Raw genomic sequence first — 53,891 nt, forward strand, 5'->3', positions numbered from 1 at the left:
ATGAGAAACTGCAAATAAAGTAAATAGAAAATTAAAAGAGGATAAAAATGAATCTGTGAAGCCAAAGAGAAGATACTTCATCTTCATTTGTGTTAATCAGATTTCTGATTGAAGCTTTGGGGAGGTGCAGAAATTCTTTATATTCAATTGGGCCATTGTTAGAGTGAATTGTTAAATGTTTGTCATTTTTATGTTTACCATTTGTACATTGTTTTAACTCTGAAAGGAATTCTTTCTGTCCTCCCCTCCCCAGATTCTCGAGGTTCTGAGTGGGGGGGGGGCAGTAGTGTTTTTATCACAGGCACATCCTTGTGAAGGTCTGTTTGATGTTGGTAAACTTCCTACCCTTTATATGGAACACACACACACACACACACACACACACCTTAGAACCATGTGGGCGTGGCTTTGTTCTGATGTTTTTTTTGTGTGAACTGTCTCTCAATAAAAGGCAGCAAGGGAGGTCAGATGTGAGGTCATTTTCGTGGTGGACACAGGCCTCCCTTGCGCAAGTGATTGATCGATCGACTGTCTTGTTTTCTTCATGATGAATAAGTCTCTAGAATTAGCGGGGCTTGTGGAAACACAGACCCAACAGCCATGACATTTGTAGGTTTAACAAGGATGATTTTGGGGATTCCTGCTGTTGTTCAGATAAAATAAAACATTTGGATCAGGCTCCGAAATACTGACATTCAAACTTAGAAAAGAGAAAAAATTTAATTGCAGTTTTTTTTTTTTTTTTTAAGTTCATTGTGCTAAAAAAGAAAAAAAAGAAAAAGAAATTCATTGGATATACATCACTACAATGGTAAAACGGCAACTAACAATGCCATGTACAGAATTCAAATCTTCAGTCATACAACACAGCACCAAGCATATACACCGACAAAATGTGAACACAGACTCCATAACCAGAGAACAACGTGATATCAATCTAACCTAACAGGACCAAGAAAACGTGGGCCTGCACTAACAGAGGTTTAGTCACAGCACAGTGTCAAAGTCCAAAAAACAGAAGTAGAATAACATTATGGCAGAAAAAACATAAACTTATATTTAAAAAAAAAAAAAGAAGAAAAAAAGATTTGACTGTTCAAACAAGCATCAGAGGTTTAACTCCAGCGGTGGACATCCAGTGTTCTCGCGCATTAAGCTAATCTCCGTTCGGAGCTTTTCGTTTTCCTTGAAAACACAAAGAAATGCACAGATTTGATTGATGTCATGAGTTATCAGTATTCACCTGGTCATAGAAAAGCCTTCTTTAATCTTAGAGGAGAACATAGTTACCTCCTGAAGTTTTGTGTTGTCCTTCTTAAGCTTAACAAGATACTCAATCCTCTGTTTGTGATTCTTGTGTCCCACAAGTTTTCCATTCTCCTCAGACAGCTTAATGTTCTGTTTACGGAGAACCTCAATCTCCTGTAAGAAAGCACAAAAAGTTGCAGAAGTCACAAAAGCCACCTGTAGGTTCACAAATGTGCAATATGCTAGACCCCGACCCATAGCAATATATATAATACTGGCTCTTTACCGATATCCGTATCAACATTTATATAAGAGCCAATAAATGAAAATGTATAAGGGTAAAGAAGAGAGGGGAGAAACACCCTGAACTTCCCTGTTAATAACACAGGGAAGATCCAGAATCAACCAGCTGATCAGAGCTGAGTCAGGCAGAACATAAAGGAGTAATCCCCAATTCATAGTGACAATAAAATAAGATTATTTTAAAACTGCACTTTAAGGACTCATAAATAACTACACATAACAAATGTTAGAAAAACAAAACAACAACTCTGTTGGCAACAGTATTAGTCTTAAAAATACTATATTGTCTTTGTAAATCTGGACCCAGTGTTCCAGATGTAAAATGAGACGGCTATGCATAGCACAATCTTTGTATGGCACATGATTTTTACCTGGATTAATTTCTCTTCCTCCACTATCCTCTGGTTCGTCTCTCTCAGCTCTAGACAGCGGTTTCTCAGCTCAGTGGTGAGCTCTTGAATGCAGGTCTGAGACTGAACCAACATAGACTCCTGCGCCTGCAATCTAATCGCAGAGAGGAGAAGAAAACAGAGCAGGCTGTAAAATCTGAAGCTTAAAAAAAGGTTTGAAGCATTATGCAAGAGCAAACAGATCAATCTGATGACACCAATCCATGCAGATGCTTACTTTTTTTGAGTTTCTGAAAGCTTCTGCATCATTTTGCTCTGTTAATAAATACAAGAGAAACAGGACATGAATAATTATCGGTAACTTCATTAATGATAGAATTTTAAAGCAGAAGAACAGATGCAGACCTTCTCTGTTCTCTCCTCATCTAGCTCTTTAAGAATGGAGTGCTTGAAGGCTTCATTCAACTCTTCACTGAAACACATGCAAGGTAGCATTATTTATTTTATTTATACTTTTTCATTATAGGTGGCCTGAGGATTGCATAATCTTCAAGATACTCAACCCGTTATTATTTCCATTTTGGGTCATCTGGTTCTGCTTAGTGTAAAACTTATCAAGCAAAGCCTGGATCTCCATTCGAACCATCTCTTTCTCACTGAGCTGCGTCTGGGAGAAAGGCAATACAGTATATGAATGTTGTGTATATATTCAAATAGGATGCATTCATGACAAGCATTTCATGAAAAATGCAAATAAAAAAATATTTAAATACAGCAACTTCAATAAGAACTTCATAAAGAACTTATTCGAATCTATAAAAACAAAGCTACTTGATATAAATCAGTCTAATTATGAAAGATTATAGATTCATTAATTTTTCCACAAATATACCTTAAGCCGTTCGATTTCCTCATTTTTGGCAGCTCTCTCAGCATTCAGCTCTGATAAAAGAATTTCCATGGTCATCATGGAAGAGCGTCTATTCTCCAGCTCCCGCTCCTGGATTTCCAGCACCTGGCTCAGGTCCCTGTTGAAACTTCCAGGGGTACAGGGTGTCTTAAATTTAAAAAGAGGGAAAAAAGAAATAAACAAGAAAGTTTGTATATGCTATGTTCTTAAGTGCAAATTTAAAAACATACATTTATGAAGGGATATTTAACTTCTTCACGTTCACCAGGTATGTTAAGGCTAGGGTTTGGTTAAACAAGCACACATGGTTGATAGGCAAAGATTTTACACTTTCTGACACAAGCCTCTACTTAACTTCAGCTTGTGACACCCTGACGTTTGGTTTTTGTGTCTTCTTCTGGTGTCGCATTAGAGATCTTTCATATGCAAGGTGAACATGTTAACCATGAGACCACTGAGCCATGACTTGCAGCTTCTCAATTTGGGTAAGCCACGGTTGGATGTTAAGCTAAATTTGGGCACCAGTGACCAGGTAGATGTTAAAAACATAAGCAGGTTTTACCCGAGGAAACGATTTAGGCGTTACTGTCGGTTCAACGGGTGGCTGGAAAGCTCCATTCCTGATAGTTTTCTCGACAGCTTCTTGCTGTCGTTGCAGCTGGTAAAAGGTAGAAATTAGGGAAATTGGTAACATTGATGCGTTATTTGATTGACTTAATTGAATAAATAAAACAAAATAAAATAAAAAAACTTTACCTTCTGCTGCAGATTCTGTATAATGACATCCTTCTTGGCGGTTTGCTCTTGAGATGCCTGCAGGAGGCTGTTTTGCTCATCTAAGACTTTAGTAAGCCTTTCAACCTCCTCAGTGGCATAAACAATCTCCTCCTGCAAAACCTCAACCTGAAGACACACAATATATACAATTTGTATCATTCAACTCTATTCTTTGCTCTTAATTACTTGTGATGAATCTACAAAACACCACAAATTCATTTACAGTCATTTCATTACCTCTATTTTGTTGGATGCCACCCTCCTGTCTAAAGTTTCTTTAAGGTCACAGATTTCTTCCTGCATCTTACACTTTTGCTCCTTGATGTTGTCCCTTTCACAGCATGCAGCGTTGCATTTGGCCTGGAAGAGCAATGAGATTAACTGTATAAAAATGCACTATAAAATGGTTGTGTAACGTAAAGGGTAACTACAGCAAACAGTATAAGGATAACATAGGAGTAAGATTACAGTGATGTCTCTGATATCTTCATTAAGATGAACAATGGTCTGGTCCTTGTGGCTCAGCTCACTGCGGAGGTCTCTGGTTTGGTTAATAAGGTCTAAAACAACATCCTGTAAAACATTACAAGCAGTTTTTAGAAGGGCAGTAGAAATACAGAAGCCATATTTGAGGAATTAAAGATACGAGGCTTACTTTGTCCTGTTCAGTCTTCTGTTCCAAGCTTTTTATGCTTTCCTTGGCAGAGGTAAGATTTTGTTCAAGATCAGCAAGAGTGGACACCTTTGAAACAAAAATGAAACAAGCAGGTTTAACGACTAGGCTGCAAATACTTATATGACAGTTTTTTTATTTGCAGAGATACACCTTGTTCTTAAGACTGACCTGTTGTTGATTTTGTGTTATCAAGTCTGAGACTTGTTTTTTGAGTTGTGCATTCTGCTCCACTGTTTCAAGAAGTTCCCTGAAGGATACGAAAGCGACCCATGTTAATGTAGTAATTTAACATTTTAGGAGACAAAAAAAAAAAAAAAAAAAAAAAAAAGATTAAAAGTTTTAACTGTGCAGAACTTACTTTGATGTACTTTCTTTGTTTTCCTTTAACTGGGAGACTAAGGTGTTTGTGTGCTCCTGCTCAGTTTGCAGAGAATTATTCAATTTCTACAGTAAAATAAATAAATAAATAAAAATCAAGGATAGAAAGTAAACATCATGGCAACATTTTCAGACAAAGCTGTCGTAAACCCTGCGAGTTCACTCACCATGATCTCGGCTTTCAGTTCGTCGATCTCCTTCTGCCTGTCATCCAGCTGCTGTCTTGACTGATCAGCCTCAAACTTGGCCTCAGCTTGAAGCTGGTCAAACGAATCCTGAAGTGTCCGATGCTGCTCCAGAAGCTGCTCCCACTCCAGCCTGGAATGAAGATGTTGTCACGTGAACACATCAACATACTAATGAGGCCACAGCACTGCAAAAAATAAGAACCACTTGAATCCAGCCCCCTCTACTTTATTGGCTGCTTTACTGCTATTTAACTGGATTCAAACAGAGGGAACTGGGCAAACTGTTTTCTGTAATGAACCGTTACAGCTCTCTGGTGATGGCCACACATATTTTCCTTCAACTCTATATTTAACGCGAGTTGATTTGATAGTCTTTATGTTCCCATAAAGCTAAATGTCACACAGTTGTGTAACACACAGCGCCATTATAATAAATTTATGGAGAAAGCACATTTATCAGTATTAACACAATCCTAAACTGAATTGAAAGCTTTTGAAACAACATCAACACAGATTTGTTTTCAACAGACTTTCCATAATTCAGCATCATTTTCATCAACTTCAATTCAGTTGTTCTACATGTGGTTCTACATAGCATGGCTCTCTAAGAAAAAGAAAAAATGTTGTCCACCCCAGTATTTGACTCATGCTTACTGGACTTTGTCAAGTTGGAGCTGTGTGCTGATCAGACTGTTGGAGAGCTGACTCATCTCTCTCTGCTGCTCGCTCTGACTGTCTATTAGCTTGTTCTTCACAGAGGCCAGCTCCTTATCGGACGACTGCAGCACCAAGCGCAGGTCACGGATCTCGCTCCTCAGAACTGAAAGAAGTGCAAAAGGACCGTGGCAAACTTTTCCCATCGCTGGCTAAAGTCAAAAGTTCTTACATTTCTTAAGATGAGCACAAGTTCATGCAATCAGCAGAAACATCACAGACTAACCTTCTGCAGCTTGCTGTTCAGACTGAAGGCTCTGTTGCAGGTTGTTAATAGTTTCTTGCAGACAGAGTTGATCTTTATTCCAGTTATTTCTTTCAGTAGAAAGTTGCTGTACAACAGTGTAAATAATCAGGAAATCAATTTAAAAAAGGACATTTTCCAATTTCTCATGCAAATTAAACATTTCTACCTCGTCCTTGCAGTCAGATTCCTGAGTTATCACAGCCACCTGTTCCTCAAGTTTGGAGATTTCTTGCAGCATCTTGCTGTTCTTCAGCTCCTCTTCATTCAACTGCGCCTGGATGCGGCTAGCTTGATCCTGATGACAAATCAGAAAAAGTTTAACACAATAAGTGGACTTTATGCGGTCATTTTATTTGCATAGTATATGCAGACAAAAATCCACACTGCTTTACCTGCACTTGACGCAGTTCCTCCGTCAGGGCCATCTCAGTCATGTCTGATGGAGGCTGCTCCGACCAAATGCCGTTTTCATTACCGTCCATCCCATTCAGGTGCTCCGGGCTGGAGAGCGGCACGAGGCGGGACCGCAAGTTGTATCCTCTGGTGGGCGTGCTGAGAATCTGGTACAATAGATATTTCATTATTGAAGCCCAATTCATTTTTTCATAATCCTAAATAGAGATTGGACCTAATGTTACCTTATAGTTAGTCATTTTTGCAACGACTAACCTTTAGAGTTTCAACATGAATTCGGTTCAGTTCAGAAACCTCCTGTTTGTTATAAGCATTTGTAGCTTCCAGAATCTTCTCCAAATGTTTGTTGGACTTCTCAAGGTATCGTTTCTCAGACTCGAGCTGAGCCATCTGCTTCCTGAAACACAAAGCACCACTTTAATCTTCGTGAAGTTTATTTGTGATTTAAATAATACATATTAAAAATTCTTTTAAATACATTTTTGACACAGAAATCAAAGCTGAGCTGTGTTTTCATATATGATACCTCTTCTACAAGAGGTAGAAGGGATGTTAACATCAGATTTATATTAAAGAACCTCTTTAACTCTTACTTGGTGACATCTTTGTACTCTTCAAAAGCCTGAAGGGCCCCTGTCAGGTCTGACTGTCTCTGAAGGAGCTTGGCATTGAGTTTCTCAATTGTCGCTGCCGAGGTGGTATCTGTAGCCACAGAGGCTGAAGAGACTTCTGAAGCTGTGGAGCAACAAGTGATAATTAAAAACAACAGTATATTATAATTCACAGTTTTATTTTTCCAAACATAATTCTCCAATTTTTGGATGGCAATCTTACTTTCTGTGGGTCTCTCTGACTCCACAGCTTTCTGAAAGGCCTCTTCAATCTCCACAGCAACTTGGGCTGCAACTTCTTGAGCTTTCACCACTGATTCAAGCGAACGTAGCTGACGGTTCTCCTCTCTGAGGCTGTAATTCTCTGCAGCGTAGCGAGTCATCTTTGGGTGATGTTCAACCTTGTTCAAGGCAGAAGTGTTTTAAAAAAAATAAAAATAAAGAGTGTGGTGGTGAAGAAAGTGAGAAATTAATTATGGCACATGTAACCTTGCTTTTGCCATGTTGTTATATGAAGAAAAATATATATGCCACTGGAGTGTATTTTGATTTTAGTTTCTCCTACAGCTTGCATCTATACAATATGCAGATATAGTTTCAAAGCCTTTAATTTAAGCAGTGGGCTGACATTTGTACCTGATCCTTCAAGATCTTAATCTCTTCTTTCAGCTGATCAATCAGAGCCTGAGAGTCCTTGTCTGACAGCAAGTTTTCCCCTGCCTTCAGTTTTTTCTCCAGGCGAGAGATGTGGTCTTCTCGAAACCTGACAATCATTCGGCTGGAATGGATAAACTTGTCTTTTTGCGCCCAGGCCTCCTCTAGTTGGGCCACCTTGGTGAGTAGCGCCTGAGAACAATCAAACGTAACTATAAGTTTCACTATAGGTTTTTAAAATACGTGGCAAAATAAACAAATAAAAGCTTCATCTTGCCTTTTTTTCCTCATCTTGTTTCTTCCACAGACGAATAGCAGACATAAACTTTGCTTTATATGAGACATCATGATGAGTCTCGATGGATGAGCCTGGATTGGTTAGAATAAAAAAAAAAAAAGTAACTTAGTCTATGCTGAACTCTAAAACGGTTTAAACAGGTTGTTAACGGGCTGAACATTAACATATGTTTGATTCATTGTTACCCATGTGAAGTTCAGGTCCTCCTGGTGCTATGTCTCTCCCATAGTCCACTCCCTGAGATGTGAGCGCCTGAGCAAGCTGCTCCTTCAGCTTCTTCACTTCAGCCTGCAGCTGCTTCACATTTCCCTGTGTATCTTCATTGATGACAGCCTGGCAAGGCACAATAATTATACAGAGATAGGAAAAAACTGTAGTGAGAAATCAAGACACACTTGTTAATTCTAAGTTTTAACTAAGTATTTGGCTCTTATGACTTATACCTTATTTTTGATCAACTTTGCTCTCTGGGCAAACTGCAGGGTGGACAATGTTTCTCCAAAACACTTTGAACCAGGGTGGACGTTGGCTATGATGTAAGTCTTGGCATTCCCTCCAAGAGAGTCCTGAAATTACAGTGACAATAGAATTGTTAATATATCTGAACATTATTTCACATATAATTCCCCAGAAGTTACACTGTGAAATTTTATGAATCTCATATATTCACTGCAATCCATACTCTACAACCTAGGAAATCACATTTGCAAGTTAAGACCTAAAATAAAGAGAGAAAACCTTAAAAATCAAGCACTGCAACGATAATGCCTGACTGTGGCGCATGTCTGCAATTATTATTTCCATGCTACATCCTCCTGAATTTGCATCTACACATACCCTGAGCAGAAAGGTGAGCTTTGAATCCCTGTAGCAGATGTGGCGATTCTTTCCATTAGACACGTCCACCAGCGCCATGATCACCTGGCCAAGGCACATGAGGGAGCGATTGATACTGCTGGCCTCCTGAGCAACAGAAGCAGAGCAGACAGCAACTTTTAGAGACCATAAAACAATGTAGGTCCAATAGTGTGAGGGCATTAAGACACAAAGCCTTCACCTTCAATCTCGAGCCCTCTGTGTGTGTGTCTTTCTGCCTCTCAGACCCTGCCAGATCAACCAGGTTCAGCTGAGACATTCGGATGTTCACCACTTCATTGATGGACTCCTTGGACTCCAAAGTCATAGTGAACACTGCGTGGGATCTCGAAGACTCGCGATTCATCGAGGTAGAGGCCACACGTCGATTGCGCCAGCCCATAGAGAGCACCTAAATGGTTTAAAACACACATTTTATACAGTCCCACAGCTTGTTTTGTTTTTATGAAACTGGATAAATTCACATACAAGAACATAAAGGTTTCATACATTCTAATTGGTTAGACAGTAAACATAAGAACCATCAGCCACAACAAACTGGGACTTTATACCTGGTACGCTTCAGCCGCTGAGTTCACAAACTTCTCCACGACTCCCTCAACAAAGACACCTTTCTTGATGTTCTCCCTGAGAAAAAGGCTGGCTGAGGCCGTGTCCAGAAGGTCATAAATTTGTTCATTGTATATCTCAATAAATGAACATTTGCAGAGGAAACTCTTGGACTGAGAAGACTGTTGGGGAGGGGAGAACAAGTGAAAAATTCATTTAAAGAACAAATTTGAACAATATGTCTTTCAAGATAATAAAATGTTAGTGCTCACCCTTTCCACTTCCCTGTTGATGAGAAAAAACAGGTACTCAAAACTTCGAGGAATGACCCCCCTTAGATCATCTGTGAAATTATCCAGCTCGGATGGCCCTGAAGCAAAAGAGAGAAAAATTATTTTAGGTTATATGATTGTTCGATCATATTTATTCTAAAATGTAAGTGATATTACAGAAGCCGCACCAAGCATGGTGAAGGTTTTTCCAGAGCCTGTTTGTCCACTGCAAAAGAGGAGACCAATAAGGAACCAAATGGGTAATTCACATTAAGCACACTGAAGACTGGCTGTGCCATAAATTGATTTTATGAAGTAAAGAATGGGAAGATCACTTACTAGGCAAATATTGTACCGTTATATCCATTCATGCACGACTCAACAATATTCTTGGCCACACTGGAAAATACAGCATCCTGTAGAAATGTTACAATTACTTTTTTAGCCATAAAAGCTACATCTCAGATCAGTAAAATAAAATTTAGACAATTAATATTAACAGTGACACAGTGGCATTTTTATAACCGAATAATCAATAATGTGCCTCAAACCTGTGTGGTGTCCATATCAGCAACATGATCATAGGTGAAGGTTCGTGGTTCTGGTTTTGAGAGCAAACGGATGGTGTTTGGTGACGTGACAGAGAGACACAGGTTCTGATCGCCATCTGTGGTCAGCCCAGTGTCCCGGGTCAGAGGTCGTACTCTGACAAAGACTTTAATAGAGTCGCTCTCACTGCTTTAAGCCCAGATAATAACACGACAAAGAGCAAGATATTTAAGGTGAAAATAGCAAGAGTTAAACACTGTTAAAAAGAGCAGCTGCTAATTTACTGCATGGTTGTTTTAACTATAACTATTGTCTTTCCAAAAGCATCAAAATAACAGTTAAAGTGGCCTCATTAGCCACACACCGTACCAGCAACAACACTATGCATTATTGCGTGCATTATTTCATTACATTGGCTCATTTTTATTTTACTTTTCCTGCTCCATAAATGTGCTGCATACAGCTGAGAAATTTATTTTCACAAACAGATTACACCAACATAGTTTGTGAGCCTGCATGTTTGCTAATCCATACAAATTACAGCCCTTTTAGAGATCAATCCTAACGATGTGACCAACTATCTCACTTTGGTCATTACATTTAGTCACTTAACTCCTAATCATAAGGAGGGAAACGGTTTTCTTTTGATCCTTCTTGGTAGCAACAGAGTTAGGGTCGTATTAGTATGAAGCAGCTCTGGTTTCATTTTACCGTTATCCTTTTAGGTTTGTAGCGTTAGCGTTTTAAACTAAAAAAAACAGACGGCGTGACAAAGTATGATTACCTGGCAGCAAGGTGAGCTGAATCAGCAGAGCCTGTTAACAAAATCATGACCATGTTAGATGTTGATTTAGCTTTGCAAGTCGTTTTTAGAGCTAAAGCTTCATTAATAATACAGCGTTCAAGTATCATGCTTAGAGCTTCCATACATACTCGATGCCTGGCATCGAGTTTCATAGCAGCGTTTAAGCTAATTTTACTCCTGTTAGCTGAACAACAAAAACAGGCATTTGTGCTGCTCTACCTTTCCCACTGGAATTCATTGTTGACAGCCGAATATTCTCAGTTTCCTGGTAAAATATATTTTTCACAACATTTCGATTAACAGAGGCAGAAAGACAGCACTGTTTACATCCTTCGAAATTGGCGGGCAAGTTTGCTCCTACTTCTTCTTCTTCTTCCTTAGTTTTATGAACAGACTATTGAACGGGACATACCGCCACCTGCTGTTCAAGTGAAAACTGTTAATTGTTTGTTTTGTTCTAGGGATTTTGTCTTGTTTTGTTTAGGTGAGTGAGTATTTCCAGCAGATCCCAGGAACGACATCCCGAAATCTCTTTCTTAACCCTATAATATGTAGGGACTTTGTTACTATCAGTCTTTCAAGAAAACAAAATGTCAATTGTAACAGTTTCATAGGCATAACCTTTTATTTTTTGCATCAGTAAGGAGATACCAAAAGAATTATTAGCCGAAAAGCATATCTTGGTATGGTGTGAAGTGTGCCCCTGATAATCTGAGACAACTGGATAAGTGGAGAACAGAAGAAGTGACAAGACTGAAAAACTGTCCACAGCAAATGAACAGTATCTGAAAGTTATGTCCTTAAGAAATAGGACAAATCTAATAAAGACCTGACATAGGACCTGCGAGACACATCTGGCCCTTCAGTTGATTCATCAACTGTTCACCGAAGCCTTGTCAGAAATAGATTTTTGACAACCATATTTCCACTGACACTGACTGAAAATCAGTAGCAGCAAGTCTTATGGACTGATGGATCCAAATGTGAAATGTCTGGTTAAAACTGTCAGTATAGAGAGGTATGAAAAAGGTCCAACAGTGTTTGTCTTCAGACATCTGTAAAACACAGTAGAGGATTTGTCATGGTTTGAGGCTGCATTTCAGTCGGGGGTGTTGGGGACTTTGTCAAAAGAAAGAGCCAAGATCCAAAGAAGATCTTTGAATGTCTTTTTTTAACCTCATATACTGCAGTTCTTTGTATGTTTTTACATGTTTCAATAAATCACTGCACCTATATATTAAAAGAGGGGGAGGAGGTCAAGACTTTTCAACAATACTGTAGGTAATGTCAATAAACTACCTCTTAAAAGTTCCGGGTGACAATAGGCTAATAATACAAGTTTAAATACACAAATCAAAATGCACAATGCTTATGTAGGTAAAGAGTTCAAAACTAAAGAAGACTAAAGACACCCGATTAAGAAATTTTCAAGCATAATACTAACAGCCTGAAGGCAGAAATTAGAATGATAATTTAAAAAATCAGAATAAAACAAAAACAACCAAAAAAGATAAATGATGAAAGAAATGATTGGACATAAACAATGTCATTTGGATCACGTTAGACTAATGATGCAGACGCTCAAGTAGCTGTGTCGTTTGATGAAGTAGATTATTGATAGATAAGTAACAGACAGAAAACCTACTTCACCTACGGGATGTACGTATCTAAGAGTCTAATGACAGAAAATAAAAACAAAAATAAACTAATCCCTTTCTAATGTAGTAAAGTAATTCAAAATCCAGAACTGTAACACAAAACCTTATCGTATTTTTTTTCTTTAAATATATGTTGTTGTTTTTATCACGCTGTGTAGTAGTTTTGGTTTAAGGAGTGTGTAACATTTTATTTTAGAGCACATTACCTTGCCACTCCTGTCATCTTTAAAGCTGACTCGAGTGCGCAGTCACCAAAATACATCACATCCGTTCTTTCACGGATTGGCTGCTTAACCGGGAAGTGCGTTCCCTTTGAACGCTTCCCCCGATCTAATTGGTGAGTTTCACGGCTTTTAAAATCCAAACGGTTGTCACCCAAACAAGGCGAGGGTTTTTCAAAAACGACTTTGTTTCTTATCGTCACTGTATAGACGAAGACCCGGTTTCTCTCAGCACCATATGTTTTATTGAGGTAAGTGGTAGATACACGGGATTACAGTTTAGTATGTTATTTCTGGCAATGTTTGGTATTTTAAGATGTGATGTTGAGATTTTATTTTCTTCGACTTTCCGTTAACTAAAGTGTACCGGTTAGCTAGCAAAGGTGCTATTGTCACTTTACTGTTGACGTTAACTATATCAGTGCTAGTGTGTACAGGGTGTCGAAAGTTGAATTAGCTTTAATGAAAAATTTGGTAAAATTGAGTAGGGAGTAGATGTCTGTTTGTTGTAACCTAACCACATCGTGGCTTGTACTCTGCGGTTTATGTGCATTGTTGTTCTCTTACTAATAACTAACGGTTGAATGAAACACTGCTCTCCTGGCATCCATCAGAGACAGTTGGGGGTTTATCTACCGCTTCAGTGCCAGCAAACGGCTGTCTTGTACAGCCATTAAGACACCAGGGAAGGTTAGTTCGCTATCCATTATTTGTAACCAGGTTTGTAAACTTAGGCATGCTAACCTTTGGCTACAAGAAATCACGTGTTGCTGCTTGGTCATATATGCGATTCATGTAGTTTAACCAGTTAAAATAACTGGAAGACTCATTCCTCCCAATAATGCTTCATTCATCTAGGGCTTAATACGTGACTTAGACAGCATTAAGTCTAAAGACTAAAAGCCAAGGCTTAGATAAATATTTATATACCAGGATTTATCAAAATTGGCGGATAAATATTTAGGATTTTATTTTAAACTGATAATGCTATATTATCTAAAAGCATTATTTTTGTTACCAAGTTGTTGACATTGACTGCCATTTGAGTGTGGAAAAAAAAAACTCTTCAAGACCATCTGGTGGCCAAACCATGCAACTGCTGCAGCGCTAATTCTACCTAAAATATTTTGTTGTGCACAAATGCACAAAACAAATGTAGTAAAGTGGTGGGATCAAAGGCAAACGGTAGCCTTACTGCAAACCACCCGGAGAGAGGAGTTCAAATGAGTTCTAAGAACTTCACCAGGAGAAGTACCGACTCAATATATCTGCCTTGGTTCTTGTGTAAATCTTACATTATTTTTCTCTCTTGCTCTCCACCCACACTGAGTAAACTGTAACCAGAAGAGTGCCTTATCAACTGGTTGCAGCTTTAAGACTGACGCCTCCTTCAGCGGTGAGGGTTAGAGGTCCCAGTACAGTCGCATAACAGTCTTTTCCTCTATTTTTTTTTTTTTTTTTTTTTTACAGGATGAGCTCTGTTGATGTTAATGATGAAAATCGTGGGGTCTGCCCAGGAGGAAAGCACAACTCTCCTAACGACATATTTGCCCTGGATCAGCCGACTGGAAGGCCCTCCATCCTACGTCAGACAGAAAACCTGCCCAGCAAGACTGTACCAAAGGGGGTAAAAGTAAAAAAACAAAAAACAACTTTCATCCCATTCCATTGCATAGTCACAAGGCAGTGTAGCCCTGGGCAGAAAGCTAATGCTAATGACTGTCTTTCACTCTTTGACTATGATGAAAAATTATTTACTTTTGGTACTATATGAACTCTGACCTCAGCCTGTTTGTCTCTAACCAGTGTTAACAGAATTTTAATAAGATGGACAAGAAAACCTATATGAAGAAAAAGAAAAGCAGTTATTTGTAGACAAAAGGTTTTTCAAGGCTCAAAACCAGGCCTTTTGGGGGCAGCTGGCTACTTCTGACTACTGACTAAATAATTTTTGTGTAGGTTTGTTTTCAGACTCCAAGAAGAGACCCTGTGACTAAAAGAATTCTGTCTCCCAACAAGTCTGTCAATTTGTTGAGTGTTGACGAGAATACGAAAGTTATGGATTTGGATAAATCAAAGTAAGTAAATGAGTGTCATTCACCAGTATGCCTTCATTGAACAAAGTGTTGCATTTAGGTAACTTATCATGTTTTGGTTTTGTAGTACTTTGCCACAGGAAGCCACTGAGCAACTCAAAGAAGGTAATTTATTTATTTATTTTTAAACTTGTAAGTTATGAGCTCTTTATGTATTTTCCCCTACCACTGCTGAGAGATTAGCAGATACCTTCATTACTTTTTTCTTTCCCCCTGCAGAAGTGTCATCTTATCCCGATGACAACATGCCAATACAAAGCAGAGGTGGCTATATGCTGGATTTTGGAAACCTTGATGACTTCAATCCATTTCAGGGGTCTAACAATATGGCTCTCTCACCTATGAGGCCTGCTGTTGAAAACCCCCCTGCAGATCATAGCAAGTCTGAAAACACACCGCCAGTGAACATCGTGGAGGAGCCTATCAAAATGGAGTCTGCACTAGATGAGACCCTTCCATTCAGCGCGTCTGTAGAAAACTCACTCGCTGATCTTTCTGCCGATATCTGCTCCACGGAGAGCAGTGTGGTTATAGTGAAGGTTCCAGTGGTTGAGGAAGACAATTCATGGCCTGCGACACCTGATGAAAAACGGCTTGGTGTTGCGTCTTCAAGCACAGATCAAGAGAAGTCGTCCAGCAGTTTTGCAGAAGATGCTCCACTCTCAGCAAAAGGTTCTTATAACTTCGATTTTGACAACCTTGACGCAGTCAATCCTTTCCAGACTGGTGGCTCTAAAATTCCAAATTCACCTGTCCTTGGGCGAAAGGTGTCAAATGAAGATGCACTTGCAGAGGAAAGCAAACAATCTGTTGTTGAGGTGGCCCAAGAATTGCCTGTTCAGCACGAGGTGAAGCATGACGCTACAGTGGATCTGATATCTGCCGACACAGCAAAACCCCCTCCTGCTGAATCCCAGCCGGCTGATGACCCAGTCAAGGAAGGCCCAACCAAGAACGGGCCTGTCAAACTTGAATTCAATTTTGATGATGGTGCTGAAGTCAAACGGAAACCGCCACCTAAGAAATTTGGCAAAAGGCCAACTGGTGTAAGACCTAAAGAGCCAAAGCAGGTGTCTGATGTCAAACCACCAAAAGAAGCTGAAGTGAAGCCTGAAGTCAGTTATGGTGATGCTGATGCTTTACAGCCTAAAAGTTCTTACTCGTTTGACTTTGAAAAGTTTGACGACCCAAACTTCAATCCTTTTGGCACAAAAACGGCCATAAACAACTCCCCCGTGTGCAGCAGGAAATCCAGCCCAGAACCAGTAGAAACCGCAGTTCAGGAGCAAACTGATGTCCCTGTGACAAAGGAGGCTGAACCGCCAGCACGGTAAGAGAAAGTAAAGGCTTAGTATCGTTATTATTAGCAGCAGATGCTTCACTTACCAGTAGTGCCATGTTTCACTGTAGATTCACTCTAAAAGTTTTCATCTTCTCAGTGCTGAAGACAGTTTGCCAGCTCCTGAACCAAACCATGTACAGGTAAGTTGGAGGAATGTACTTTGATGCAACTCTCAATATATTGTGTATGTGTGGGTTGTTTTTAACAAACATCTGTTTATTATGGAATGACAGGTTGCAGATAACAAGGTTGTCTCTGACCTTGACACCAAACAACCAGTGCAGAATCTCCCTGAGTCCTCTGAACCCTCTCAGCCTGAGCAGAAGGCACAAGCTGGCATGCTAGACTTCAATGACGAGTTTGTTCCTGGAGCAATGTGTGAGTAATTGTTGGCTTCAGCTCTGTTTGAACCAAACCGTGCTTTTGTTCAATCCTTAGCAGTAATGGAAAGCTCTTACTGCTTTTAACCCACGATCTTTATCTCCAGTCATGACCAGTGACTTTGATGGACAGATTGACTACCTCGAACAGTTTGGGTCCAGCAGTGTAAGTGCTTTCTTTATCTTTGCTAAATGACTAAATCCTCAACCACAAGGTTCAAAGTGTTTACATTTTCTCATCAATAGTTCAAGGAGTCCGCACTGAGGAAACAGTCCTTGTACCTAAAATTTGATCCCCTCCTGAGGGAGAGCCCAAAGAAGTCTGCAGGCCCAGGTGCTCAGATTCAAGCCCCCCCCCCTGCTGCCCCTGTTTTACGGTACGGTGTAGTTCTGTTGTGCTGCTGCTCTCACTGGACATTAGAGCCGAATTTGATCGGCTTTTGATTTTCTGTAAAATAAATTTATCGGAAGGGAAACCTCTTCACTTCTGTTTAATTCAGGCTTGAAACACCACAGACTGCAGATAAAGTGGCAAATGGTCCACAAAAAGATGATTTCAGACTGCTTGACGATGCAGCAGCATCGGTGAGTCTCTTGTACTCTGTCCGCTGGACCGGTAATTTCTCGTCGCCTTTGTTATTTCTGCTAACTTTGTTGAAATCTTCTCCACTTATGTCATCTAGACTCCAGTCCTTGAGAGCTTTGTCCCTCCTTTCCCGCAGCCAGCAAACAGCGAAGATGCTATCATCGAAGTGCTGAAGTACAGTCAGAAAGACTTGGATGCAGCAATCGCCAAAGTGCAGGCAGAAGTAGGTTGTCTGGCTTTTCACATCCATACAGCATTTGAACACAAAAACATCCACATTAAATTATGATATTTATTTATTTTATAATAATCAGGTTTAGCCACACTTTAAACACAAAGATCAAAATTTGTATCTACATGTAGCAGCCAATCAGAAGGTTAAAAGTAAAATGGCACTAAAGTAAAAAGGCCAGAAAAGATCAATGGGATTATTTTGAATTGTGGTTTATGCAAAGCTCCTCTGGATCCAAAGAATAAATGCTTGGCATTGAAGTTGAGCGTAATTTTTATTTAAAAAAAAAAAAAAAAAAAAAAATTAAAAAAAAAAAAAAATTGAGTAATGGGTTTTCTAGATGATGGGCACCATTCTTAGTCTCAAGGAAAAAATAAAGTGTACATTTCTCTCTCATATAGGGTAAAGAAAAAGAGGACCAGTGGAGTATGAAGAACAGTAAGCTGCTTGATAATGAGCAAGAAATGAGGTGAGCTGTGCATCATATTAAAATTTCTTGTTGTTTTTATATAAAATCAATTTTGAAGATCTTTGACCACATTTTGTCTCCGTCATAGGAAAATAGTAGCTGAATTTGAGCTCATGATCACAAAGATGATGGGTAAGTTATATGTACATGTTGCGCTCATCAGAAGGGTTAATGTGTGGGGTATTTTGTCAAACATTTAATTTAAAATTTCCTGCCACTGGTCAGCTGATCAAGAGAAGGAGAGGGAGGTGGCCCAGGCAAAGCTCAATGCGGCTCTGTTGGAGAAGGAGCAACTATGCAGCGACCTGAACGCTATGGAGAGATCTTTAGGCGAGCTCTTCAAGAGGCTGGAGAAGTACAAGGACGTTATAGAGGGTTACAAAAAGGTCAGCTCATGGAAGCCAGACAAATGTTTGCTATAATTTCAAATTATTATTATTATTTTTTTTAATGTTAAGGTTTAAATGTTGAAATATTTTCTGCATCCTCTACCCAGAATGAAGAGACTCTGAAGTCTTGTGCACAGGACTACTTGGCAAGGATCAAAAAGGAGGAGCAGCGCTATCAAACACTTAAAGCTCACGCCGAGGAGAAAATTAGCCAGTAAGAAACTCTGGCCTTTTATGTTGAAGCATCAGGAGACTTGCGTTGACTAACTTGAATTTAATTCTCACCATCAGTGCAAATGAAGGAATAGCTGAGGTGCGATCCAAATACAAGGCTGAGGTATCTGCACTTCAAGCACAGCTGCGCAGAGAGCAGCTGAAAGTGCAGTCACTGGAGAAGAGCTTGGACCAGAAGGCAAGTCGGCATGTTGTTTTTCATGAATTTGCAGCAGTATTATCACTTTTCTTCTCATTTCTAAATTCTTTTCTTGTTACAGGAGAAAGAGGCAGAGGAGCTCACCAAACTTTGTGATGAACTCATATCCAATGTGCAAAAGGGCTGAACTTGGTTTTAAATGCTGTTTGCTTCTGTTCTTTATCTTCATGTCCAGAGTGTCTTCTTGTGTGGTGAACTGTTTGTCTCTTTCAATGTTATACTGTAAAAAGGTTAATAAAAAGGATTTATTGATCTGGTGATCATTCTTGCATCAATCTTTAGTTTTGCTTGTATGCTATACTCAGGGATTCCCAAACTGTGGGCAGGTGAGGTACTGCATGTAGCCTGCAGTTATAACAGAATTTATTTTATTTATTTTTTTCATAAAACAATTTTTCAAGGTAAATCACTTTGGAGTGAGCAGTTAAGACTGGGTAGACCCCATGGGATTTTCTTGATGTTCTAAGTGGATTGTGGCACTTCTGACTTTAGCAATGGCTGATATACAGGACCCTGACCACTAGAGGGCAGTGCATGCTCTCATAATTTAATCTTCTCAGCTGGATTTTGTATTCTAAGCGTTATTTATGGACACGACAATACCACAGCTTTTTGACTCAGAGAAACACACCTGCTTTAAAAACAGGCAGCTCAGTGTACTCGGCCGTCATCTGTCTGGAGCCAAAGCTCATCTCCATCCTGCCATACTTGCAACAAAACAAGAGCTCACTTGATACAATGCTCCCCTTCTTTCCTGAGTAATCACAGGGTCCCGTCACATCACTCCCACAGCAGGACAATGCACTTCCTAAATGGTGAAAGGAAATCCTACCTAGATTGGAGTTGAATGAGTAGATGGTGGTGGTGCAGACTAGAGAGGGGGGAGGATAGGGTCAATTCACTTAAATGAGAAAAGATGCTGGTTGTTTGGTGTAGTCTTGCAGGGGCCATCACTCATCTATAAAGCAACTGTGAGACTGCTCTTGTGTCTGTACAGTATCTATTCATTCATCCCAGCACGTTCTGCCCCTCTGTGGGCATGCCCTCTGTGTCACCCTCGACGGACACTTCAACCCACTCAAAGGAAGAAAGCTGACCTGCGTGCCCTGACGGTTTCATGAAAGGTACGCCTTCATCACAGTGCACACTGCAGCTTTTAACTAATACCCAAAATCCACTAATCTTCAGGAAGAATGCATCTGTTTTTGTTTCTGGTCATTTAATCAAACTATCAAACCTTCAAACTTTTTTTTTTAAACCTTAGAGTACATCAAATAAGATTGTCAAATACAACCAATTACATACAAAAAATACCTAAATATTGGCATGAAGTAAATGTGAATAAACTGAGTGACAATATTCAAATATGTACTATACACAACAACGTAATAACATTACATAGATATGCAAAACGCTTTACTCTGAAAAATAAACCTTTGATACATTTTTTAGCAAAATAAATTAAATAGTCATCAGTTTGATTATAAATGACTACAGCTTCATGAACTGTGGGTGGAAAAGGTTGATGTCAAAAAGACTCATCTTCTCTTGTTTGTCAACATACTACTGACTACAGATGGGAAGCTACCACAAAAAAGGTTAAAAAATGATAATGTAGACCAACACAGTTGACATGGCAATGTAATTATTCCACTCTGTGAAAGACAATAAACATTTATCAGTCTATTCTATATCACTTTTGACAGAAGTCAGGGATGGAAAAAGGTAACATAAAGGATAGTGGTCAGCATTCCCAGCATAATGCATCTTTAACAAACAAAAGGACAACCTGAGTAGGAGCGTAAAACCAGCCCTTTTGTAAGTCTTGAGTACCATTTTCATCTGTGCGCTCCAACAGCTGAGCATGTGAAAGATAAAGACCAACTTTCACTTGAGAAAATGGAAAATTCATCTGATGAGGAAGACCTTTCAGCTGGTCCTAATAGCTGCTATTAATCTCACACTCTTAAAAAATAAAATAAAAACATCCCCGTCCTTTTTAGTAAGTGCCCGCCAAGGATTGATCCATTTGTAGTGGTGTGAGAATCTGACAGGTATAAAAAAAAAGAGCAACAAATATGGAAGTTTTTATGTAATAACAAAAGGTGTGTATCACTGGCCACTGTTTTTCCACACATTGTACACTTTTCCAACAATCTCCATTTTAAAAAATTAATGCCAGGTGAGTGTCACTCCAGAGTTCCTGTTCAGTCCGCAGCTTAATGTCCGCAGCTTAGAGGAGAGTATTTGGGAATATTTGGCACTAACACTGAAAATGAATGTGTTGATGCTGATGTACTTTCCCATCCACGTGGGAGTGAGTGTGTGTGTGAATGTCTGTGTAGATTTTGGGGTAGATTTTAGCGGGAATTGTTGGTCCTCCCTGGCCGAGGAGGAGCTGCTGCTGCTGCGCGAGGTACTCCTCATAGTTCATGGATGTCACACAGTCTTTCTCGGGGCTGGAGGAGCTGGACGAGGGAGCCGCGCAGCCCCTGTCCCGCTCCCGGTGCGGCAGCCGGTGAGAGCTCTGCAGTACCTGCGCGGCCGGGGAGCTGGGAGGAGGACAGTGTTTTCTGCTTTGGCAGAACCACAGCAGCACTGTGCCAAAGATGAACACTATTACTGCAGGGATGCCAATGATGACAGGCCAGGGGAGGGAGCTGGAGGCTTGCGGAAACATCGGTGTTATGTGAGGCTTAGTGTCTGTAAAAGAAAATGAGATTCCAGCTTTTAAATGTTTCCATACTCTGTTGTCTGCCAGCAAACTAACAGTTGTAGTTTTATTATCACATTACTTGTTGTTATTCATCGCTGAATATGGGTTGCTGAGAAAACATATGTTTGATTTAAAATCATAAAACAGAACAAGAGAGGAAAAGGCATGAATTAAAGTTTAAAAATGCTACATTTTTACTGAATGATTAATAATTAATTGATGGGAAAAATAGCCTAATTAGTTCAAAACATACTGATGCCTCCAAAGGTACCTTTTCCTGATTTATGCATGCATATACTATTTGCACTAATGCAGATACATAAAGAAAAAAACACAACATTTTTGTATATGTAATTCGATTGATAGGTTGATAGCACTGGGCTTTATCCAAGCTTTTCTACAGTTTACTGTAACACTGCAGACACATTCCTCGAGCCTCACCTGGCAGCACACTGAGGAAGGCACTGCGGAAGCTGTAGCCCATGGTGTTGGCGCCTAAGCAGATGTACATGCCGGCGTCGTCCTCCTTGGCGCGGCTAATGAGCAGCTTGTTGAGGTAGGAGCCGTCGGGCCTCGACCACACCTCACCCGTGGGGAGCACCACAAACCTATGGTCCCCCACCTCGATCGTGGAGTTGTAGCGGCTCTCCTCGTTGGTCTCCACGCGTTTGAGCCACTGAATGACCGGCTTAACGTCGCTCCTCACTTTGCACTGGAAGGACGTGGTGCCGCCGTAGTCTACCGTTGTGTTGACCGGGTGGGTGCCTGTCAGGACAGGTTTGGAGTTTGTCCTCTCTGAGTGAACATACAGAGAAAAACAAAACAAAACCCAACTTGTCAAGATGCACACAGACATCTTTTGACATGACAGCCCCTCTGCGGACAGAGGAGGTCTTAGTCCTCCACGCTGTTATTACCCTCAGGCTTAGAACTTATAATTGACATTGAGGGAAGAATACCACATGTAACACAAGAAGTATGTGTGATTAGTTTCCTCTCTTTCTTTGCTCCTGGTTGTACAGCACACATTTCTCATGGGAAAAGGGGGGGGGGGCAGTGGGTCTGGCAGACAGCTGGGCTTTAATCAGCTCCAGATTGGGTGGATGGTCTCTAAGCTGAGCTCTCTCCCCTCTGTACAAACACCAAGGCACAAGCCCCCACTCTCAAACTTGCGTTCTTAGTATTCTTCTCATATACATGATTACACATTCATCCATGCAGGAAGAATATGGATACGGCATGTTTTTCCTTGGTCATAATCAGACCTGAAACAGTGATTAGGCTGTCTGAATTTCCTGCGGCGATGTACATAAAATCACAAACATGAGACGCACAAACAGCAGTAACCATTTAAAATAATTTGCTCGGCCTCATCTGTTAGCCCTAATAATTCCAGGTGAGCGTGCTCGGTATGTGTACAGCTCAGCTCTCTGCGGGATACTCACGTATGACCTCAACTTTGTACGTGGCGTTGATCTCCCCGGCACAATTGGAGACCCTGCAGGTGTATTTGCCGCTGTGCTCTGGCATCAGATTCTTCAGACTCAGAGTCCACTTCTTCTGACGGCCCTCGCCGACCTCCTGCTCCGTCAGCGGCCGGTCGTCCTTCAGCCACACGATGTCCGGTCGAGGGTTTCCACTGGCTGCGCACTTGAGCCGCACTGAGCTGCCCACTGGGCGAGCTATCACTCTCTTCCTCATCTTTGTAGGTTGAGTGAAGCGGGGACGCACTTTGGAGGAAAGTACAAGCTGGTTACTTTGAGTAGATAGTATAATTTACCTTTTTTCTACATTTCTCAAGTGAGGTTTTATGTTTCTATTGATATCTATAGAGTTTCTAAAAAATTTCCTTATTTCCTGACCTACACATACTTTTATGATGGTGGAAGTTTGTATTAACCCTCAGAGGTCTGGAGGAATGACTCTGACTCCTAACCCTGTGCTATATGAATATGTAGTATTTGCTCTTTTTAAAAAATTATTCTCCTGAGTCTTAGCAGTCAAAAGTAAAATAATAATAATAATAATTCTAACCAACATGCATCAAAAACTATAAAGATATTTAACAAAAAAGGACTTTTTTTCTTGTCTCCAAGAAGGACAGTGTTCAGGGCTGGGGTTCTTGGTCATTACTGATGACTTAGACTTAGACAAACATGTAAGTAATCCCTGTGAGCCAAAGGTTGAGGCTTCAGACTGCTTACTTTTAGTCAGTTTTTTAGTCAGTGAGAGTAGATTTCCTGCGTGCTCGGGCACACAGTTCTGGCTGTGATCACAGGAGAGTCTCTTAATGAGCGACAGCTAATCAAAAGATATTTAGTAAAGGGGGATAAAGCAAAAATAACCAATTTAGGAAAGTGAATAAATTGAGGAGCTTCTTTACATTTTGCTGGGAAAATATGTATTGACACATGCAAAACTTACATGGAAAAACAGCATATAAGACAAAAACAGCAAAAAACGGCTTTCTTGTAATTTCTTTAAGTCAGGAATAGTTCTCCAGGCTTTCCGAAGGAAATTCAAAGCTCTTCTTTGGAAGATGGATGCCTTTTGTTCTGTTCTCTGTCAAGATGATCGCACACTGCTTCATCAGTCTTTGGCTCAGTGAAGGCCAGCTCATGACTGATAGTGTTCCACAGTGTATTATTTTCTATCTAAGTATAGTTTTACTGCGCTGCAAGTGTGCTTGGGATCAATGTCATGCTGAAAAATGAAGCCTTTCGGATGCTTTCCAGATAGTATTGCATGGGGGATCAAAATCTGCCAACACTTTTCTGTGTTCGTAATTCCAACAATTTTGACACGATCCCCAACACCACTGACTGAAGTGCAGCCCCACACCATGACAGAGCCTCCACCATGTTATACAGGCTGAACTCACGGTTGCACCAATGATGTTTTGAACCAAAAAAATTCAAATAATCAACAAGACCTGCCCACCATTCAAGGCTTTCAGCTAATGAGTTTTTAGGAATTACCTTGTTGGTTCAAAACTACAATTTTACGGCCATCAAAATGTGTTTGTCATTTTTTGCTAATTCAAATAAAGAAATGGAAACAAATGATATGTTTTTGCAACAGTCTACTAGTAACAAAGGACGATTTAAAATTTTAACTTTTTTTTTTGCTGTGCTGTCTGTTATGTGTGGACACAGCACTGGTTCATCCCTTGAGTTAGGTACATTTTTATGATCAGATGATTCATAGGCCAGTGGTGAGTGGTCCAGCAAAAACTGGTCACATAGAAGGAGAAAAACTCTGCATCAGCTCCTGAAAGCCTGGAAAACTGTTGCCCAAGACCACGTTAAACACTTACAAGAAAGTCTGACTCCTTGGAAGAGAAATCTAAAGAAATGAGGGGTGGCTCAAGATTTTTGCACAGTGACTATTACACATAGGTTTGCCCACAGCTGTAAAAGTAAATATGACTTGCAGTACATGCAATAAAGCATTCAAAACAACTCAATTAGTCCTTGAATTTCCAGCTGCAAAGTCGAGAGCATGCACAGAAGTCTTACCAAATTTTTCACCACCAAGCTCGGCTCCATCCGGTGCCCTCAATCCAGTTTTATCAGAACCCGAATCATCTGTTAACACAGCAGAAAAACACAAATAAGTCAACAAAAGGCTGAGTGAGACATTAAGGTCCTCACTACAGTATAGAAGAATCTGAATAAGTAACAATTATTGCACATTTACTGTTTTGGGTGCATGAATACAACATCCGGTACACACTGACATTTCAGATGACAGGCTCATTTTAAATCCTTCCATTACAATCCCCCTCTTCTATTCTGTTATAGTCATTTTGCAGTAGCGGTGACCGGATACAAAAACAAGGCAAGAAAACTGTTCCTGGTTCTCACCAATTCAATTCAGCATTTATCGACAGGCTCTTCTGAGAGTGTTGCATGCTCAGGTCATACTGTGCAGCGTTTGGAAGTAATATGACCAGTTTATATAAGCTCGCTTCCAGGAGACAGCTGTGGAGTTTATGTCATTGGCTGACATCATACAGCTGAGCTGAGACAGGGGCTTAGAGGAAATATAATGAGTGAAACCTAATGGATGAATTTGTAATGCGTATTCACTTTTCGAGTTAAGCAGTGATGAATTAATGAAGCAGATCAAGTTTCTTGCCAATATTTACCAATGAGTGCAGATGGACATTAAGCAGGTTATTATTGAAGAAGTGTTTCAATTGAATGATTTATTTTTGCGATATTAATGAGGTGCAATTGCACAAAACATCCTCACGTTAAAAAACGAAAAAAGAAACCAGCGTATGTGTAGCATTTTGGGAAAAAAGGATTATTTTTTTGTCATTTAGCAGCACCTCCATTTAACAGTATGTTTTAACAGCGATCCCATAGGAAAATCTCCCAGCCAGTTTATTACCTTCTAAGACTCGTTTTGATTCCCGTTTCAGGGCAGCCTCACGTTGGGATTTTTTTTCAGATGCAGTTTGGCACACTCGATTCCCTCTCAGGGTTTGATTGGGTCAGGTAAAGAGACCAGATGTGACTTCTAACCTCCTCATTCTGCCTCCCTCTGAGTCCCCCCGAAACCCTCAAAGCTCTCTGGGGTTCTCTGGGTACAAACCCTCCTTTGTTTGTCCCCTGCAGCACCAAGCCCAGCCATGATGTCATGGCTATTTGAAGGGGTTTAACTGGCCAACTATAATAACCCATTCCTTTAAAAAACAGCCTCCAGTGGAAGAAATATTTCTCTGTTGCTCACTCGGACTCTCCACATTCCTCCTGGTTCCTGAACCTCCCAATCCAAACAGAACATGGTCCCACACTGCCGGGGTTTTCTTTCTGACTTTTTTCTCTTTAATCTATTTCCTCTCTACTTTTTGGCAATTTCAGGGAACAATGGTGCCCTTTATAAGTCTGTCCTGTTAAAGCTATCCCTTGCCACTATTGTCCTTGCACAATGTTGGCTCACTGGACTGCAGACAGGGGTGATGTAGGACATCTCCTGGCTGCCATATGAAGGTTATTTTTGGAAATCTGAAAAATAAAATCAGTAAAGGAGAAGTGCTTAAGAAGCCTCCTCTATAAATGAGCATTTTTGTGTCCAGGAAGGTTAGTAAAAGCTGTTACACACTATGGAATCAGTGCTCTCTGTGTGAAGTCACAAATTCTTCACGCAAATGGGACAGTGCTCCAGTGAGACTCAGACTAAGCTGGCTAAAATACAGTCAATCTTTTTCCACACAGCTCCCATTCATTCATGATCTAGCTACAGTGTTTGGGGTCTGACGCCATTCCCTCCCACTTCATTCACAAATCCAGCCGCAGGAAACAGGTCACGATACACTGGCCTCCTGTGCCAGCTGAACCACAGGAAAAGGCCTGGATGATTTGGGGTCACAATGAGCTCCAGATGTTGTTGGGGACACTAATGTCCAGGGAAAGTTATGCTCAGTGGCCTTGCATCACACTCTGGAAATCTCCAAACAGCTCTCACATGTGATCAGTGAGACACATGGCAGTTTATCCAGCCTGACAACATCTCTAGAGAGAGGAGAAAAATGAACAATGCGAGCCAACATTTTCACCCTAAAATAAGGAGCGCTAATCCTGTAATATTTAATCTGCACAGACATAAACATTAACATGCAATCCTCTAAATGCTAATCAGACAATCCCATATTAATCCTCGTGAAGCCTTGCTGTAGCCCGAGCAGCTGAGGATGAGACTGCTGCATGCATCGGTCTATCCTGGCAGGGGTGCTAGGAGGTGATGGGGGCCAGTTGTCAGGAGACCACCCCAAACAGGGCCCAAACAGCCAGCTGGAGGGATTGAGGAGGCGCCATGTTGCACTGACTGACCAGATTCTTCAGATAGCTCTTGGGAGGACACGCTGTCCGCTGGCAGATGGGAAGAGGGATATCTCTCCAGCCTCAGTGGAACCCCCTCCACCCCGCCTCCACGGATCAGCCCGCAAAACCTCTCACTCTCGCACTTCCAGTCTCACTCCACAATCTTTATCTTACTGTTTTTCTTCTGCTTGGCCTCTCTGCCGGGTCCCAAGCGACGTCTTAGGAGTTATGCTCTCCATGCTGAACTTGAACAGCTGCCAGGATTTAGCTGACCCTCCTCCCCTGACCGGCACTATAACTGAATGCAGTTGCTCCTCTTAACATGTTCGCTCCAGTAAAAATAATACACGCACATGATGGATACTTCAGTTGTGCTTGGAGCCCGCTACCCCTCATTTACAGAATTTCAAATAAATAAACTATGTTCTCTGATCTCTCTAAGCACCATAATTTATCCCCTAAACACACACACACGGACAGCAGGTTTTACAGCATGCAGCTAAATTAAAAACCGTACACAATTAGGTGATTCAGTGTTACTGGAAAGTGTTGCTCATGATAATTGCAGACTATTTGGCTGTATTAATCTGACTTCAGTCCTGCAAGTATTTTGACAATGAGGCTTCCATAATCTTTGTGGCAACCCGAATGAAAATGCACCCCTGATGGAACAATTACCTATAAAAACAAACGCTGCGGCGATGGCCTGCCAGCGAGTAATGGGATGATAGACAAGAGAGCTGAAACAGAGGAGGGGGTGTTCTTGAGAAATGCAGAGTCCATTTGTTATGCACTCATTGCCACCAGCACCCGAGGATAAGTAGGAAATGGAACAAGCCAGTTCAGGATTAAGAGTCAGGCCAGAAAGTCTCCAGGTAACTCCATAAAGGGTCAACAGACTTCTGATAACAATCTCATGGAAATATGCTTCCAAGAAAGACTTAAGATTAAACTTGCAAAGGATTTTTTTTAAAGAAGTCTCAAAGAGGAGTAGGGCAATGCATGCTCTACTCAAAGCAATCTCTGATCTCAAAGGAATCAGTGCCAGCTTCATGCCAGCAACATCTAACTGTTCATTTGTCTTCTCACTCAGCGGAGCCACAACAGAAAGTCAAACCACACAAATTATCCTCAGGGAGAAAGTTATTTATCAGTGAGATTAATCGGTTAACTGTGTGTGAGAGTGTGTATGCCTGCGTGTCTTTATCTCCCAACTTTAAATCAATATTTAAATAAAAAATATAGCCCAAATAACCTCTGGCTCCACTCTGGATAAATACTTCATTTTCAAAAATCGGTCATCTCACATGTTCAAAGAAAACATCGGTCTCGAAAGTTTCGGAGCTCCTTTTTTCTTTTTCTTTTTTAATACTTATTTGGTTGTTTAGTTAAGCTTTTTCTCAACTTGGAAAGAGATCTAAAAATGTCACAACTAGTTTATATTTGTCAAGTTTCAATGAAAATGATAAAGTACAATCCCCTAAATAATACTCCTTGCTTTTTCACAAATCTTTAAGGAATACAAAAAGTACTTGATAATTGTTTTTTCTGAATTTCCAGACACAAACTGACAGAATTCCTGGAAGTGCAGGCTGGAAAGTTTCATAATAAATGTTTATTTACTAACAAAACAGTTTGAACATGCTGCGAAAAGACCTTTTCAACATAGACGATTCATTAAATTACTTGCCTAACTTACTTTAAGTAGTTAGATTACTCGGCAAACATGTTTCTGATTTCAGGGGAAAACCCGACACCCACATCCAAACATATAAGGACCCAACTACCTGCTTCCACTTTAACTCACAGTCCCAGGTCAGCTTCTGCTACAATTACTACATTTCAGTACTTGAACCTCAACTGGACCTCAAGCTTCTATCACTGCTTTCACCTACACATACATTCAATGGCCATTTTATTAGATACGTCTTGTTATTACTGGGTTAGAACCCCTTTTGCTTTCACGGCACAGATTCACAGAACAGTCCTCAGAGTTTTTGGTCCATGTTGACACAAAAGCATCACACAGCTGCTGCAGATTTGCCAGCTGCACATCCATGATGTGAATTTCATGTTTCACCCCTCCTAAAGGTGCTCTACTGGACTGAGATCTGGTGACTGAGGAGGCAATTTGAGTAGAGTGAACTTACTGTCATGTTCAAAAATTTTGAGATGATCTGAGGGCACAGGCACATTATCCTTCTGCAAGCACCCATTAAAGATGGATACTCTGTGGTCACAAAGGAATGGACATGGCCAGGAACAATACTGTCGATACAAGGCAGGGTGATGTCGTGCCTCCCATCTGAATGCATCTGAATACGTTTTTCTAGTCTTATATAGTCCAATTTTGTGAGTTTGTCTGAATTTAGCATCAGTTTCCTGTTCTTAGCTGACAGGAGGGGCACCTGGTGTGCTCTTCTGCTACTCTTCTACATACTGTGGTTGAAACTAGTGGTTATTTGAACCGAAGCACTCTGGCCTTCTAACTCTGACCTCCGACAACAAGGCATGTCACATTTGTCTTCTTATGCTTCTTCTCTGTAAACCTTAGAGATGGTTTTGTGGAAAAATTCTAGTAGTGAAATTTCTGACAATATTACCTAATAAAGTGACTGGTGAGTGTATGCCTAGCTACAGTGAGTGCTCACACGTCATCTAAAACTTCCAGCAATTCAGATTTTACTCTAACTTTAGCTGAACTCTGTATTTTCACTACCAAGACTGCCAGCTCCATCTTTAACAAATTCTTTACACTCACTATAAAAAGTTCACAGGAATGTCCTTTAACTACACATACAGCCATAGCCACGTCTGACTTTGATACTATACAGCACAACTATACTACAAACCATTATAGCTGGCCCCGTGCCCCAGTCTCCAACCTTTCATTTTAGCCCAATCAACAGACACCCTCATTTTCAACTCACCAGCAACAGACAGAGGGAGACCCTAAAATAAACTTTGGTCTCATCTATTCCCCACTCATGCGCATGCTTTACTGCAATAAGGGCCGTTTTCTGAAGTGATTTGTGTTTTCTGCTTGTGCCTGATTATGGCTCTTCTTCGTCTGAAGCACGCCTGTCACAAGACCCGACTGTAACTCCTCCTGCGAGAGCGCACAGACTCTGGCCCAAATTAGGCATCTTAGAGTAATTAGAATAAACACAGCCTTCACGCTCCACTCCGCTCATTCATCATGTGCTGCTGTAGCGCAGAGGAAATGCACTGTGTTCAAAAGTGTGCAAAAGAGTAACACACTCGGTCAGATTGTGCTCTTACAAGAGCTGCGGGAGAGGCTGGAGACAAACTTTTACACTGAATGTGTTTCTTATTGTGAGGCTGCAGACCTCCTTCCTCTAAAGAGTGTGGCCTAAGGAAAAGGAAGAGCTGGAGATCCAATTGAGTCACAGAGGATGAAGTAGTATGAAACAATATCCCGTGCCGCTGTTGACTTTGGGCAGACAGAGGTAGAGGCAGCAACACATAGAACATGAGAGGATCAGCCACTAAACCTCCATAAATCTACTTGTTTTAGACCTTGACCTCTGTGAGCGATGCTTTCGTTTAACATTTAAACTGAGGTGAGATTTCTGACTGCCGGGAAAAGCTACAAATCTGGCCCCTAAACACCACAGCGGAACTGATGAGGCCCGACAGTACAAATCAGGGACTGACTCACTGCCGCTGTTTCTGGTTTTAGTTAAGAGACAGGTGACTTCATGTTTTATAGTTGCTGCATTAACAAGAATGACACATTTTTCTGCGAGCCAATGATCTCATCTCGTGAGCCTGCCGAGGGGCAGGTTATCCAAACCGAACTCCGTCCGCACTCACCAATGACGATGAGGGTGTAGTTGACGTTAACGCTACCAAAGCCGTTTGTTGCTTTGCAGATGTAGGTCCCCGCATCATCCGTCTCCACCTCTTTGATCTTCAGGCCCATGCGGAGGATGCGGAAGCGTATCCAGCCACTGTGGATGTTGCGTGCGTCTTTGGTCCACATTTTGAGGGGTGGAGGGTCTCCTTCCACCGGACATGGCAGCTTGATGGCACTGCCCACCCGGGCCGTCTGTCTGTGCTCAACTTTGTCAGACACCCGTGGAGGTCCTGAGGATGCAAGAAAATATGCAATTATAATGTCTCATATATTTCCTCATATGTAACAGCTCACATTTAAGTCAGTAAATGTGAACGCTCACTTTCAGATCATCTTTTTCTCTTCTTTGCTTTTTATGATGACACTGAGAGCATCTTCAGGCAAAACCAGTGAACAGAAACGAGAATTAAAAAGATGTTGAAGGAAAACGTTAGTCTGGTTGGTTTTAGACACCATTAAAATATAGTGAGATAGAAATCAGCTTAAATCCTTTGTAGACTCATGATGAAATAACATTATAGCTCCAAAGCACTACATAATCTTCTTTTCACAATCGAATGTCCCCACTCTACTGATTTTTGGCTGCTTTTGTTGTTCTTTACTATTTAAATGCTTTATACTTAATATATTTTGCTCATTTACCTGCTTTTTGTCTTCTGCCTTTCTTTCTGCAACATTATTGTTGTCTGTGCAATAATGTGCACTGCATCACTGTCAACTGAGAGCCTTATAAAAAAGGGGGCCACGTGATAAAGTTGTTTTGTTAACAGTGAAAATGTGTTTCTGTGGCTGACCACAATATTCAGATGGTGCTCCACATCTTTTAGCATTTGTAGGCCAAAAACATTAAAAGCACGCAGCAACTCACTGTGTTTCCCCCCATCATAGTGTAACAGACAATGAAACATCACCTGAAGAGGGATTAAGAGTCTTTAGGATGAAGTAGACATGTATCATTTAGTGATTTTTCCTGTTTGTTTTTTTTCTTTTAGTAAAATTTAAAAGTAACAGCAGTCAAACCATTAAAATCTAAAAATCTTTTAATTTGCATGACAGATTATAACTGAGTGATAATGAAAAAACAGCTTTATTCACACTTGCAAGTGGAAAAAAAAGCATGTGAATCCTGACTTATCAGGATCAAACCAGAGTCTAAAACAGTGAGATCAGAGGCAGATGAAACGAGATAGAGGCAATTTGTCATCTTCTCAATGATTACCCAAAATCTTGAAACCAGATTGTAATAATTGGTTAAGCCCTGTCGTTCACTGCCTGCACAGAGAGGGTGAAGTGTTCTGGCTCTGGTTATGTGTAGCGTGCAAGACATCAAAGAGATGAGAGGGGGCGGTTCTCAGCGAGACGGACAGCAGCCTATTCTCCCGGCTCTTAATTGGCTTGGGTCTGGGCCCTCAGATCTGGTGAAGTGAAGCAGGCCGAAACACCCTGTGATGGTGTTAGGAGGCCTGCGCCGCTGGTCGCACAGCGCCGGGCCTCCGACTAACCCCCCATCAAAAACTAAACAAAACCCTGAATTACTGAGCAGAGCAGACGCGGAGGAGAAACAGGAGCTCGAGGGAGCGCAAAGAGGGGGAGGAAATGCAACCAAACCCTATACCTGCGACAGACCTCAAAAGTACACAGAGCACAAACTGCGGCTCAGGACAAATGGGCGCTCTGCTCGCAGTAAAAACAATGGAAAGGGTATGTACGCATGGCCTCTCCCAATGCATGCATGCATACACACGCACGCACAGGAGTCACATTCCTTCAGTGCATTTCACACATATGGTAAACAAGAAGTTCATTATCCTGACACAGGTAACTCCCCCTGGCATCCATCACTTTGCTTACAGATGTATCTCAGCTGCAGGTACAACATCTGGGCCGCTATCATTTCTAAAGCCAAAAATCTTTAACTCTGTCAGGGCTCTGTGTGCGGGCAGGCGTAAAGGAGGATCCAAACGCAGGACTCAGACACTAACTTGAAACTCAAAAACCTCAGCTTTATTGCTGGTACAAAAACAAAACATGAAGTGAACACAGACTATGGAGAACAGCAACACACACAGGTATAATATGATGTTACGACACGACCCCGAGCATGGGAAAACACAGGGCTTAAATACACAGGGTAGTAATGAGGGAATGGGCAACAGAAGGGAGACACAGCTGGGGGAGATCAGGGCTAACGAGACGGGGGAGCTAAGCTGCACACACTAACATTAGACAAAGACTTTCACAATAAGACAGGAAACAAGAAGTACTAAACCAGATGCAGACATGACACTGAACAGAAACTGCAACACACATGAGAACCCAAAACCTAAGAACTGATCCCTCACCAAGAATAACAGAAACAGATCCATAATGACAATAATAAACAAAGCACCAGAACATCAGAAAACAATCCATAATGCAAAAATAAACCAAAACATAATAAACTCAAAATACCGGGTCCAACGGACCCAGAACCGTGACAAACTCAGTCTCTTTTTTTCTCTCTCAAAAAAATACATACAGCTGTATAAGTAAAAAAAAAAGAAGAAATATTTCAGCGTAAAAGCAGCATAAAAGCAACGAAACCCTCTTTCCTTCACCCATAAACTGAGAGTTTTCCCTTTCTCTCTGTGGATGTCCTTTCCTGGTCCACAGCACGCACAGGAAATTGGAAGTGTCATTGTTTATGTCTGTGGAGAAAATGCAACCGCAGTCTTTTTGGCTGTTGTCAGCTGGCCCGTATCTCACTCCACAGCTACTAGGAAATCAGAACAGAGACGCTCACTGTTTCTCCTCTGTAGGATCTGATTTAGGACCACAAACACGTCCCAGCGTTGGCTCAGTGCTGCTCGAGCTCATATGGACCGCGAGTCCTAAAGGATTTAACCGCCTCGGGAAAACATAAATACATTTCTGCCAAATCTTGAACAAATAGGCTACAGTTATCTCTTCCGACTTATGGTCTCACAAGCCACTCAACCATGTGTCCCTTCTGGATTAATGGAGAGGAGTGACTTACAAAAACAAGGCCTGATTCATGTCAAAGGTTTAGCTGAAGTAAAGCATCAAAACAGATTGAACTTGCAAAGGAAATGCTTCTGTCAAAGCTGCAAAATATATTTCTTGAGACGTAAGTACAAGTCGGAAGAAAATAAAAAGAGACAAGAGAACTTCTGAATGCCCCGTTTCCATTCATAAAAAATAAATAAAATTTAAAAAAAAAACAAGGGTGAACTTTATTTTTTTTGCACTTCTTTGCAGAGTGTTCGACACTTACAGTAAATTCACGCCGACCTTCCAGAGGAGGATTTCCTTCCAAGCTGAGATTTCTGTTGGCTTTATGTTTGTGGTGGTTTTGGCTAACCTGAACTCTCACTGCTGCTTCATTTACAGGCCCATTTTTCTGTCGCTAAATGTGTCCTTTCCAACATAAAGGAATAATTTGAGGGTTGGAGAAGTAACCTTATTTCCTTTATCAGTGCAAGTTAGATGAGAAGAAGTTTCTGATAAATACTGACACAGGAAAAAAACCAGTTCCATCTCTAACCTCCAAGTTTTTGTACTTGAATAAACATGATATGATGTGCCAGTTACTGAATCTAAACATAAAGGCAGGAAGATTTTGGTCTCCTTAAATGTGTCTCTCTATGAAAAATCTATGGACTGGAAACGAGAGGAAACTAGAGGAGTCAGAGAGCGGCACTCCCCCCCGAAGGGCAATGACTATACTAAAACTTTGATGTTTTATGATGCTTTTATTGCAGACTGACAGGATGACGTCAGTCTGTTTTCATAACAACACTTTGATGTCTGACCTTTGACCCCATGACCTTGAAACATTACATACTAAAATGGTGTATTTTATCTTCTTTATCCATATGACTGGAGCAGAACTGGCTGAAATCTTTGGCTTATCTAAGCTGTAAAAACTCGAGATTTTAAAATATATTCAAGCAGTTTGTGATTTTGCAAAACTTCATGGCAGCATTGTGAGGCGCAAATTTTGACCTTCAGCGGACGCTAGCAATAAAGGTCATATTCAAATGCTTAGCCACCCTAGGTACTGATGTCCCCAAAGGCCTAGTATATTGTTGTGAATTTTGAAGATAATCCATAAAAAATGAGGGTAATACAAATTTTCCTGATTTTCACATTTGGTGTGACCTTGAAGTTCCAATTTTCACCACAATTAAATCAGATATGATATGAAAACTGTAGCCGCTAAACAGACAAATAAACCAAACTGATTACATACTCGTTCCTCTCAGGGCAAGTCTGGTTGTGCTTAAAGGTGAAAAAAGCTGCCAATCACCATCATGACTGACACCCTTCATGTTGTGTTATATTAATGTTTTCTTTCTTTATAAACAGTCAACAAACAGTGTTTTCTACTAATAAAGGCCTTTCCCACAACAGCAACATAACTACTTAATAGATAAGAATTAAATACCTGAAGAAATCCTGTTGTGTATTAACAAAAAATGAAGCCAAATCTATTCTATATAATGGCCAGCAGGTGGCAGAGCCTGTGGTTCCAAAAAGATGTACAATTGTACAGAAAACTGCGAAAACTACGATGGTTCTCAAGCTGAATAGTTTCTTTTCTTTTCTAGTTTTGAGTCTTATTGATAATGGCACGATGATACGTTCATCTTCTTGCGGGGGCTGGAGCCTATTCCAGCTGCCATCATTTTTAAAAATTATTGTCACGATTACAGCCAAAAAGCACACAGCCTTGTGAGATTACTGCAGTATCCCATGGTTTCTCAATCAGATCTACCTTTTATTGGGAGTTACAGAAATCCACAGCAGTAAAAAACATTGCATCTAGCTTGACTAAACATCTGTCAGAAGCAGAAAAGAAGCCAAATGCCATTGTCAGGTTTTTCATTGCATTGGCCAAAACCATCACCGAGCCATTAAGACGCACAACTTGAAGTGGTGTTTTTTAACATCAACTTGAAGGAAAAATGGTCATCTTTTTCCTTGCAGATGAATACCTAAATACATAACATCAAAAATGTCGTAGCAAGAGAGAAATTTGATTATAACTGGATTAAAATCCCTCAACCGACTGAGCCTGGTTCTGCCGCAGATTTCCTTCCATTAAAAGGATTTTTCTTTCCTGCCCACTGTTGCCAAGTGCTTGCTCATAGTGGATCATCAGATTGTTGGGTTTTCTCTCTTGCATTGTAGGGTCTTTATAATATATAGCACTTTCAATCAGCTTTTGTTATTGGGCCCTATTTAAATCAAATTGATTAGCAATATGTTAAAAATTTCCAAATCAATAAAACAAATTCCGAATTTTAACTTGTATTTCTGTCTCTTTTTATTTTCTGTCAGTGGTGTAAACATTCAGGTCAAAGTATTAGCAAGCTAAATAATGAAATTCACTGAACTTTATCGTCTGTTTTCTTTTTAGTTGTATCAATGACTGCATGAAAGATGGACGACGCAACAGCTGCCATGTTGCACTTTTGCAGCCTGAGTTTTCTCAGTCATTGGTGTGGAGGGGAAAGCTATCCGCGGCGCTGTCTTCGGTGGGCCTGACGGTCTCCGTGTCTTGTGGTCCGGGTCATGACACTTCAGGGGTGGGTCTCCTTCAGGAAGTTGCAGCTGTGATTTTTAAATGAAAATACACTGGTCCTTGTATATAATAATAATATTGTTTCTTACAAATAAATACTGTTCAATGAATAATTGCTTACTATCATTTTTTTAGGAAATGGGTTGTTCTATTGTTCTATTAATGGAAAGATGCTCATGAATATGTCTTCTAAGGCTGTTTTCAACAGTTATTTCTGATTGTCTCCCCCCCCCCACCTTCTTCCACCCATTAAAAAAAATACTACAAACGCCCCTGGACAGAGCTCAGTGTCAACCTGACTGAAATTGCTTCATTGGACATAACTGTATAATAATCGGTCTAATATTTTTGCAGTTTATGGCAGGAATAAAGCATATGGCTTAGATCTGTCACATCGATCAATTGTGCTGGGATCAATTTTTGAATAGCGTGACTTTGAAAAATAGACGCTATTTATTATCTAAACTTGCATGAGTTAAAAACTGAGAGCAGTCGATACAATTTAAATTCCATGACTTACAATAATGAACAACAGACCACACTGACACTATACAAGAACATCTGAAGTTTAACATGATCTACTTTCATGTAATGAAAATGCTAAAAAGTGTCTAAATTGAGGAGGTGCTGAGGAAGACTCCATTACTAACGCTGTTAAAATGAGTTTTTCAGCAGCAAACTGAAGGCTGACTGGCTGCTCTCACCTGTCCAGCAAGTCCAGCAGTTCTCAGTAAATGATGGCTACGTTATTGCTTGAATTGCCCAGCTAGCTAATTCTTGCAAAAACCAGAACACAAATCCAAGTTGGTGTGTTGCCAAAAATATCAAAAGATTCCTTCGGTTGTGATGAAAGGGTCTGGGTGATCTTGAACTTGGACACTCGAGCCACTCCTGAGCTTTTTTGGCTTATTACAGTTTTGGCTGTTGCTCCGAGTGCGAGGAATGTGCAACAAAATGACTTCCTCCCTCAATCTCCGTTCCTCCAAAGCTTTTGAAGTCTTTTTTGAAAAACAAGGCATGAAGAAGTGCTGAAATCAAGGACATCGTCTGAATAACTTCAGAAGTGTTTGTGTTGTGTGCATGATTGCATCGTTTCTTCGAGGGTGGGGGGGCTCCATTCTACTCCTCCACCTCCGCCCTCTCAAGGACAGGTTCTCTTAACCTTGGAGTTAAAAGCTTTGAAAGCACACAGAGGCCTTCTGTGCAACAACAACTCCAGGTCTGAGAAATGGGAAATTATTGCCCTTTTAAGATACACAGTTTAAGATGCCTGATATTCAATTTGTCATCACACCATAGAGGAGGTCGATTGTACTGCAACAGACTCTTTTCTGGTTACCTCACAAAGTATCAGTCCTCTACAGACACAGGCATAAATGGACATCTGCCCGACTCATGAGAAACTGGTGAGCGTTTACTTAAATTGTTGGAATTGCTGGAAAATGATACACGTGACCATATGGGCTTTTCCGTACTGCTGCGCTGGTAAAGCGCTGCTTATTATAAGCGAGCTTCATGTGTGAATGGAATCTTTCATAGTGCAGGAAGAGGAGGAGGAGGAGGCCTGGCGACTCACAGAATTAGCTCTGTTTTTCTTTGCTCAATTTGGTGATGGATTATTTTAAGAGAAAGGGGCACATTCAATAAGAAGCATTCTTGTGATTCAGACTAAATATAGCCAGCTTTTACGAAACCTTGTGAGCGGGTTAATGAGCAGTTGATCTGTCGTGCAGGCATCTGTGGAGGGAAATATGTTAGGAAATGTCAGGAAGAGAATGAAAGAAATAAAAAATAATAAATTAAAAAGTTAAAGACTACAAAAGCTTCCAGGCTTGAGCAACGCTCAGATGTGCTGGCAGCTTTCTCCTTGTTTATTTTTTTTCCTCTTTTACTAAACACCTGTGGATTTGTAATGATGTGTACATGCATTTTCTAGTCCATACAAAGTGCTTCGGCCTTAATCATTGCAAACATGTGAATAAAAGGCTGACTAGGCTGCTGACAGCCGTACCAATAGAGAACAGCTGGAAGTTAACCAACCACAATGAGACCAACCCCATAATGCACGCAACACTGTCCGCCTCAATGCACGATACAGTTATTCAAACATTTTCCAATAAAAAGCATTTTGTTGCTTAATCTCCAGCCAACTGCAGGAATTTTCTAAGGCATCAAAAGGCTTTTGCACGCAGGCAGACTGTAGTGATTCATTACTAAGATAAACACAGATCTGAGCGAATGTGTCTTCAGTGTGCAGTATTTACATAAAGGATAAGAGGCGCAGAGACAGACAGGAGCTGGAGAATGCTTCCTCCTCCTCAGGAGCACTGTGTTAGCTCAGCAGAAGGCAGAAGAAGGAGTTTAATGGAGCCTGTGCATCCAGGGAAGCATTCTACAACACATTTTCTTAAAGCCTTAGGACCAATGGCATAATACAAGTTAAAAAAAATGAACAAATAAAAGCAAAGTTCAAGGAATATGAGAGACAATGAGGGGGGTGAAAAACTCCAGCTGGAAACCAAATCCAGAGCCGAAGACTTCACTTGAGACCGGAGGGGTTGGGCGAAAGGTGAGGTGGACACCGCAGCTCAGGGAGTGTGTGAAAGGCCAGAGCTTCTGTTCAGGGGCTGCTTCTGCTGCGCTCGGCTATACATTTCACAAACAGAGATAAAAATCTGCATAAAACAGTGAGACCGGGGAGGAGAGCCATCTTGGCAATTCAAGAAAGGCGGAGGTGAGGGTGGGAAGGGGAGGCTGGGTGAAAGGGGATGGGATACGTGGAGTGGCGAGAGCGGTTGTTCTGACAGCAGTGAGGCAGCAGAGGGTGAAGAATGCCGTCTTTTCTTACCCGTCCAGACGTCCTGCCCAGCAGCTTCACCCAGTGTGGTAATCAATACCGGTTATTTTCCCCTCTCGCCTTTCCAATCAATAGATAAGAGTCGGGTAAGACCAGTCGGGACAATGGCTCTTTCTGTGGCACCATCAGATCTGGGGTGAATAGCAACTGCTTTAGTGGTGGGAATAGTACAGGAGGAGCTATTGGATAACACGAGGGACTAGAAAAACAGCAGAAACAGGGTGGAATAAAAAGAAAAGGGGAATAAGATGCTCCTGTCAATCTATCTGATTAAAGAAGAATCAGAGGAGTAACATCTCTGCCTCTGCTTCCTTCGCCCAGCAAAACAACAGCCTCCTGCCGACTGCTCATCAAAAGAACAGGAAAGAAACAGAGAAGAATTACTCCAGCGTCATAAAGCTCCGGGAAACATCTCCATCACGCGGCTTACCCTTAACAGGCCCTACTGTGGAGTCTTTGAACTCTAAGCTGCTATATTTCATTAAACTTGACGGCCCCAGCTGCCTCGGCTGGAGCAAAAAGCCTGTGCGTGTGTGTAAGCTTTTTTAGTCTCCTCTCTACTCTCTCCTGTGCAACTTAAACAGTTAATTAGTGAATATTTCTACTTGTAAATAAACCAGATTAATTCATTTAAATGTGGATCAGAGGTCTATTATTACCCCTGAAGCAAAGACAACCTCTGCTAACGTCAGAAAAAGTACCTTATATTATATTTTATTATTTAGACCCTTGTTTTTGGAACAAATTGATCACAAGAGAAGATGTGCTGAGAACCAGGTGGCTTACTGCCAAAAGCATCCTGGGGAAAACTTTTATGATTATGTGAAAGGTCTCTTTCACTTCAGGTTAAGGGGTTTCCATGAAGACTGTACTTTTCCAAGTGTGTGGAAGTATGGAACCCTATGGAAAGTCTTTAACCTGAATTAATAGAGGTCTTTCTTGTTGCGTTTTAGTCTTAATACTAGGAAGTGAAAAAGGGGGTTTGCAGTAGAACACCTCCTAGGTTGGTTTTCCAGGATGTTACCTGATCAACCAGCACAGAAAACGGGACATTTCTTTATTTATGGGCTGATCAGGGATCGTTGATGCCTGTTTGTTTCTCTGTGTTAGCAAGATTACCCAAACACTGAAGGAAGGAACGCGATAAAGATTGGAAAGGATCTTTCTTTAAGTCTGTGCAGTAGGGCATTGGCCTTGACGAAGGAGCTGCCCTTTGAATGCTCTTTTAATTACAAACACTGCTTTCAAAGAGACTTGAAAGACGTGTCAAAAAATAGCACTCTGGTTACAGTAGGAACTTCACTGACTTGTGCTGTGTAGTGGTGGGAAAAAGGAGTCAGGGGATTCCCCTTCTTTTCACTTTATTTAAAGGTGAATAGCACAATATCCTGAGTGATGTTACTCCTTTACAGTAAACAGAGGTACTTTAAATGATTTTAACAGTATCATGCCATCAGAGAGCTGGTGCATCAAATGTGTAGTAACTCCCCCAACAAAACGATATTTGACGACCTCCCCTTAACCCTAAATGACGAGTTTTGACTCAGTAATATGTGATATAAGATGTTTGGTTTGGTTTCTATGGTTCTTACCTTACTCAATGACTATTTTGCCAGTGAAATAAAAGCTGTGAGTTTGAGTTTAACTGTGTTTGCTAGTTCCACTAGCTGCTTGTCACGTAACAGTCCATGACAAGTTTTCTGGGGGTTTTTTTCAAGGGTAGTTGCACAGTTCCGAAAAGAGCTTTAAGGGTTATTCTTACTAAGCTTTCAAGAGGTAAAGTGCAAATGCAATTTAACAAATGCATAACTCACACCATTTTGATTTTTTAAGTCTACTACTCAGCCTTTATAAATGATGAAACTGTATATGTGTGAGATTGTCAAACACACTGTTGGTTATGGTCATTGTTGCTGAAGCCCATGCAGAATTGTCTTAAACCTGCATTCTTTGCAGTGGCCAGCAGGGAATGACGTTTGTGGTTCCAAAAAAACAAAAACAAAACCTACTTTTCACTTCATTATGACCTCCGTCAATACTTTCCTAATAAAGTTATGATCTCAGCAGCTACTTTAAAGTCTTACTTTAAGTAGACAATATTGTATAACATATCTCCACATTTAGAACAAATAAATGGTAAGACTGGGTATGCTTTATCCTGTGACTGAAATGCGTGCAGTGGCCTCATATTCTAAGTCAGATCAACTCCTCGCTAGGCATGTCTGTTATCATAAAAAACTAGATGCTAAACTTAAAACAGTAAAGTAAAACAGAGTGTCACAATCCAGTGGATAATGTCATAGAAGCTACATGTGTATTTGAAATACTGATTACAGTTTTTCATATTAAAAAGAGTAATTATCCTGTAATGTGTGACTTACTTTTTGGTTATTTTTTTCTATCTACATCAAAAGGAAAACACTTACTGAACTTATCAAATTTAACAAAGGAAGTGCTGTCAGACTAGGAAATGTTTTCATCTGGAGTTACAAAGTCACGTTTTTCCTCAAATATTTCTGAAATTTAAATATTTTCCCCAAAAATTCCTAGAAAATTGAACATACCGACGGAGTGCCACAATCTTTCATGCAAATGTGAGTCTTGCTGCGCTTGTCCCGTCATAAAGAGAGCACAGCAAGTGGCACTCTAGCCGTTTTATCTCACTCCATTAGGCTAAGGCCTGGTGCACACACACGGGCTGAGTGTGTGCTTAGGGCCACTTATCAGGGAAGAGGCAACAGCGGGGAGGCTGTGAGGAAAGAGGAAAGCCAAACAGAGTGGCAGACACAGAAGGAGAGAGCAGAGACGTGGAGAGAAATAAAATCAGGCAGAGGAGAGAGAAGCAGGGTGAGGGTTAAGGAGAGGAGGGTCACTTTAGAGAGCAGAAGGGAGCAGAGGCTAAGATGGCAGAGAGGCCTTCTTTAACAGAGCTCATAAGGAGAGGAGGGCTGCAGGGGGGAGCAAAAGGCGATTAGGTGGGCCTAGGCGGCAGCAACCAAGAATCCCAACAATCTCGCACCCCACTCCCTGGCCCGCACTCAGCCTCGGCCACATGACACACTCAAACAGACTTTGCCCTCTCTCCATTACAAAGCAGCGCACCAACAAGCACCTGTTTATTACTGTCTGTCTAATACGTTTGGAGGTTGGCCGACCACTTGGCACTAAATGGGACATTGTGGGAATGCCCACATGTTTTGGCTGCACTGCACTGCCAGTGCATTGTTTCTTATTCTCCCTCGCAGACAAACAGATATGAATGTTTAGACACAAACTCGTATTAATCTGTATGTTATCATAGTCCCCCTCGCCAGAGAAAACACAGGGTGTTAAATATTAAACTTCAGGTTAGTATTTAACTGCATAGAGCAGTTCTCCCTCACAGCATCTTGATAAGATAAACTGGTATTCTAGACACTCAAATGGTCTTAAAAGAATAACATTTGTGTAAATTTAATCCCTGATTTGTTTTTTAATTTATGTCTGTACTAATGTGTAAGACTTTGAACTGGTTAAACTGCTCAAAAAACTTCTAAACTCAAACCTAAAATAGCTATTTAGGTGTCACAAGCAGATGTTTTATGCAGGGTGTAAAAAGCCAACAAAGTTGTAGAAACCACACACAATAATTGAGCAAATTTACCCCCTTCAGACATCAAAGGATACTTTTTGTGTTTTTAATTTTGGACTTAGACCGTTGGGCATCCAAGAGTTCAAGGAGCTGCAGCTGAGTCTGAGCCAGGTGGTGAAAAACCTGCAAAGACTTTTGCTGGCATGATATCAACTTTGCAGGTAAGGCTAAGTCTTTGCATAAGTCTAGGACCACATGGAGGCTTTTGCAACCTTTATTGTATTTACCAGAAACCAACAATAACTAAGCTGCTGGGTTACTTTAAAAGCTATGCTATGCTATATTCCAACACCTGATTTTTATTTTTATTCTTAAATAGCACTTTGCATGATTCACAGTTCAAAATAATCCTTATTTATCTCATAGCAGATCTTTTTGGAGCTCCTCAGTTCGTTTACCTTCTGGAAAAAATAATTTTGGCGTTTGTTTCTTCTGTTTGGCCCCTTGAAAGCAACAGATTTGAGCAGTGTGTGGGTGAGACTTCTGTGCTCACAACCAGACTCATTTCAGTCTGTACCAAAAGCTACTGACCCTCTAATCCCATAGTGCACAGATATATATAACCAATGGGATACATGGAGTTTTAAGATGTGAAAAGGGAAAAAACCCTTGCAGATCACTGCTTCAGAGCACAAATGCTGCACAAAAAAAACTATTTCCTCATAGCAAGACTTGTTTTGTTTTTTGGGGGTTTTTTTCCTCTTATCTTTTAGCAGTGAGATGCATCCTGCCTCTCACACCCTCCTCCTTCTCCTTCATCCTTACTGCATTCCACAGTTTGGAAAAAAAAGTGTCCAACCTGCATTTGGCTCATTGTGTACAGTGAGTGACAGAGAAGCACAGAGACTGTAAACAAGAACTATCTGAGTCAGACATGCATCAGTCACCAGTGGACCCAAGTGTGTGTGTCTTTGCGATGATGATGACAGCTAAGCTTGGTGTGAAACACCTCTTATGGCTTTCCAGGAACCTTACACCAGTGTACAGTCTGAGGACAAGCCAATCTCCATGACACTAGGAAGCACTTTACACCAGTGCCTTTGTCAACAAGGCCTTTCAGGACAGGGCCAATGACAGACTGTGATGTAGCAAGAGTGTTTGGGCAGAATGGAGCAATTCAGACAGCGGCGGGAGGGAGGGAAAAGCCGGGGGTGGAGCAGGTGAGGGAAAGAGAAAGGCGGGTGAGACAAGAGACGAGACAGAGCGGGGGGGAGAGAAGGGGAGAGGCAAGACGAGACAGACGGAGGGGGTGGAAGAACTGGCAAAGCTCTCACTGACAGCAATGGGGCCTCCTTGACAATCCAGGAATATTGTCTGAAATCAATCTGTCATCATGGAGCTGTTGAGTCTGTCATTACGATGTGGTACTCGCCCTTTCACAGTGACAATTTGTTCAGTGCTTTCCCAGTTCACCTTACTACTGCACTGTAGAAAGGTCACTGCCCTCTATCCATCTCTGTCTGCTAGTCTGTCTGTCTCCCTCTTTGTTAATCAACTGTCCACACAGAGCTTTGCAGCCCTTTTACCGGAGTGACCTGCAGAGAAACAGACGCCTGATGACCAGAACAGACGTCCTGCTGCAAGAACATCTGTTACATCATCGATTTTCCATATTTCCAGATATCAAAAATAAGCGAACAACAAAAAAGCTTTCTAGAATAATAAGTCCAAGAGTCTACAGCAGTAAACAGGGCTTTCAGGTAAATGCTAACATGTTCACTTTTAAAATAGTGGCATGCTGAATTTTTTAGATTTAATATCTAGCAGTTGCAAGGCATTAAGGCTAATAGAAACTTTGGTCATAAACCAACATTTTGGGCTCATTTTGACCTTTGACCTGATAATGGGTTCATGTAAAAAGTCAGTGGACTCATGTTTTTATAATGAATCCTCTGGGAACCACAAATGTCTGGCATTCTTTCCAACAGTCATTAATGACTGTTGGACTTTTAATGAAGTAAAGTTACTCTCATAGTGAACTAACATGAGAAAGCCAAGGATTCAAAGAAGAATAGACTTCCTGTAAAGCGTGAATTTCTGCCCACAATGTGGTGCCAATCCATCCAGTATAAGCAGTCAAGCGTTCACTGAATTAATGAGCTATTTGACCCGTTGTTGGTGTTACTAAAGGAAAACTGAAGGGATCAGCAAAGTCAGATGACATCATCCCCGAGGGAACTTGAATTTCTGGAGCAAATGTTGTGGCGGTCCATCCAAGAGTTACATAACATTTCAATCTGAACCACAGACTTAGCCACTGCGACTCACTGATTGGTGGACTACCAGGTTAGAAGTATCAAGTGTTGTGTGATCAAGGTGAAACCCCGACAGCTGAAAAATAAAGCCAACAAACAGCACCAGAAACTGCAGTTCCTCGAGTGGCCACTTGAGGATGCCTCCAAAAGCGAGTCATTAAAATCACCACAGACTTCCATGTCATTTTAGTCCAGTTTTACAGCATTTAATAGACATACTTACAACCTGTATAAAAAAAAATCAGTGCTGGTGTCAATGAAAAGTTTCCATTGAAGATGGTGAATTTAATAACTTATCCAACTGCATAATGGAGATTTGGAGTTATGGGTGTGTCCCTAAGCACGTTAATTGGAATAATTTTGGCATCATGATCGGTGCCATTTTGGATTTTTTGGAACCAGAATTAAATATATATTTGTGTGAGTGGGTGGTCCATGTAGCAGAACAGAGGTGCCATCGGCACAGTATCACAAGGCATAGCTAGCGCTGTTGCCTCACACCAAGGAGGTCCAGGTTGGAATCAACCGGCTGGCTGGAACCTTTCTATGTGGAGTATGCATGTTCTCCCCATGCTGGCGTGGATTTTCTCCAGCTACTCCGACTTCCTCCCACAGTCATTCGCCTCTGGCCCAATGAAAACTGGGATGAGTTCCAGCCCCCAAACCACAACTCTTAATTGGACAGGCAGTAGAAAACGGATGGATGTCCATACTTAGTAATGTCACTGACTATGAACATGTTCATAAGTGCAAACCTATAAATAAAATAAAAATTGAATTTCACTCACTGAAATTGAGCAAAATACCTCTTGGATACAATTAAGTGCACAGCAATACATGTAATCTGTCTGATAACTGCATTAAAAAAAGAGCAAAAAGCTACCACAAGTTCCAGTGCTGTGGTGATCCCAAGCAGACAGCTCTCAGCTACGACCACAATTGTTGGCACCCACCTCACTCAGAGTCTACACCAACAATAAAGTAAAACTTTAGCTGTTAATATAATTTAAAGTAGTTTTTTGGTATGAAAGCCAGAGTCAGGAGGATTCATCCTCTGGGGACCTTTACTGTACAGATTTCATAGTAACACAACAGCTGTTGAAATATTTTAGCCTGGACAGACTGACACTGCCATCATTGCTGTGCTTGCATGGTTGAAAATACACAAAAATAATGGCCAGTTCAGCTAATCAAGGCACACAGTAACTGTATGATTGGCATATTGCCACCGTCTGCCAAGTCTTAAAATCTATCTACATCCAGACTGGGGACTGATCCAAGGCCTAAGCTCACATCTCTGTGCAGGAGGAAATCAAATCAGTTTCACTGCATGGTGCAGAATTCCAGCCTGGGACAGCAGTAGCTCTGCTATAAAATATGACAGATTATACTCTTTCCCCCTGAAATGACTTTTCCTCCCGCTGCACTCTTCATGTCAAGGGGGACAGATTTTTTCTATTCATTTGAAAAAGTGGTGCATCCCCAAAATAATAATAAATTTTTTTAAAAATTAAAAAAATCAGAGCTTCGAGCCTTCACATCCCGTGCAGAAACGGGCACATGCAGATTCCATCACAACAGCCTGGATGCTCACAGAAAAATCCTCCTACTTTGGCATATTGTGAGAAGCGGTAGCCTAGACCAGACTGTATAACTGGAATCAATGGGGACAATGTATAAATACTTTCCAGGGTCATTCAAAAGGATCCTTAACGATAAAAAGTGGAAGTGAATAAGCCTCAACGCCAAGTGGGGTCTTACTGAAGCTCATCAGAGGAGAACTGAAACAAGGGGGGGGGGGGGGTTGAGAAGAGAAGCAGAAGCCTCATTCAGAGCTCGTTATCCCAGCCATGCCTTGGCTCGGCTTTCTTTAAGCCCGGCCAGCCACCACTGTTGCCACCACCATAACTTTCAATCATCCTTTTAACTGCTGAGTGGCAGGGTTAGTCAGAGGTTGGAAGGGGTTGTGTGAGGGACTGTCAAGAGATTCCAGATTAAACCCTAGACAGAGGAAGAAGAAGGAACACAGAAAAACAAAGATAGAGCAATCTTTAATGGTTTGATGTGTAGTAATGCATTAAAAATCAAAAAGTTGACTCAAAACCAAAAAGAATAAAAATAAAAGTGGATGGAAAACAATAAGGATCTCCTCAAATGATATGCAACAGGTTCACCCTGGGTGCACGATTTGGTATTCTGATAAGTCAGTCAGAGACTTCAGCAGCACAGATTCTAGCAGGCTGTGGCAAGTACAGCAAACAGGCACACACAGTCAGATGGGGCAGATAATATTTCTGCTCTTTAAATCAGCCTTTTATTCACTAACATCACAATGGCAACTCTCAAACTTGTCCAAACCTGCTCAGTCCAAGAAACACCTTCGAGGCCATCATCGCATTAAAGTTGACAGTATAGATAGTATTTTCCCGAGGCAACAAAATGTTGCTTTGGTACATATTTTGTTGGAGATACAACCAGGATCTAACGCCAGATGAAAGATGTGGAGAAGCAGGAGAAGAAGGAAGTAAAGTTTCAATTTCTGTAACACCCCCCCCCCCTCCCCAAACTCACGTGCCCAGGTATGCATCATAAATCTAGAAGTTAAAATTTACAGGAAAACAAACCTCAGCTTCTCCTGTTGAGCAATGAAAGTGGAGATCAATTGGCATGTCATCATTTCTCCTACTAAACTGACTGAGCGAGCAGCTGTGGAGCACAAAACAGGGAGGAAGGTGGCTGGGTGGGGGAGCGGGGGGTTCGGGGAGGCTCTCCATGACTTGGCTCCTCGAAAGAAAAGAGAAAACAGAGCGAGACTGCAGAAATGAAGGAGGCTTAGAAGGAGGGGTTGCGCAAGACAAACACTTCCCGCTGTGGGGCTGAAATGTTATTGTAAGGTCACTTGTAAGGTTCCAGGAAGGCAGGGACCCTTGCCCCCCTCCCACCTACCCACCCACAAGGCTTGCTTCCAGTCACTCCGTCCACTCGCTTTCTTTGGCCAAGGGTGTAACGCAGCAGCTCTGAGAGTGGAGTCTAAACAGTGTCCGGTGTCATCTTATTTAACACCAAGCAACTGCCAATTAACACAAATCTGTTATTCATACGTCTGCTAAATAGTGCAAGTCAGACCAGCGAAAGGCACAAAGTCGATTATCATCTGAATGGTGGCCGTCCCGACGCCTCTGTGCGAGCAGCTCCGTGGGTTTCGCGAAGGTTAACAGGAGCAAAAGGAATTCTATTTAGCTGAACTCAAATCCATTCAGCAGGCAGGAAGAGTGTGTGTGGTCTGAAAACACTCCCAGAGCCAACTGCCCAAACAAACTAATGAGCATTGTACACACACACACACACACAGACATGGGGACTTTCTTAAAAAGTAAAAAGAAAGGGGGAAAAAATCTGAACATTAGCATACAGCTGAAAGTGGCAGACAATACTTTGTTGAAATTCCACATGAATCTTAATTGAAGTGTCCATTAGAGTCAGTCAATGAGTGGGAGTGCTGCTCACCAGGATTATACGACCCCGCTAAAGTAAACACAGAGTGACCTCCATTATGACTACTTATCACGGCTACGGCTCTTTCCTTTCGTTCCCCTTGGAGAGGTGAAGTCGGACACATTCCTCCCACCAAATGTTTCCTCCTGAACTGACAGGGTCAGCATTGTGCGCTGATAGATTGGGAACAAGGATTGTTATAGCGCTGCTAACATTATTTCCGCGATAGAAACAGAGGGATTTGTAGGCAGGAGGTATATTATTTCCACCTGGTTTAGAGGGGAAGGAGGTGGAGTGGGAATAGTTGTTGGTCTACCTCTGAGGTTTTCCAAATTGCCCCGCGCTCCTTGGATGTCTCATTATCATGACTTTTCTCAGGGTAATTTCAGGCTGCTTAATAAAACGCACGCATATATTCAGAGGCACGAAAGCAGCGCCCATTCGCTCTCGTAACTTCTTCTCACGCAGGCCTACGTGGCACCACCTCAGGAAAAGCGAGTCCCCCGTCTGCTATGAGCTTAAATACACGGCAAATAAGTCCAGTCAAAAGGGATGACGAGGGTTTAAAATTAATTACCGCCGCCCTGTCCAACCTTGGGGGACCACTGCACACAATAATCCATCCATTGTTCTCTGCAAATGGACCCAGCCTCTGTAAATATGGGGCTGTGAAGAGCTGAGAAAGGCTGGGTGGGAGTAAAGGTCAGCTCGAGCCTTGTTTTTAACGACAGCACATTAACTTAACTGACTTCCTTCGACTTTAGACTGGTAATAAATGAGAGGAAATGCAGAGAAAAAGAAGGGGACATGTGTTTAAAAGGGTGGCATTCACTGGTGGACGCGTGGTGTGGGAAACAGAAACGATGCGCCGGACCAGTCGCGGCTTAAAGATGAAGTGCGTCTTCCTTTGACTTCTGCTGTTTGGTGTGGGATGAAAGACAAAAAGGTAACATGAAGCTGATTTTATTTCCAGCACTAAATGAGGCATTAAAGTGCGAGTTGCATAAGGAGGATTAAAAAAACAAACAAACATGTTAAACAGCTTTTCAGCTCTACCCTTTCTCATTCCCCCACCTCGTCTCACCAGCTTGGCCCACAAGCCACTGTTACACCTTCTTACTATGCAGGAAAAAAAAAAATATATATATATATATATATATACATATATATATATATATATATATATATATATATATATATATATATATATATATATATATATATATATATATATATAAGAGGACTTTGGGGCATTTTGTTGCTCAGAAACTAGCGTCATTACGGTTTAAGGAAATGGAAAATGGTCTGAGAGCCAAAACAGCCTTGTGATTTTAAAAGCCTTTGGCATGCAGTTTATCTCATAGTGCATTCTTGGTATGAAACCATGATGTAACTCTGCTATAAAATGTATATTTTCCAACAGGGTCACAGAGGAGTTTGCATGCTCTAAACTTTGCCAGATAGCTTTAGAAGTGAAGGAAATACGTGTGGGGTTAAATCACATAAGAAAAAAGGAAAGGGCTAGTGCAGCAGCTTAAAAGGACCACTGTATTTGATGCCTGGTTCTAATTAAAATGCACCAAAATAGTACCATTCATTGTGCACATTGTTAGCTAGCCCCGGTGCATAACAGGGACACCTGGTGCCTCTGTTTTTTTCTCCCAGGGTGCATTTCTGCAGATCCATATGTCCAGGCTGCTGCATTCCTCGTTTAGCAGAGCCGAACAGTCCCCAGACCTGTCACCACGTTAGAGCTCTGCTGGGACACATCACCGAGCACCTCCTCCAGCTGCTTGGGGAGGCAGAGCAGCACATTTGGGGGGGGGCGGCAGAAGGTGCTAAGATGGAGGAAGTGCAGTGGCTACAAGGGGGTCCAGCTGTGACGTTGCAGCACAGAAAGAGGGAGGTCTGTGTGTATATGACTGAGTGTGTATTTGGGGCTCTCTGTGGTACTAGGGCAGGGGGTCCTGGGTCAGATGTCACCTGGTGACTGACAGCAACAGGCTCAAAGTCGTTCACCCAAACTTACTGTCCTCTCAGGTGCACTGCCTGAAGTGTTTAGATAACAGCAGTAAAGTAACACTCCCTACGTGTTTTTACTGTTTCACACACAAGCGAAAAGGGGGCCCGTCCTTTATGATTTCATTTACATTTGTCAACGATGTCATCATACACTGTTAAGTTTTACAGGGACAGCTTAACAGCTCTGCTGGCCTTCGCTTCGCTACAAAAGCAGAAGCTTTGAATCAACTACCCCCACCTACAGGCTATATTTCACAGCATGTCAGAGTCAAGCTGTTGCATTTGGACTGTAACACAGAACCCACTGTATCCCTGCTTCTGTTGCTGGAACTGTGGGATATTTACACTTCACAGACTGTCAGGGAACGTACAAAAATCATCTCGCTCAGACTCCTTGCCAGCCGCATATCTGCAATTGTACATGTGTCCCTGCATCTGCAACCACTTTCAGAGAAATTATGAAAAGCAGGCTGCAAATGCTTCCCATTGCCTGACATTAAATCAGCTCAGGACCCATCGGACCTCGGCTCCCCACCGTCCAAGCTGGCTTCCCCGTTTTTCTTTGCTCCCTCGCTGACATATGTTAATCTGTAAACACAGAAAATTGCCTGTCTAATCTGATTTAGCCTTCACATCTTGTTTACTTTTGGTTTAGTTGTGCCGTGAAGGCACGGCTGCCACGCTGTGAATGAGGCATTGTCTGCAGACCCACAGATGTAATCTCCCCCTCTAAACTGCCGCCAAGCCTCCCACCCCCGCCTCCTGCCCCCTTCTACCTTGAGCCATGATAGCCACATGCAGGTATTGTACCTATCAGACGCCTCTTGAATCCACTCACACGCTGAGCGGGGAGAATAAAGAAGGCGCTATAGAGCCTGCTTGTTTTGCCAGAGTATAATCTTCGGGGGAAATGTTCTGGTTTTCAGATTTCTCTCATTAAAAACTGAAGCGAAGTTACAAATTCTGCCTCTGGCTTTGACTCATGCCACTGGATTGCATCAGACATGGTTCAGTAGTCGGTGATGGTGGATGAAATCACAGAAATTGTCTCGAGAGCTGTTCACGAGCTGTTGACAAGCTCACTGTAAGTTGTCTTTATAAAGCAGAGTATTGATACTGGCACAAACAACAGCACAGTGAACTGTGGTGAGACTGAGGTTTCCCACTCTCCAGTCGGGGTTACGGTCAAGAAAATATGCACGCACATGAACACACACACAGACACAGGGTGTTGTGAGTCAGGCCCTTTGGCCAGCTACTTGAGAGCTGGACTCTTACACCAACTTGTGTTCTTTCACCCTGGGAAGCTGATGGATGATGTTTGTTTGGTTTTGCTGTAGCGAATGCACACACACACACACACACACACACACACACACACACACACACACACACACGCTGCCATGACTGAAACACACAAACTAGGGGTAGGGGACGGGCTGGTTTGCCCTCTCTCATTCTGCTGTCCTGTGTTGATTTTGGGCTGTGTTTAGAGATTTTTGTGAGTTTTAAGTTTTCCATCTCTTCTCTGCGCGACAGCATTCAAAACCCAACTGAGGCTTTCTTCAGGCTCACAGGAAACCAGCCAGTCAGCTTGGTTAATAATGAGCTACGACTGCTGTATAAATGAAAAGAAAAACCCAAAAAATAAATAATTTTAAAAAATGAAGCAGCTCACCTCTTACGCAGTCAGTCAGCAAAACAGCCTCAAAGATGAGTAACACAATCTTCAGGATGTCCATGCTGTCCAAAGACAAATTCATCTTCCCTAAACCTGAAAGACACATGCACAAACAGTTACACTGCTGGAGGATATCAAGACATTTGTATACAAAATAGTTTAAATACTATAGCTTGCTTATAAAAGTCCTGACCAAACCTAATATGCACTATATCACTAACAAACTGGAAGTTCCCAAACTAAGACACCTGGGATCTTTTTGTGGTTTATAAGGAAGTTTAAGGATTTTAAAATGAAAACCAAGCAGAATTTATTTAATGGCAATATTAACATATAAAGTTAACGTTAAATAACACAGGATGTGTGCAGTTTTTCCACTCCTTCCAACTACAGGTAGACACCTAGGTTTGGGACTCTACATTAGGGTCAATATTGAGGGTTTAAAAAGTGCTGAATATCTTAATAGCACAGTTATGTATCTAAACGACATATTCAGATACAAAATCAAGGTCTGGGAAAGCAAAGCGTTCATGGAAACTGTTGCTTTTGGCTAGTTTCTTGATGTGCTTACAGTAAAATATCCCTCCAGCTGCTCAAATGAAGGTCGGGTGAGAATGCAAATAAAAGTATAAATAGGACTTTAACATACCTTAATATTCAGTGAATTAAGTCAGCCTCGTATCAGCCTCTTGACTGAAATGCTTTTAGCTAAAGTCCGTGTCGAGTCCATGAATCAAAAGTGACAGCGGTCGACTTTCCACCGACCTCTAACAGACCAGCACATGCCTCTCTCCGGGATAAAATAACGGATTCACGGCTGCAATAAAACCGGACACTTCCATAAATCACAATAACAAAGTTTCCAAAGTGTTAGGGAAAAGAAAACTCAGGGAAGTCCAGTCCGGTCCGTGTAGTCCGCTTCATCCACAGAGTGACTTTTCCAGGAGCGCGCACACAGCCGAGACTCGCGCTGCAGCTGCGGGCCAATCACAGCCTGCAGAGCCCGGCCACGTTTAACTCTTTATCTCTCAAACCAACCTCTTCATTACAGAGCTGTTATCCCACCGCTGTCAGCTCAGCGCACGGGAAAGAGATAACAGCTGCAAACTGTTAAGAAGGATGCCATGCAAATAATGGGCCTTATATAAGCCATTCTATTGTTCTAATATAATATCTGATCAGAAATAAACACAATGAAAACAGTGGAGGGGAACATTTTGATTTTCAGACTAATGTGCATCCCTGTATGGAGGTCCCCAAGTGCCAAAATGAATCCAATAAATACATCATTAAATAATAACGTTAATATGT

At 41.4% G+C, this 53,891-nt stretch overlaps 3 protein-coding genes across 6 annotated transcripts; 1 reads left to right on the forward strand and 2 right to left on the reverse strand.

Annotated features, from left to right (window-relative positions):
• Positions 1-701: 701 nt before the first annotated feature.
• kif15 (kinesin family member 15) lies at positions 702-11,210 on the reverse strand. 2 transcript variants are annotated; one of them, XM_085440863.1, is made up of 35 exons: positions 11,039-11,210; positions 10,799-10,829; positions 10,017-10,200; positions 9,805-9,881; positions 9,654-9,691; positions 9,466-9,563; positions 9,196-9,375; positions 8,826-9,035; positions 8,606-8,731; positions 8,212-8,334; positions 7,954-8,101; positions 7,748-7,839; positions 7,453-7,662; positions 7,040-7,217; positions 6,799-6,940; positions 6,461-6,602; positions 6,184-6,351; positions 5,958-6,086; positions 5,771-5,876; positions 5,485-5,650; positions 4,810-4,960; positions 4,623-4,708; positions 4,433-4,511; positions 4,244-4,330; positions 4,057-4,161; positions 3,826-3,948; positions 3,568-3,714; positions 3,374-3,469; positions 2,794-2,958; positions 2,465-2,568; positions 2,307-2,373; positions 2,179-2,216; positions 1,923-2,055; positions 1,291-1,422; positions 702-1,185 (listed from the first exon to the last, which is right to left on the reverse strand). In XM_085440863.1, exons 1-35 carry the CDS (start codon positions 11,055-11,057, stop codon positions 1,108-1,110), a joined length of 4,158 nt encoding a protein of 1,385 aa, XP_085296989.1. In that variant the 5' UTR covers positions 11,058-11,210; the 3' UTR covers positions 702-1,107. The 2 variants fall into 2 exon arrangements, with proteins under 2 accessions (XP_085296989.1, XP_085296988.1); XM_085440862.1 differs by having other exon boundaries at positions 10,017-10,203.
• Positions 11,211-12,804: 1,594 nt separating this feature from the next.
• tacc3 (transforming, acidic coiled-coil containing protein 3) lies at positions 12,805-18,885 on the forward strand. Of its 3 annotated transcripts, none has more exons than XM_085440864.1 (17): positions 12,805-12,949; positions 14,169-14,331; positions 14,658-14,776; positions 14,862-14,899; positions 15,014-16,124; positions 16,234-16,276; positions 16,370-16,514; positions 16,624-16,682; positions 16,763-16,893; positions 17,017-17,101; positions 17,200-17,325; positions 17,736-17,803; positions 17,892-17,935; positions 18,029-18,189; positions 18,300-18,406; positions 18,484-18,604; positions 18,687-18,885. In XM_085440864.1, the coding sequence occupies exons 2-17, from the start codon at positions 14,170-14,172 to the stop codon at positions 18,750-18,752; spliced, it is 2,586 nt and encodes an 861-aa protein (XP_085296990.1). In that variant the 5' UTR covers positions 12,805-12,949; position 14,169; the 3' UTR covers positions 18,753-18,885. The 3 variants fall into 3 exon arrangements, with proteins under 3 accessions (XP_085296990.1, XP_085296992.1, XP_085296991.1); XM_085440866.1 differs by having other exon boundaries at positions 17,239-17,325; XM_085440865.1 differs by having other exon boundaries at positions 14,169-14,325.
• A 1,082-nt stretch (positions 18,886-19,967) lies between these two features.
• Positions 19,968-53,526, reverse strand: LOC146686552 (fibroblast growth factor receptor-like 1). Its single transcript, XM_085441428.1, has 7 exons — positions 53,230-53,526; positions 52,578-52,673; positions 31,010-31,282; positions 24,860-24,928; positions 22,787-23,071; positions 21,783-22,136; positions 19,968-21,328 (listed from the first exon to the last, which is right to left on the reverse strand). Exons 2-7 carry the CDS (start codon positions 52,660-52,662, stop codon positions 20,889-20,891), a joined length of 1,506 nt encoding a protein of 501 aa, XP_085297554.1. The 5' UTR covers positions 52,663-52,673; positions 53,230-53,526; the 3' UTR covers positions 19,968-20,888.
• Positions 53,527-53,891: the final 365 nt, after the last annotated feature.

Source organism: Copadichromis virginalis, linkage group LG19 (assembly GCF_057382275.1).
Source record: "Copadichromis virginalis isolate Kocher_CV1m ecotype Utaka linkage group LG19, C_Virginalis_male_GT1.1, whole genome shotgun sequence".
In the NCBI taxonomy this organism is placed as follows: domain Eukaryota; kingdom Metazoa; phylum Chordata; class Actinopteri; order Cichliformes; family Cichlidae; genus Copadichromis; species Copadichromis virginalis.

Excerpts from the sequence above, each read along its gene's own strand:
- kif15 (XM_085440862.1), bottom strand. Across the intron at positions 9,692-9,804 it reads AACGGTACAATATTTGCCTA|TGGACAAACAGGCTCTGGAA; the intron begins GTAAGTGATCTT and ends CCTCTTTTGCAG. Across the intron at positions 6,941-7,039 it reads GTCAGAGAGACCCACAGAAA|CTTCAGAAGTCTCTTCAGCC; the intron begins GTAAGATTGCCA and ends GTTGCTCCACAG.
- tacc3 (XM_085440864.1), top strand. The coding sequence starts at position 14,170 with ATGAGCTCTGTTGATGTTAATGATGAAAATCGTGGGGTCTGCCCAGGA. Across the intron at positions 16,515-16,623 it reads GTTTGTTCCTGGAGCAATGT|TCATGACCAGTGACTTTGAT; the intron begins GTGAGTAATTGT and ends CTTTATCTCCAG. Across the intron at positions 17,326-17,735 it reads TCGCCAAAGTGCAGGCAGAA|GGTAAAGAAAAAGAGGACCA; the intron begins GTAGGTTGTCTG and ends TCTCTCATATAG.
- LOC146686552 (XM_085441428.1), bottom strand. The coding sequence starts at position 52,662 with ATGAATTTGTCTTTGGACAGCATGGACATCCTGAAGATTGTGTTACTC. Across the intron at positions 24,929-31,009 it reads CTACACCCTCATCGTCATTG|ATGATTCGGGTTCTGATAAA; the intron begins GTGAGTGCGGAC and ends CTGTGTTAACAG. Across the intron at positions 22,137-22,786 it reads GTACAAAGTTGAGGTCATAC|AGAGGACAAACTCCAAACCT; the intron begins GTGAGTATCCCG and ends ATGTTCACTCAG.